Raw genomic sequence first — 71,544 nt, 5'->3', positions numbered from 1 at the left:
TCAGGATCCCAGCCACCTCTAGACCCCTTCCAAAATCAAGGCGGCTCAGAAGACCCCTGGGATGTTCTGCGCCCTGTAAAACAACAGCACCTAGCAGCATCAGTAACTCCACCAAATAACCATGGAGAGAAATCAGAGCTGGAGAGACTTCAGAGACCACTCAGGCCCAAAGACTCTCCTATTTTACTGAGGAGTCTAGGCAAAAAGAATCAAGTCAGCTCTTCAAGGTCACACTGACTAGTGACAGCAAAGTTGAGAACAAAATTCTGATCTCCGGACTCCAGGGCTCTTTCCACATACACTCTGACTGCAAAGTTCAAACCAAGAGAAGTAATTACCTGTCTCACATTTTCTGAACCCAGACCTTACAGAGGCCTACTGTGGGCTCTGGGCTAAACCGGACCTACATTTGGAGCAAAAGAAATTTACCTGCACAGAAGATCTTGCTTCTTTGAGGAAATGGACAGGCTTTAGTTGCAATGCAGTCAGAAGCCCACTGCCCGAGACCACCCTTATCTCTGGTCCTTTCTGTGCACAGGGGCCTGACTGAGAGTCTGAGTCTCCATCGGCGAAAGCCTTGGCTCCTCCCCACTTCTCTGGAAGGTAGGGGAGCACTCAGAAACTCGTGATGTTATTCTGCAAATCCAGTTATTTTCTTAGAACACCACACAAACAGAACTTCTTCCGGTAATGCCTTCACAAGAGAGAGAGTTAGTCATCTTCTCACTTCCAGATTAGGGAGGGTGTTTGGAGATATGACTTAGAACATGATTTCATTGCAGGAAATAAAGCAATTATTATTTTCTTTTGTGATCTTCAGAGTTTGAGGCAGCCCTCAGGGATGTTTCCTGCTGAGGAGGAACTTCGTGACTCCTTTGTGCTGCTGAAGATCTCTCTCTCCCTTCCCAAATCTACTTCCTGAATCCCCCATTTCTGCCAATTTTGTCTTCATTTCTTTGGCCACGCAGGACTAGAAACAATGACCCCTATTGATGGCTCCCTTACATTTTACACTGGCCATTCCTCCCCCAAAACACTTCCTGACACTCAGACGGTTGTTCTTTAGTGATGATTTCTTGGCTCTCCCAGGATCCTTCCCCGAGGGTCCCACCACCACTTGCACACTAGTCATCACAGCAGTTAAGTCAGTTCTAGCTTGCCTGAGCCCGTGCTTGCTGGGACCTCGGGTTCCCAGGATGCAGAGCAATGCCTGACACCCAGTAGGTGCTCAGTACATGTCAGTACCTCACCTCTAGGACTCCTCGCTCTTCTCCCTTCTCTCCTGCTTCTCCACAGTGGTCTTTGCCCTGACTCTGATCTCTCACACCTTGACCTTTTTGTGCAGCTGTCACCTCACTTACTTTATTAGTGCTGATGAGAAAGGTAATACTGATAATAATAGCTGTTACGGACTGAATGTTTGTGTCCTCCCAGAAAATTCACATGTTGAAGCTCTAACCCCTCTGGGTAGCCATATTTGGAGTAAGGAAATAAATGAGGTCATAGCAATGAGACCCTGATCTGACAGGATTAGTGACCTTATAAGAAGAGACACCAGAGATCTCTCTCTTTCTCTGAACCCTGAGGAAAGGCCACGTGAGGATGCAATGAGAAGGCAACTGTCTACACACCAGGAGGAGAGCCCTCACCAGAAACCAACCCTGCCAGACCCTGATCTTGGACCTCTAGCCTCCGGAACTGTGAGAAAATGAATTTCTTTGCTTCAGCCACTTAGTCTATGTTATTTTGTTATGGCATCCTGAGTGGACTAAGACGATAATCAACATTTATTGAGCACTTTTGACATGCCAGGTATGATACTAAGCACACTACATGCAGAGTCTCATTGAATCTTCCCAACTTTGTGAGGTGGTACTATAATTATCCCCAATTTACAAACAGGAGACTGAGGCACAGAGCGGTAACTTAACCAAGATAGCTATAGCTAGTAGACAGCTGAGATGGGACTAAGTCCAAGACACATCATATTTCACTAACTTTTCATCATATTGATCACGAAAGTGTCTCCTTGTCACTGTTAAGTCAAATCCAAAGCCTTCCTCCTGAGTTCAAAGCTCTTTGAGTCCCTGCCTCCCTCTCATGCGGGGGCCATGCCTCCTTGAACAGCCAACTCTCCTTACACTATTTGGTGTTGTCGATGCAAATAATCAGTAACCGATCCATAGATAAGAAAGATAGAGTGATATTTATTGAGCATAATGTGAGGACTGGCCTGGAAGTGCTCTCCTGTGTAGGGAAGAAAGCAGTCTAGAGAAGCGTGGTTCACAGCATGGTTATGTACCATTTCAGAACAAAGATCATACATCGAGCATGACAGGAATACAGTTTTTTTCCCCCAAAGTCACAAGGAGGTGTTTTGCCAAAGTTTAGCACATACACAGCGGGCCCACTTGAACTTGATTCTCTGGGAAGAAAAGCTTATCCTCAAAGAAGGGGTGGTATCAGCATCATAGAAAGCGAGACTTTACATCACTATCTTCAAAGAGTCCATTCTTTGCTTTGGGAAAATGTTTGAAGCAGGTGTACAATGCGTTTCTGGTGGGCCGTAAGTCAGGCTGCTCTGGGAATAACAAATTTTAGGCCAAATCAAATTTAAACCAGAACAGCTTCTCCGTATGCCTCAATATGTGAAAACATTATTTTCATCAGTCTGAAGGTGTTATGGGTGATAAATAAATGAAAAACAATAGGATATATTGGAGAATATGAGGAGGCCATTTGGTGTAAAACTAATTTGGCCTGACCTTGTTTTTCCACAAGGGCCTGATGTGGCCTGTTGAGCAGGCATCGTACATCTGCTTTAAACATTTACTATGTCCCAAAGACGAGAATGATGCCCTTAAAGATAGGGATGTAACATCCCCCATATTGGCATTTCCTTCAGAATAAGGATCTCTCCCTAAACTAAGGATTAATTACTGACCTGCTGTGCTCACCTTGTGACCACCGACCTGCTGTGTTCAGCAATGTGCTGTGCCAGCAAAGCAATCTCATGACTGTTGTAAAAGGGACATTCCTGTCATATGTGATGTATGCTTTTTGTCCCAGTATATAACCGCTCTGTACACCCCACTTCTTTGGTGCCCTTCCTTCCTTGGGAAAGGAAAGCCCTGGGCTAGTCCTCAGCTCTGGTTCATAATAAACTCACCCTAATTTGGATTTATAGATTGACTGTGGATTATTTGCGTCAACAGGGGCATACAGGAGCAGTGGATTTGGGAATCAAAAGACTGAGGATAGAATCCTGTTTACTTAAGAAAACTTCAGTTTTCGCTTCTGAAAAATCAGAATAATAAGTTCATCTCCAACTTGAGGAACATTTAGGACACACATCAAATCATAAATGTGAAAATGTTTTATAAAAACTGCAGGGCTCTATCTACACACACATAGAGGGACATTGTTAGTATTGATCTCCAAGCTATCTCCCAGACTTTTTCATTTTCATCTCTTCATCCTGGCACTTAATTATCTTCCCTTTAACGTTTGTCGTTGTTTCAGGAATTTCCGGCGGGGGGCTGCTTCTCATCCTTGGGTCACCACTCCATACCTAGCACAGGACAGCGGCTCACTCTACGTCAGAGTTGTTTTTATTATAGTCTTCATTGGACTTATCCCAAATCGTGCTAAGTGTTATCAGAGCCCTCTAGATGCAGAGGGTGAGGCCCAGTGGCCATTTCTTCCTTTGACAACTTTTGAGAATTATTGTTCCGGGTGAAGGAAACAGGTGGCCAGAGAGGCTCACTGGCCTCTCACACCAGACGTATGACTTTTTGTATTTCAGAGGTCATATGTCCCCTCCCAAGGCTTCTGCTTCTCACCCAGGACAGACCTATGCTCCTGAGAGAAAGGTAGTGAAGTCAGGTCCATCTGAGAATGACTCTGCCTATCTCTGCATAGCACTGGCAGCCCCTGACCCAGAAGTGGGCTATGGACCAAAAATGCGTTGGCGAATTTGTGATTTATGACCAGGAATTTACTTTTCTGAGGAAATAAGGAGAACGGAAGTTCCCAGGGGAGCTTTGGTGGCCTACATAATCTCCCAGGCAGCAGGACCTGAGCACTTACTGGAGTTCTAGGTCCTGGAGACAGGCCTGAGGGAGAAAGGAAGCATTTCCTTGCCTGTGCTGTGCAGCAGAGTATTGGAGAAGGAGCACTGGTTCAAGAGTCAAGAAACATGGATTCAGGTCCAGGATCTACCACTGACTCCGTGATGCTGGGCAAGTCACCTCCTCTCTCTGAGACTCAGTCAGTTACATAACACAGGGAAGTTGTGCTCCATCATCCCTCGGCTGTTATGACGTTCTAAGACTCTATTTGGGACTTGCCCTGAGAAAACATTCAAAAGAAGTCAAGGGTGTCTCTGGCACATTCTTACCTCACTTCTGGGATGAGATCCCCCCTTCCTAGTCCTTTCCTCTCAGAGTCCAAGAACCCAAATAAGCCAGCCCTTCTCACAAGCCCAAGTGCCCCCTGGAAAGCATCTCCCTCCCTTTCCTCCAGTCAACATTCTCACTCCTTCAGGGCACCAGGAAACAATCTGATTGTTCTGGCTCTTGTGAATGTGTGAATGGTTTACAAAACCTTAACCTCACCATAGGTATTTGCCTTTCTTAAAATAGAAAACTCCTCACCCAAATGAATCCCTGATTGTTGGAATTTCAGGCAGTGAAATAAGAAGTGAAAAAGCCCAGCTTAGGAATAAGTGAAAGTGCTCAGTATAGGAGATAATGACAGCTCAAAAGTGTTCATTGTTGCTCACGTGGGTAATTTATGCTATTTAATTAGACTCATATTAAAAAGCAAGTAAGACTGTTATGTGTCCAAAAAAGATACAAATGGGAAAAACTACTACTTGCACTGATTTCTTTTTTTTAAATTTTATTTTATTGAGGTCATATTGGTTTACAACATTGTGTAAATTTCAGGTGTACATGACTATATTTCAGTTTCTGTATAGACTACATCGTGTTCACCACCAACAGTCCAGTTTATATCCTTCACCATACGTATGTGCCTCTTTATCCCTTTTGCCTTCCCCCTACTCGCCTCTTTTCTGGTAACCTCTAATCTATTCCACTTATCTATGTATTTGTTTATCTTCCACATATGAATGAAACCATATGGTATTTGTCTTTCTCTGTCTGACTTATTTTGCTCAGCATAATACACTCAAAGTCCATCTGTGTTGTTGCAAATGGCACAATTTTGACTTTTTTATGGCTGAGTAGTATGCTACTATATAGATATATCACATCTTCTTTATCCATTCATCCACTGATGGGCACTTGGGTTGCTTCCATGTCGTGTCTATTGTGAATAACACTGTGATGAACACAGGGATGCATAAATCTCTTCGAATTGTTGATTTCAAGTTTTGTGGATAAATACCCAACAGTGAGATAGCTGGATAATATTGTATTTCTATTATTAATTTTTTGAGAAATCTTCATACGGTTTTCCATAGTGGCTGCACCAGGTAGCATTCCTATCAGCAGTGTATGAGGGTTCCCTTTTCTCTACATCCTCTCCAATATTTGTTATTTTTGTCCTGTTAATTATAGCCATTCTGACAGGTGTGAGGTGACATCTCATTGTAGTTTTGATTTGAATTTTGCTAGTAATTAGTGATGTTGAATATCTTTGCATGTGCCTGTTGGCCCTCTGTATATCTTCTTTGGAAAAATGTCTGTTCAAATCCTCTGTCCATTGTTTGATTGGGTTGTTCATTTTTTTGTTGTTGAGTTGCATGCGTTCTTTCTATATTTTAGAAATTAACCCCTTGTTGGATACATGATTTGCAAATATTTTCTCCCGGTTGACGTGTTGTCTTTCCATTTTGTTGATGGTTTCTTTTGCCTTGCAGAAACTTTTGAGTCTGATGTAGTCCCACTTGCTTATTTTTTCTTTTGTTTCTCTTGCCTGAGTAGAAATGGTATTTGAAAAGATACTGCTAGGAGTTTTATGGTTTCAGGTCTTACATTCAAGTCTTTAATCCATTTTGAGTTAATTTTTGTGTACATTGTAAGATAATGGTCTACTTTCATTCTTTTGTGCGTGGCTGTCCAGTTTTCCCAGCACTATTTATTGAAAACACTTTCCTTTCTTCATTGTATGCTCTTGGCTCTTCTGTTGAAGATTAGCTGTCCATAGACATGTAATTTTATTTCTGGGCTTTCAATTCTGTTCCATTGATCTGTGTGTCTGTTTTTATGCCAGTACCATCCTGTTTTGATTACTATGGGTTTGTAGTATATTTTGAAGTCAGGGAGTGTGATACCTCCAGCTTGTTCTTTTTTCTCAGGGTTGCTTTGGCTATTCAGGGTCTTTTGTTGTTCCACATAAATTTTAGGATTCTTTGTTTTATTTTCATGAAGAATGTCCTCGAGATTCTGATTGAGATTACATTGAGTCTGTAGATTGCTTTAGTTAGTATGGACATTTTAACTATGTTTATTCTTCCAATCCACAGAGAATCATGCCATTCACAAACAGTGAGAGTTTACTTCTTCCTTTCCTATTTGGATCCCTTTTATTTCTTTTTCTTGCCTAATATATCTGGCTAAAACTTCCAGTACTATGTTGAATAAGAGTGGCGAGAGTGGGCATCTTTGTCCTGTTCCTGTTCTTAGATGAATAGCTCTCAGTTTTTCACTGTTGAGTATGATGTTGCTGTGGGTTTTCCATCTATGGCCTTTATTATGTTGAGGTACTTTCCTTCTATACCCATTTTATTGAGAGTTTTTATCATAAGTGGTTGCTGGAAGGCTTTCTTTGCATTTGTTGAGATAATTATGTGATTTTTATTCTTTATTTTGTTAATGTGGTGTGTCACATTGCTTGATTTGTGGATGTTGAACCATCCCTGCATCCCTGGAATAAATCCCACTTGATAATGGTGTATGATCCTTTTAATGCATTGTTGTATTTGATTTGATAATATTTTGTTGAGGAGTTTTGCATCTATATTTATCAGTAATATGGGCCTGTTATTTTCCCTTTTTTGCATTGTCCTTGTCTCGTTTTGGTATCAGGGTAATATTGGGTTCATAGAATGAGTTAGGAAGCTTCCATCCTCTTCAATATTTCAGAATAGTTTGAGAAGGATACATATTAAATCTTCTTTGAATGTTTGGTAGAATTCACCAAAGAAGCCATCTGGTCCTGGGCTTCTGTTTTTTCGAAGGTTTTTGATTACTGTTTCAATCTCTTTATTTGTGTTCGGTCTACTCAGATTTTCTATTTCCTCTTGATTCAATTTTGGAAGGTTGTATGATTCTGAGAATTTATTCTTTTCTTCTAAGTTATCCAATTTGCTGACACATAGCTTTTCATAGTATTCTTTTATAATTCTTTGTATTTCTGTGGTATCTGTTGTAATTTCTCCTTTTTCATTTCTAATTTTATTTATTTGAGTCTTCTCTCTTTTTTTCTTAGTGAATCTGGCTAAAGGTTTGTCAATTTTGTTTATCTTTTCAAAAACCAGCTTTTAGTTTCATTGATCCTTTCTATTATTTTAGTCTCTATTTCATTTATTTCTGCTTAGATTTTTATTATCTCCCTCCTACCAACTTTGGGGTTAGTTTGTTCTTTTTCTAGTTCTTTTAGGTGAAGTCTAACATTACTTATTTGAGATTTTTCTTGTTTGTTAAAGTAGGCTTGTATCGTTATAAATTTCCATCTTAATACCACTTTTGCTGCATCCCGTAAGAGTTGGTATGTTGTGTTTTCATTTTCATTTGTCTCCAGGTATCTTTTGATCTCTGCTTTGGTTTCTTCATTGGTCCAATGGTTGTTCAGTGGCATGTTGGTTAGTCTCCACATATTTGTGAATTACCCAGCTTTTTTCTTGCAGTTGACTTCTAGTTTCATACCATTGTGATCAGAAAAGATGCTTGGTACGATTTCGATCTTCTTAAGTTTATTGAGACTTTCTTTGCTTCCCAAGATATGATCTATGTTTGAGAATGTTCTATGTGCACTTGAGAAGAATGTGTATTCTGCCATTTTTGGATGGAGTGTACTATATCTATCTATTAGGTCTATCTTGTCTAGTGTTTCATTTAAGTCCACTGTTTCCTTGTTGGCTTTCTGTCTGGATGATCTATCCATTGACATAAGCAGGGTGTTAAGGTCCCCTACTATTATTGTCTTGCTGTCAATTTCTCCCTTTAGGTCTGTTAATAGTTGCTTTACATATTTTGGTGCTTTTGTGTTAGGTGCATATATATATTAGTGAGTGTTATGTCTTCTTGGTAGAATGTCCCTTTTATCATATATAATGCCCATCTTTGTCTCTTGTTATATTTTTTAGCCTGAAGTATGTTTTGTCTGATATAAGTACAGCTACACTCACTTTCTTTTGATTGCTATTTGCTTAGAGTATCATTTTCCTTTCTTTCATTCTGAGCCTATGTTTGTCTTAAGAGCTAAGATATATTTCCTGAAGGGAGCATATTTTTGGGTCTTGTTTTTTAATCTATCCACACTGTATTTTTTGATTGGTGAATCCAATCCATTTACCTTTAGAGTGATTATTAATATATGAGGGCTTAATACTGCCATTTTTATCTTTTGTTTTCTGGTTGTTCTATATTTCCATTGTTTCTTTTTCCTTGTCTTTCTGTCTGCCATTCAGTTTGGTGGTTTTCTGTGATGTTTTTATATATTTTCTCTTTATTTATACTTTGTGACTCTGCTCTGATTTTTTTTGTTTTGTAGTTACCATGAGGTTTGTATAAAAGATCTCATAGACGAGATAGGTCTTTTTCTGATAGCCTCTTATCTCCATTAGCCTATGTGGGTTCTGTCCCTTTCCTCCCCCTTCTATTTTTTTTGTCACAAATTCTTCTTTTTTGTGTTGTGAGTTTTTGAGCTAATTGTATTGGTTATAGTTATTTTTGATACTTTCTTTCCTTTTATCTTTTATGTTACAATTAAGTGTTTTCTAACCTATTCTGATATACAGCTGCAATTTTCTGATTCTGTCTTTTTATCTCTTTGTTCAAGGTTTTGTAAACATTTGCTTTTTAGTTTCAGGTAGGAGGGCTCCTTTTAACATTTCTTGTAAGGCAGGTCTAGTGGCAATGGACTCAGTCAGGTTTTGTTTGTCTAGGAAAGCTTTTATTACTCCATCATAATTGAAGGATAATTTTGCTGGATAGAGTATTCTTGGCTGATCGTTTTTATCCTTCAGTATTTTGAATATATTATTCCACTCTCTCCTAGCCTGCAGGGTTTCTGCTGAGAAGTCCACTGAAAGCCTAATGGGATTCCTTTGTAGGTTATTTTCTTCTGTCTTGTTACCCTTAATATTTTTTCTTCATCATGGACTTTTGACAGTTTTAATATGATATGCCTTGGAGAAGGTCTTTTTGCATTGAGGTAATTAGGAGTTTTATTAGCTTCACATACTTGCATGTCCAGTTCCTTCCTTGGGTTTGGGAAGTTCTCAGCTATTACTTCTTTGAATAAGCTCTCTGTTCTTTTCTCCCTCTCTTCTTCTGGGATACCTATGATCCTTATGTTATTTTTCCTAATTTAGTCAGATATTTCTCAAAGAATTTCTTCATTTTTAAAAACTGTTAGTTCCCTCTCCTCTTCCACCTGACTCCTTTCTAAGTTTCTATCCTCAAGCTCACTAATTCTCTCCTCCATATGGTCTGCTCTATTTTTTATGCTTTCTACATTATTTTTCATCTCATTTATTGTGTTCTGCATCTACAGAATTTCCGTTTTTTTTTTTTTTTTTTTTTTTTTAGAGCTTCAATCTCTTTGGTGAAGTATTCCTTCTGTTCATTAATTTTATTCCTGAGTTCATTGAACTGTCTTTCTTTATTTTCTTGTAACTTGCTGAGTTTCTTTATGACAGTTATTTTGAGTTCTCAGTCAGTCAGATTGTAATATTCTACGACTTCAAGTTTGGTTTCTGAAGAGTCGTCCTTCTTCCTCTATTCTTCCATGTTACTGTAGTCCTTCATGGTGTTGATGAATTGATCCTCTGCTGGCACTTTGTGGTAGTAACCAACTTTCTTATTTGAGTACAGGTTTGGTTACTTTGGCTCTGTGATGCTTCTGGTCGTATTTGAGAGCCTACACTTTCCTCTCTCCAACGCCTCTGCCAGGAGCATTGTCAGCACCCTCCTTGTGCCACTTGTGCCTCCAGGGTTGCTGGTGCCTTCACTTTAGTCTCAAGTGTTGCCACTGGGGTCATCAGGCTGGGAGCACTTCTACTGCTTCCAGGGTTGCCTGGGTCTTGTGTTCTTCCACTGGCCCTCTATGAGCTTTCCATGGGCTCAGATGCTGCTGCCCTGTGCACCACCTGTGCTGCTTTTCCTGGGTTGTTTGCAGGTGCTGGTTGCACCACTGCTGGGGTGCTGGTCTCACAAGTGTCTCTATCACTTCCAGGGGATAGGGGACCTGGGGAACTATGTGTAGCCCCCATGGATGGTGGAGCTGGAGTTGGAGATGCCACCACTGGTGGCTGGGTCACAGGTTCTGCTGTGGTTCCTGAAGCCTCTGGTCACAGGTTCCACTTGCTACTGCTAGCAGGGAGAGGTGTCTGTTGTTGCTCACTGTGCAGCTTCTGGTCTTTAGTGCCAGCCAGTGTCTTTTTAAAAGTCAGGTCAGAACACCCCAATCCAGTCAGGAAAATCCGAGTTTTATATACTATCCCCAATATCGGAAGGCCCTGGCCACTGCTGGGGAAGAGGGGGCATGCAAGCTGGATCTGCTGGTAGATGGGCAGGGAGTAATCCGATCTGCCTTGTTTGTCCCCACCAGGACAACTCAAGGTCATGCAGGCTAATTCTTCTGGGAGACATGTAGGTAACCAACCGGCCACCTTTTCTGACCCCACCAGAGCACTTGAGCAAGTGGTGCCTGTTTTCTCACAGGTGTTTGGAGCAATATGGAAATCTGTGCCCAGGAGAGGGGAGGGGCTGCTCTGCTACTTCCACTACCTCCCCGGAGGTCCAGTCCACCCACCTTCAGCTGTATAGATGCCTGGATCTCTTCCATGTCCTTTTGTGCTGTGTAGGGAACCCTCTGTTGGTCACTAGATGTCTAACTGGTTGTACCTTAGAGGGGAGAGACAAAGAGAGCAACTCACTCCATCATGATGCTATCACCCTGATTCCCTTTTTTTCAGATATAAGAATAAAACAAGAAAATCATGAGATGTTATAGCTCTGGCAAGGATTACTTCTGGCAGCCCTATAGACAGGGATTTAAGGTCCTGCTGGTTCTGGCAGCACCAAAGCTTCATAAAATCAGTTGACAGTTTCTACTATTCTCTGATGTTTTTCCCATTTAATTTTGTTCAGTTGGTTATATGTTTTTAAAACTAAGATCCAACAAGGAAAAGAGATGGGATCTGATTTGTGAGTGGGAGAAAGGGCAATAACATGTTCAGAAGAATGAAAAGAAAAAATTGGTGGTTCCATATATAACTTTCAAGCAGTAGAAATTTATCCAAAAACCAAGATAATAAAAAGAGGCTTTGTGGGCTAGCTCACAAATTAAAAATCAATTTCCGAGGTTCCAAAGTAAATTCTGAGACCTAAGTTATTAATTCTTTCACACTAAAAATATTTTCAGAATGTCAAAGGAAGATATTCTTTAAGAAATTCACTGTGAAGTTTGGAAATAGAAACAGACAAGTTATTTTTTTCAACATGAGGGTATTTTCTTAAGTTATCAGAGAGCTCATTAGAATTTCAAGGACATTTATTTCTAACTTATAACTCAGGTGAACTCAAATTGACAAGGTAAACTGTATCTTGGAAGGGCCTGGGGATGCACTAGGAGCCACGCATAGCAGGGAGGCAGGGCATGATGGCCTGGAGTAGGTGAGGGTGAAAAGATGCAGAAATACACCGAGGTCAAGCTCCAGACGCGCAGCATCAGAGAGGGTCCGAAACAGCAATGGTGACCTGGCCACAGAGCACAGCTAAATTCCTGGAAAGGTGGGAGAGGTGAGGCTGACCTTAGTCTCATAGGAAAGGAGTCTTAGGCAGGGATCCCTTAGTGGTAGGATGCAAGACAATTTCTTGATCATAGAATATCAAACAAACCAAGTTATTGAAATAGGCTTCAAGGCCCCACAGAATATCTAAATTGGGCCCTAGATATTTCCCCAGTCTTGGGGCAGAATTGGTCACTATATCTTGGGTGGATGGATGTTAAATGGAAGCAGAACCAGGACAATAAAAATCTTCCATTCTGGTTGCTGTCTTCTCTACTCCCCTTCTCTGATCTAATACTGATCCAGGGGAACAGGTTTGTACAGCACTTGGATTCATACTGGGGCACACTTATCTATGACAAGGGTAGACATTTCAGTTAGAGAAGTAGTGCATTTTGGCATTTTTCTGGCAAGTTCATAAAGTGTCCACTAATCCAGCACTCTAGCCTCTTTTTTTTTTAATGTGGTTTTTCCCTATGACTGTTGGAAAATATCTGATAATCATCTAATTCATGAAAAGATGCTCATGACTGATAACAGTTTAACTGGCAAGTGACAAAGATTCAACTGCAAAATATAGACCTTGAAGCACAGAGCTTTATCTCCTAACAATAAGCCACTGTAGGGGGATCCTTTTGGCCTGATGGGCATTCTGGTGTACCCAGAAGTCACACAATTATGAAGTTATGGACTATTCCTCCAAACAAATCCTGTCCAAAGAGAGAAAACAAAAAAAAGTTCTACTATGTGATTTGTTTGTTCATTTCTTTTTTAGCTCCTAGTCTGGTCCCCTGACACAAAAAATGTTGTCTAGACTTTTTTTTTAAAGTCTCATAGTGCACATCACTCATTTTCTGCCTCTATTCTTAATTGTGTTCTTGGCATCATTAAACTTGTCTCAATCGATACACAACTACGGAACTTGACACCATCTTCCCCTGAGTGTCTTACAGTTTTACCTCTACTTATTTGTCTGTTTTGGTTTATTTATTTGTTTGTTTGTACTTCTTTTGCCATGTGTTTTGGCCTGTCTTTCTTGGCACCAAGTTTGTTTGCCATTATGATGCTAAAGATGGGGAAAGTGACGGCTGGGGAAAGCAGTGTGGTTTCCCTATTTCCTTCCAAGAGGTAGTGGCAAGATGTCTGTTAGGAAAGAAGTCCTGATGGTAAATAAACCATGACTAATTCCAGGGGTGAAAAATGAGGAAGACATGGTGCCTAACGCCCAGAAGATGCAAGAAAGGAGGTGGAGAGTGTCCCAAAGTCAGCAGCATTCCAGCCAGGGTGACGACTCGAGTAGAGCTGACAACATAGTAGCTCCAATTCCTGAGAGTTTCACCATGCGTAAACATCTAACGTGATGCCTCTAGTATGGAGGATTCAGGGTCTGCAATCAAAGGAATTCCTCACTTTAAAAATTATGTCTGCTAGCCATCCTCAACCTTGATTCTCCTAAAATAAGGGGTTTCTTCTTTTCCAGAAGACAACGCATTTTTTTGGAATGTGTGGGCTACCGTTTTTAGCAGGAACATGGCAGGAATCCATGTTGAAATAAGTTTTCCTCCTACAGTTCTGTGGAAGGGTTTGCGTGTGCCTTTCAAAACATAAAAGATGGAACATCCCTTTAACTGACAAGCAAATCTCTGACAAGCTTTTGATTCTGGGCTTTCAGGAATGAGGCAGCATCTCTGGCAACATTAATCACCTCATCACCCTCATCTCTAGGCCCCTCCCCCAGTGCGTGGTGTGTTTTGCCTTCTTCCGCCCTCTCTGGAACTGTGGAGTTTGTGTCCTAGAAAGAGCTTATGTTTTGAGCCAGATAAAGCTGGAGTTTGAACCCAGCTCCACCACTTAAATAGCTGGATAGCCTTGAAGCACTAACTTATGTCTGAGGGCCTCAGTTTTGGCATCTACAAAATGGGGACACCTAGGCTGGAGATACGAATGTTTAAGATTGCATGCGGATGGTCATTGAAATCTTGCAAGTGGGTAATATCATAGTAGTAGATTGATTGTTTTTGGCTCACCCTATATTCATAGTTTTTGCCCTCTCATGTGACAGCTTTCAAATACAACTTTTAAAATTTTAGTTCCTTAAATTATTCATAACACAATGTGGTGACTGGCTCTCTCACTGTTAACCATGCCACATCAGACCACATCTGGGGTATATTAATTAGTTCAAGACCCTACACTTGATAAAAACTGAGGCACGTCCTCTGCTCTGCCTTGTTCTAGGCGCAAGTCTTCAGTTTCCCTATCTGGGAGAATAATAACACTTTGAACTGTTGCTGTGAAAAGAAAATGACTAATCTACGTGAGAACGCTTAGCATAATGCCTGCCGTGTAATAGGCTCTCAGTCAACGTTGACAGTTCTCATCTCCTGTGTTTGTCTTCATGTAGCTAGAACCTTATCATTATTTTTGGCAAGTACATCTCAGTGTTGACTCACGTTGAGTTTGCTGTCAATTAGATCTCTCATCTCTTTAACACGTGAATTCTATCCCCTCCTATAAAGGAAAAACTCTTTGAGAAGTTGCTGGGACCGAGTTTGAGTATTCCTGTGGCTCTCAGTAGATAACTCCCCAAACCTGCTCCTCCTGTGGTCTCAGTTTCTATTAATGGCATAACCCAGCCTTCCAAGAACGAACACTCAAAGTACACAACATACATATGTAACTATGTATGTAGGATTCTATATACACACAAAATTGTCTGTTGAATTTGAGAGGATGCTACATACTAGATGCTTTATTTTGGTAAAATATATTTTTATCTGATCAAAAGGAAAAAAAAAATTGTGTTAAAAGAGATCACAGCTCCCAAGTGAAGGGAACAAAAGAAAGACAAATAGAGACAGTATCAGAATAGCATCAAAATCAGGAACAAACCAAGAATGCTCCTTTTTTATTTTCAACATTGTTCTGAAAATTCCGACCAAAATATGAAATATAATTATAAACCAAAATAGTGTTAATAAAGAGGAAAAACTCTAGTTGATGATCTTCATATAACTAGAAAACCTAGGAATCAACTAAAAATTATATTAATGAGTATTAAGTAAAATAAGTATATATAAGATAAACATTTTTAAAGTAATGTCATTCCTATATATAATAACATGTTAATGTTACAATTTACTATAATAGAAATATCCATTCTTAATAACAATAAAAACATAAAATAACTGAGAATAACATTCAAGGAAATGTTTTTGGCCTATTTGAGGAGAATTACAAAAAGTTCATAGAGATGTAAAAGATATTTGGGTAAATGGAAATTCATACCATATTCTTGGATGGAAAGATTAAATATTAAGAAGACGTTATTTTTCCTAAAATTAATTTCTGGTTTTAATGAGATTCTGATTTTAAAAAATCCTGATGATCCTGTTTTGTGGAGGAGGGAAGAGACAAGGAGAAGGTCATTGACAAAACGTCTTTAAAATTAATCTGGGTGAATAAACACACAGACAAAAGATTAACGTCCTTATTGTAAAAATAAAGAGCTCTTTTCAAAACAATGAGAAAACACTAAGTATTTTTAGAAAAATGAAGGATAAACAGACAATTATAGAAGAAATATAAATGGTTAATAAACAAATGAAAAATTTCAAACTTTTTTGAAATGATATTTATACTAATCCTTAAAAATGAGATAACATTTTCTACTTCTCAAATTACTGAATATTTTTAAATAATACCATACAGTGCTAGAGGAAAAAAAAACTCTAGAAACTCTGATATCATTGTGATAGGTATATAAATTGATGTACCTCTTTCAGAAGGCAATTTGGTGGTAAGTATCAAAAGCATTAATAATGTTCCCAATAATTCCATTTATAAAATATATATTGAGTAAACAAAACCATGGATGAAGATTTAGGTACAAGACATTCACCTTTTAATGATAATCACCGACACAGAATAGACTACTCTGAAATAGAGCTTTTATTATTGTTAACAATAATTCTGCAAATGAATTAAATGGCCATCATTGAGGATGGCTAATTAATTATGGAATTTCCATAGAGCTGAATATTAGCATTCGTTCCAATTGAATTGTTTGAATGGTTTTTCCGGACATATGAAAGACTCATGGTAAGATGTTGCGATGTTGACTGGGGAAAAAAAGCAGATGGTAAGTGAACATACATGCACAGAAACAAGCCTGAAGCAAAATCACCCCAAATTTTCGTAATTACTTTTAGAAGAGACAAGACTGAGAGAGAGAGAGGGAGAGCGAGAGGAGGAGGAAGATAGTGAGGACAAGAACAAAGTAAGAAGATTTAAGAAATTTAAAAATCATATTAGTAAGGGAGGGTGAATATTCATACCAAATATTAACATGTGTCATAAGGTTACAGTAATTTAAATGCACGTTACTAAAAATAAAACAAATAGCTCACTGAAACAGAATAGATAATTCAGAAATATGGCTTATATTATCTAATAATTTATAATAATTCATTTTTAAGAAGATGACAAATCATAAGAGAAGGGAGGATTATTCAACAGAGAACTGGTAAAGAACCTGGAAATAATTTTTAATACATCATCGCCCCGCAACTTTATACGAAAAAAAAGATGATGCTGAACTTAAAAGTCACATATAAAAATTTTAAACTATAGAAAAATTTCAAGAAAATAAATTCTCAAATTCCCAAGCAGGGGAAGTCAGTTTCTAAGTTTAGTGTAATAACAAAAGAAGTCACAAAGAATAAAATCAATAGCTTTTGCTATAAAACAATTTTAAACTTCAGTAAGCAAAAAAAGAAAAATCCCATAATCAAAATTAAAAAGCAAAATACAAACTAAGCAAAATAAAAATAAATACAATTTTAAAATAGAGAAGAAGCGAGATATAGCTGCAGAGTAGCTGACTTTTAATTTCCACCATTGTCTGCTTCTGTATTTTTAAATAATTCCGGCTCATATCTTCTCCCTTTATCAGGTTCCCTCTGCTCAGAGACATTTTATGATGGCCGTAGGCTTATTATTTTGTAATTATTGGCCAGCTGCAGGCAATTCACATTTCCCCTCTCTGCTCATCCAGAGCCAATTTAGAGATGAGTCAAGTTTGGAGGTCAGCACCAGCCCTGTGCTAGGCTTAAAAAGAGATGAAAACCCAGCTTTCCTCCCCAAGGAGCTTCCCCTAGCTCCCCTAGTGGGCAGACCCAGAAGATTTACAACCCTGGAAAGATGCTCAGGGCTGGTTCCAGGCTCTCTCAGCTATGGATTCTTGTGGGTTTGGCATTTGGCTGCTTTGTCACTTTTCTTACCCAAGGGAGGTTGTTTAGTGGGATGGGGCAATCAAGACACTGCTCTCAGGGACAGATTGATATATTTGGGCTCAGAACCAAGAACTTGTTTCTGTTTGATCAAGAAGCTCAGAGCCACACGTGGTGCTCACCTCTGAGGAGCACTGGGTGAGCTCATCTCCCCCTGACTTTATCACTTCACTACCCACCTGCCCATTCCTCTCCTATCTACTGCCTCAAGATTAAATTAATTTTTGGAATTCAAGGGATTTGGGTAAGCTGCCCGGCATCTTTTGTGCATTGAGGGGAAAGGAGATAGAATGATAGATAGTTCCATAGAGGATACCTGTGTGGGCAGAGCTTTCAACCTGTCTGTGCTTGACAGTCCCTCTCTGGGAAACGTCCTTATCCTCACCTTCAGGATTGCTGTGGGGACTAGATGCTGCAATGGCAAGGTCCACCCTCTAGAAACACATGGGCTATGAAAGCAGAGACTGAGGATGAAGGTGATGACAGAGAGGTTTTCTGACTACAGCTCACACCTTGTAATTAACAAATGTCTTGCCTTTGAGAGATGAGGTTCTTAGAGGGAAAACTGAGCTGTGGGGGCTCATCAAGCAGGCATTTTAATAAAGCCAGACATACACCACTGCCTTTCATGGTGTGGGCTCTCCTCTTTGTGACGGTGGACTTTTCAGGTTGGCTTTGCTCACGGTACACCTAAGGATGAAACTATCTTTCTGCCCATGAGAGCTGCTATGTGGGAGAGACACACGTCCCAACAATTAAGTAGATGTGGCAGCAATGGTGTGGACAGGAAAAGCTGTTCCAGGGCAACTGGACTGCTGGACTCAGCCTGACCCTGTTTCTTCATCTCCTGTTCTGTGTATAAGTTTCCTGAGCACAATTTCCTAATCTTTTTATTTTTATTTCAGACTTCCCTTTCCTTGTGTGCCTTCAATTTTCATTCATTCAAAGGGGAAGTGAACTACTGTTTACTGAGTGTTATATATCTATATCTATAATTATATCCAGCGATCGATATTTATATATAGGTTTATAAAACTATATTAGGTCCTTCACCTACCCTGCTTTGTTTTATCCCCACAACAGCATTGTTAAGTGTCATTGCTAGGCCTGGGTTCACAGACGTGGATGTCGTCATAAAAAGAGGGTAAATAGCTTACTCTAATTCTCAACAATAGAAGTTGGCTGAGTTGATGTACTTTCCCCTTCAACGGAAGTCAACAGAATGAGTAAACTATGGTTTATTCGTATGGTCGGGGCCAGGCCGAGAGGAGCCTGGGTTCTAGGGTTGTGGAGGCTGGGCCTCCACTTGAACTCTCCTCTGACTCCTCTAACCTCCCCTAGCCAGGGACCAAGCTCTTTTTCCAGGTTGCCACTGCAGTTTCTATTTTCTTCGTCTACTTCTGTCCGGACCTTGATGGTCTTGATGAAAAAGGGAAGAGAACAGGGAAGAGGAGGAAAAAGCCCCACTTTCGTAGCATCACCCCCGAGGGCCTACAGCAAATGCCACAAATGCCACTATTAGCAATTGTATTCCTGAGTCAACGAGCCATCCTCAGTTAAGATACAAATGAACCAAAAGGAGTTACTCACTGACTTATTACGTGCTGGCTTATTAAATAGGTCGAGAACACAGGGCAGTGCCCATGCAGTGAATAAAAATAATAGTGATTATAATATTAAGAGCCAACGATGCATATTGAGCACTCTCAATGGAGCAGACACTCATTAAGCACTCTACATGCATTATCTCCTTTAATCCTGAAAAAATATCCTTACTCTCTCCATTCCAGCAACCAGGGAGCTGAGGCTTGGAGACTGAAGCTGTTCCCCAACATCACACAGCTAGGATGCTGGGGGACCAGGACTCTATCTATTGTCTTACTGGGAACCCCCATGAGCTGTCAGGGTGACAGAACCCAGAAGCCACATGCTGGGTTTGGAAGAAGCCCCTGGCAGGAGAGAGGCATCGAAGAGCCAGAGGGAGCTGAAGACAAATGCTGCTGACAACATGTCGAGTAAGAAAAAATTAAGTCCAGGGGACTACATGCAGTGGGATATGCTTTTTAAAAAGCTTCAAAGCACTAAACCTCAACAGTAGGTTGTTTAGGCTTACATATATATGTGATAACAATAATTTAAAAAGCAGGGGAAGAAAACCACTAAATTCCAGGTAGTGGTTCCCTCTGGGGTGGGAAGGAGGCAGGAGACAGGATAGGGAAAGAACACAGGGTAGATGTAAATTATTGTGAATTTTCTAGTCCTTGGATTGATTGATGCGTTTACCACGGGTTCATTATATTATTTAAAAGTGTGTTAAATAAAAGGAAGAAAAAATAGAATGATAAAGCCAGGTATAAAGAGTTTGTTTTGAACCACAATTATGAAAAAGTCTAATTTTGTGCATCCAAGGACCAGATATTTTTTTATAAAGGATAGGGGGAATAATAAATGAACAGCCAAGTACTTATTTTCAAATTTAAGAAATAAAACTGCAAATACAGTTGAAACCCGCCGTAGACCCATCCCCAGTTCTGTCTCCCTTCTTAGTCCCCAGAAGATACCACCTTCCTGATTGTTTTACATTCCCCACTTCTCTCTTTAAAACCTTCTGCACATATATGCACCCACGAGCAAGAGAGAGTGGTTTTTGCCTGATTTAAAACTTTAGAAAAGTGGTGTTACACTAAGCATAATAGCTGACCTCTGGCTTTATTTACTCAGCACTCTGTTAGGGGACCAGGAGCTCCAGTTCCCCCATTTTCTCATCTGTATAGTATTTATTTCACTATATGAAATTTATTTTATTATATGAACATGGCACAATTGTTTACCCATTTTCTTGGTGAAGGAAATTTAGTTGTTTATAATATCTTGCTGCTGCAAACAATGCTGCCATCAACATTCTTATATGAATCTCCCCATGCATGGGTGCAAGAGTTTCTCTAGATAATGCTCGGAGTGGAAACATGGGGGGGGGGGGGGACACATGCACATCTTCAGCTTCACTGGGTAATGCCAAATTGTTTCTCAAAGTGTTTGTGCTGATCAACACCCCCTCCAGCAGTATGTGAAAGTTCCCATTGCTCCACATTCTCGCTGCCACTTGGTAGCATCCACTCTTTTTATTCCTGGCCATTTTGGTGGGTGTGAAGTGTTACCTTGTGGTTTGGTGTTTCTCTCATTATGAAAGAGGTTCAACCTCTTTTCTTCTGTTTATAGCTTCTTCTTGTTTACATGAATGTAGCGTCTTTTGTAAAAGGAGTTTTTGTGTCTTTTGCCATTTTTTTCCTATCGGAAAGTTTGTCTTTTTCTTATAGATGTTCAGGCATTAATTATCTATTTTGCATGCTCTTTTGTTGGTTTTATGTGTAAATATCTTTTCACTGTCTTTTGTATCTTTAGTTGGACAAAAGTTCTTGCCAAATTTATTTATCTTTTCATTTGCAGTTTGGTGTCTCATTGGAGGAATTTTTCCTGACCTTGTGCTAATACATATGTGATCTCTATTGCAACCACTGTGTACATCAGGTTTCCGTATTTGCTGGCTGTTTGCTGTCTCATTGTTCTACTGGTCTATCTCTGTGACCAAACCGCACCATCTTAACCTCTGCAACTTGATAATGGCGTCCACCTAGTTGTTGCCATTGTTGTTGTTATTGTCTTCTTTTCTCCTCCTGCCCCCTCCTCCTCTTCCTTCTCCTCCTGTTCCTCCCTCTCCTCTTCTTTCTTCTTCTGGAATATCTTTGCTATTTTCGGACCATTGTCTATACCCATTTTAGAATCACCTCGTGAATTCTGTGGAAAACCCTGTTCAGATTTTGAGTTCTATCAATTATTGCATGTAGCAATTATGTTGTGAGGAATTCACTTCTTTATGACATGGAATCTTTCCACGACTGAAGACGATATGTCTCTCCCATTTATTTAGAACTGCTTTAATGTCTTTCCATTAAGTTTTATATTTTCTAGATAAAGGTCTTGCACATCTTTTGTTAGATCTATCCGTAGGTTTTTTGGTTTTTGCAAATGGTACCTTTCTAAAAATTCTCCTTTATAACTCTTTATTGCTAGGGTATAGAAATGCTGCATTTTACTCAGCTCCTTTTTAAAGAAGGTAGATTTCCAACCCTTCAGGATCAAGACCTACAGTGGAGGTGTCAACAGGTGCCGAGTAAATGAAATGTTCAGGGCTGACATTCAGAGGTACACAATACCATGGCTGTGCTGGTTACTAAAATATTGAAATATGTCCACAACAGAGCCCCCTGATTTCCCCCGGCACCTGGCCACCCTGGCCTCTCCCCTGGGCAAACCCAAACCTCCCCAAGCTCTAGACACTACTAGTGAGGTTCAACCTCTTTTCTCAGGTTTACAGGGCATTCACGTAGCCTCTTGTACAAAAGGAATTTGTGGCTTTTGCCAATTTTTGTTCTGTTGGAATATTTGTTTTTTTCTTATTAATTTACAGGCATTAATTATATATTTTGGATGCTCCTTTGTCACTTTTACGTATTGTGATATCTTTTCACTCTTTTGTATCTCTGCACGTGGCACAGCACAGGGCCTCAGGCCCTGCCCTACTGAGAAGGCAGGTGTCTGTTCTGATTGCTCCATTCCCATGCCATGGGAATCGTTAAATATTTTGAGTGTTGCTTCTTAGGCTCATGTGCTGGTGCTAACATAAACACCGAGGGTGAAATATTAATCTGAACGGTTTCTCAACTGGGGTACAGAGAGCTCAGGAAAAGATGTCAGCTCTGGAGTTCAAGGAGCGAGTCAGGGCATCTGAGCTGTAATTAAGGAGATTCTAGCCAGCACCCACTTTGATAATCCCCACCCAAATTCCTCAGCTTCATCATACTCCTCCACTCGGAGCGCCCACTCCAAGTTGGGAGGCACTTCAAACGCTGCATGTTTTGGACTGAACACATCATCTTTAAATGCTAACTTTGCTCTCTTCCTGACTCCCCTAATTGGGGGAACAGAGTTTCCAACTGTGTTGTCCCCGATAACAGAAAATTCAGAATCATCTTAGACTCCACCTTACCTTCATCTTCTGTCTTTTATTGCCTATCAAGATCAATCAATTCTATGCCATAAAAAATCTCTTGAAGATGACCTCTTTTCCATCCCTATTACCTCTGTCTCCTAGATTTTTGAATAGCTTCCTAACAGGTCTCTTGGACTCCAGCCTGTTCCGCTCCTCCAGTCCCTCCCCACACTGCTACCCACATTCAAAGTCCCGCCTGGCCCATTGGCCTACTCTGTGTCCTCCCCTGTGGAAAGGAGTGTATGAGCCATCTGCCTGGGCAGGCAGCAGAAGTTTGTCACGGACACTGTGTAAAACGGTGCTAATATAAAGCAGATTGACTTTGAGTTGGTTTTATTATCATGTTTAAACTCCCTACAGACAATGCACCCTTTTTGTCTGCATGTGGCCAACTGTTGCCACCCCCTTTCTCCTTGGCATGACGCTGGAGAGAATATGATCTGCCTCATAGAGCTGCTGTGAAGGTTAAACGATACAATGTTCACTGAGAGCGCAGCCCCCGCCCCTGCACATGGTGAGCACTTGGTGAGCACTTAGTTAATGTCAACTATTATTAATAAGAACAATATTATTGGTTCCTTATCCTCTATATGATTCCTATTTTGGCAAGCAAAACCTTTCACACCTGGCCTCAGTCTCTCCCTTCCCACCTCCTAAACCTGTACTCGACCTAGAGGAAACTGTTGACGCTGGCTTTCCCACACTAAGGTCTTCCATGTTCCCATTGCTTTGCAAATGCCCTTTACTCTGCCTGGAATGTCTTCCCTTCTCTGTGCATTCATCATTTAAGATCCAGCTCACAGCTTGCTTTCTGTGAAGCCTTCCCCAAACTATCCAGACAAAAGCCATGCCTCCTCCCCCTGTGCGCCCATGGCCCTCTACCCAATCTCCTCTTTAAAGACTGCCTGGACTGGAGCTTCTGGAAGGAAGAGTCTGTGTGTGGTCCTCTTTGTGATCAACTCTGTATCCACAGTCGCCAAAACTGGGTCTGCCCCATAATACCGGCTCAATGCTTGTGGGGGTTTTGCTTGTTTTGTTTTATTGGAAGGCATGAACAAATGAATGAATGAATGGGAATGGTTTTGATTCCACCCTAGTCCTAGCGAAAAGTCTGCGTAGTGACAGTTTTGGTCATTTTGTGTAACCTGATATTGGACTCTTCTTTCCATGCGCCAAGAAAAACATTCCCAAATCCTAGAGTACCTGTCTTCTTAAGGAATTGAATTTAGCAACTAAAGGAAAGGCTATTTGAAGGCAGGGAGGGTGATGGCAGGTCAACTCTGTCTTCGCGCTGTCCCTGAGAGGGCGCTGTTCCCAAGTCAAACCTCCAGGGGCCGGGACTGAAATACCAGAGCATTCCCACAGGACTCACCATCCCTCCCTTCCAGGCAGCGGCCCCGGGTCCCCAGCGGGGCGCCTGCCCACAAACATGGCTGCTCCCTGCTCAGCTTCTCCTCGCCGGGGCCGTGGCGCCAGGCCGGCTCTGCCAGTACTCGGGGACTTCCTCCGCGAACCGGCTTCCTGCACGGCTGGCATTTAAACCCGCGCCTAGGGCTGCGGGCTGCGGGCTGCGGCTGCGGATGCTGAGCTGTCCACGGGCTGGGCAGCGCCGCCACCTCCTCTGAGGCGCCAGGCGAGGCAGGAGAGGAGCCGAAGCATCTGTTAACTGCGCCCAGGGCCAAGCAGGACAGGGCTCGGGGAGCTTGGGGACGCCGGCATCGGACCCCGGCATCTGGCAGTTTAATTGCAGGTTTGACTTTAATTTCCAAGATCGCGATCCTTCTGCCCAGCCCAGACATTTTTCCTCCCTCCGGCCTTGGTTGCTGCATGAAGCCCGGGCTGGGCTTGGTCCCAGACGCAGAAGAGCGCATTCCTGGCCCCGCGCCGTCGCCCCAGGGACCCCGGAGCCGCGTGCCCGGGCCATGGTGCGGCTGAGCCCCGCGCTCGGGTGAGGCGGCGGCGCGGCTCGGAGCCCGGCGGGTCGGCCCTGCGGGGCACCTTCCCCCGAGGAGCCTAGGGCGCCCGGACGCGGGGCTCCGCTCCCTGCTGCTGGGGCTGCGCGCCGGGGGCGAGCGGCGGCCGCGATGTTCAGCTGGCTGGGTTCCGACGACCGCCGGAGGAAGGACCCCGAGGTCTTCCAGACAGTGAGCGAGGGGCTCAAGAAACTCTATAAGAGCAAGCTGCTACCCCTGGAAGAGCATTACCGCTTCCACGAGTTTCACTCGCCTGCCCTGGAGGATGCCGATTTCGACAACAAGCCCATGGTCCTGCTGGTGGGCCAATACTCCACTGGGAAGACCACCTTCATCAGGTGAGCCTACCCAGGGCCTGGCAGCCCACCCCTCTGCCCAGCGCTCAGGCTCTCCCCTCACTCCCCTGTTCCATCCTGCCTGGGGACAAACGGGAAGTAGTCAGGGTAGGACTCTGAAGAAATCCTTGTATGCATGTGTCCAAGCTTACCCCATAATTTCATTGCTGGTCCCCTGCCCCATCCTAGCTAGTGCCTCTCCACTGTACTTACCCTTGACTCAGGTGGTCAGTTTGAAGTGTTGAAGTTCATCCCTATTCTCCCCATTTAATGGATGATGAAACTGAGGCCCAGGAGGCACAAGTAAGAAAGCTCCTGGTGGCAAGAGTACCTTATGCTGGTGGGAATGTCTTAAGCTCTCACGTTTTAGGGATATGCCCTTCATGGCCAGGGCCACTTCCCTGGCCTTTTAAAGGGCTCAGTCACCCACTTGGGGGCTTTACAGTTGCAGCTGAGGAGGTGGGCTGGGGCCCCTCTACCCCCCTGCCTGTTAGTGCGGCTTGTCCTTCTTTTATCAGTTTCCTGCTCTGAGCAGAGTTCCTGCATATATCTCTGGGAGACTGGACAGAAGCAGAATGCCTTTTTCCTTTCCCTTGTTTGATCTTAATGGCTTAGTAATAACATTAAAGTCTTTTAGAGATGGAAGGGACATTGGAGGTTGTCTCATACAGTGCCTTGACTTGGCAGGTGAGCTATCTGAGGCACAGAGAGGTTAATGAATTGCCCAGAGGCGTATAACTGGGTAGGAGGCCAGCCTGGGATGCAGGTGCTAGATGCATGGGAGGAGATGCTTGGTTAAATGCCTGAACTTTGAGAGTGAGTCATCCATTGCCTTGGATTACAGAATCTTTGGGCTGGAGGGGTCTGAAGAAGTAAGCTTGTCCACGCTGCCTTCGGAGAGGTTTGAATATTGTCCACCAGAGTGACGAGAAGCCTTCTGATCTCTTGGGGACAGGCTTCTTTCAGTCTATACAACCTTCAAGGCCAGGCTGTGTTCCTTGGCCTCATTTACAGCCATTGCCACGCTGTTGAGGGTGCCTGTGGCCCTCTGTGTGGAGAGTCAGGCTCCTACGGTGTGGCGCTGGGTTCAGTGGCCCCCAGGGTCAATGGTGCTCATCTCCTGCAGACGGTTTCAAAACAGGGGCACTCTTGTTTCCATTCGTTGACTGAGCACCTGCAACATGCAAAGCACCGCGCTTTGTTTGCCAAGGAGAACAGAAAAGTTAAGTTTGGTTACTGATTTTCGAGATACTCATTTTCTCTAAGGCTGAGCTTATAACACAAGCCTATGGCAGCGGAGCATGCACCACACTAATGTGTCATGTCTGAACAGAACACCGGATCGATTTGCCCTCCTAGGGTGGGCAGCCTTGGGCTCAGCAGCTTTGAGAGTCTGGGGGGCTGGGCCATTTGCTTTTGGACATCTTGTATTGTTAGAACCACAAGGGCCCTTAGCCATGAATCTAATCCTTTGCTGCTTAACTTTTCCAAAGGTCAGTATCTCCTTTGAAAATCTGATGAAAGCTGTGGACCTGTCTTTAGAAAAATGTACGTGGATTCCAAATTTATGTGTAATCTCGGGGGTCTGAGGGCCACCTTGGCCCTTAGGGTGAGAATCCCTGATCTAATCCATCTCTCTTGTTTCATTAAACACAATTTACTGCCAAAGGCACTTCAGAGCTGCCTGAGTTCTGTAATAGATTTCCTTTGTAATCCGTGTCCTCCACCTGGCCTGGTTTATGCCCCACGGGAGGCGCAGGCCGTCCGCAGATGGCTTCTGCCCTGGCGCGGCCTTCCCTGGCCTCTGGACACACCTTGGTTATAGCTCTTAGTGCGTTATTTAGAGCCCCTCCTTCCTGTGGTGCCAGCACTTACGAGTGTGCCTTAGCTCCCTTGGGCTTCGCCTGGGGTCTCAGCTACAGGAGGCTCCTAGTAGACGTTTGGGGAATAAGAGGGAAGATGGAGGAAGTCGAGTGTCCCTGGGGGCAGGATCCTCGAGCAGCAGACAGGTTTAAGCGCCTCTTGTCTGAGACAATCTCCTGGCTTTGCCTGAGTCATGCTGGCTGTTTACTGGGTCTAAGAAAGTGGCACAGTCGAGCTGCCATAGATTATTCCTTATCAGAGAGAAACAAGAAGGCCAGGAGAGGCAGATCCCTCCTCTTTCTTATCCTCCAAGTACAAGAGTTCTCCCTCCTCACTCGTGTCAGGAACTGAATTTAGCACAGGCATCAAACGCTGTATCCTCTGAGGGAGGGCCCACCAGCGGGGTGGGAGGGGATGTTGCACAGGGAAGCCCTCCGAAACCAAATTACATAGTTTCCCTCCTTCTCATCAAATCCACTGAATGGTTATTTTTTTTTAAATTGGAAAATGCAGACAAGAATAAATTTGAGGAAGAAGAAAAAGATCACCCATAATCTCACAACTCAGGGGAAGCCATTTTAAATATCATATGTATATTTGTCTTTCCAGTGTTTTTAGCTATTTTATAACACATTTGAGATCATGCCATAGGGTAATTTGGTATGCCGATTTATTTCACTTGTAGCACGAGCATTTCCCATGTGAATTAAAAAATCTTTGTAAGCGTGATTTTTAAGAGCCGCATGATATTTCGCTGTATATATATATGCAATTATTCATTTAACCAGGCTGCTTCTCTTGAATGTTTTAGGTTGCTTCTCATCTTTTTGCTATGGTAGAATCACTCTGAACATCTCTGCACTTATTTCTCCACATCTTGGACTGTTTTCTCAGAGAGTCTCAGAAGTGAAAACACTAGGCCAAAGGTTGTGCAGAGGTTTTTTTATTTCTTTTTACTTTTGGCAAGAAGAGGCATATTTCTGTGTTGCTTTCCAAGAGGGTAAGTGGGTACAATGCCCCGCCCCAAAGCAGAGAGGGCTCCTCTGGGGTACTGAGTGCCCGGGGCCTAGCTCTCGGCCTGTCTTAGCCTCTCCACCCCCTCCCATCCCTGCTCCTTGCCTTGAATGCAGTAGTTCTTGTTTCCATCCCTGGCCCCAACCAGGGAGGGACCTCTCCCTCGAGGACAAAGACTTGTCTCTTCATCCCCGGCCCCTTGGCCTTTTGCCTCCTGAGTGCCCATCCACTTTCACTCCTATGCACTTGCCACAGTGTCTATTTCTTGTCTCAGGAAGAACACACAGAAAAGGACATTATTCTAATGACTAATTAATGTGCTCTGATCTCTGCCTGAAATAACTTCCCTGGCCTAAGGCCCGGCACCCAGAATAATAACATAAATAATCAATTGGCCTGGTGGCTGCTCCCTCCAACACAGGCTGCCTCTTTGGAGTACAGTAGCTCTGTGTCCCTCTGGCCCTGGCAGCTTTTCCTCCTGCCTCTGCTGTTTGTCTCCCCTCGCCCTTCCTTGGCTGGCGTGCAGCCTCGGATCTCTCCTCCCTTGCAGCATTTGGCTCCCTGGTCACAGAGGTGAATAGCTGGCTGCTGAGGGGCAGAAGAAGGCCCAGTGCTCTCACGGCCTGTAAGGGAGGCCTCACTGATAGAGCTGGAGCAGGAGACCAGGGGGATTGAGTTTGGGGCCTGGGGCTGCCACAGCTAAGCTGCCTGGCTCTCCACAGGGAGGTCTGGTCTGGTCTGGAGGGTCATGCGGCCCTTCTATAGCATAACTCGTACCCTAAAATGTGAGCACATGACGGGGCTGCTGCAGTGGGAGGGGGCTACTCAGCTGGCCCTTTCAACCTGACCTCCCTCGCTTCTTCGGGGGGCTGTTTGCATCTTCCCCAAAACGTGACTCAGCATTGCCTGTGGTTGCACCATCTCTCATCACCACCCTGCCACCCCCACTGCCCTGGCCTCACCCCAGGCATTACAGCATCCCTGACCCGGGAGGGATGATCTCTGGAAAGCTGAAGGGCTAGAGAAAGGGGCCGCCATTCCAGGTAGACCCACTGGCCTCTGCAGAGTCTATCCTGCTAGCCACAATCCCTGCAACACTCGTTCCTGTCTCCCCTCTGAGCTCAGCACTCACCCTTTTCCTGTCAGGGCTCTGATCTGCTGGTCCCTAAGTGGGGCTGGGTGAGAATCTGCCTTTCTCTTACCAGGCCTGAGTGTTACTCAAGGGAGCAGATGGCCCTAGGCCAGAGGAACAGGGTCCGCCTGCCTCAGGGCCTGCTTAAGATCTGCCTTGAAAGTCAGGTGTCTAGAGGTCATGAGGAGAAGCATTTGCTGCGAGAGGAAGGACCTCTGGAGAAAGGGCTCCATCCTGTTTCCATTGACAGTGGGACAAGGCCGTGGATAAAACATGGCCAGCTCAGCAGAATCCAGGCTCCACCAGGTACCAGCCAAGAGACCTTGTTAGGAAGGTCTGACCTCTCTGAACCTCAGTTTCCTCATCTCTAAGATGTGAATAGCAACAACTTCCTCAGAGGGTTACTCTCAGGATTAGGAGGGGAAAGAACCAGTGCAGCTCCAGGTATGTTCCAGCCTCCGCACCTGGGGCTTTAGCAGTCCCTCTCCTGTTTCTAGTGGGTTCCCTAACATGAAGCTTAGAGGCTGGCCTCAGAAGGGTGGGGGAAGCCCTTGCCCAGCACTGCCCACAGTTGGGGGAGGGGTGTCAGGATGCAGGCGGAGGGGAGTTGTGTGCAGAGAGGGAGATCTTGCCTCTGAACCTCTGAGGGCTGGAGGAGGAGCATGAAGCGGAACTCTGTGGGCACTGCTGGGCAATGGACTGGGCAGGCCAGCCTGGCACAAGGTGGGGTCAGGCAAGGGGAGGCTAGCTTGGGGTCTGACATTCTGGCCACTGGTCTCCTTTGTGCTGGGGTCACTTCACCCTGTGATGGAGGCTACCGTGCAGCAGGGACAGTGGTGGCTGCTCCAGGGAGCACGAAGCTGACTCAGACCATCTACTGCCTCACCTGTGTCTGTGGGACACTTCATGGGCTCCCTAAAACCCCATGGGGCTGACAGGGCAAGTATTATTGTTTGGATCTGTTTTAAAACTGAAGTGCCCAAGGCTTAGAGAGACCAAAGATTCAGAAAAATAACGTGAAGACCTATGATACAAGGCAGAATGGGCTGTGTGCTTTAGAGTCTGCCTAAGGATGTGCAGACTAAGAACTCTGCAATTTCAGGGAAGACAGTAAGCGTGTCAGGTTTGGGGTGAGTTGGGAATGAATCAGTTACGGCTTCACGGAGGAGGCATTGGGACTGGATTCGGAGATGACGGAGAAGTGTGCTGAGTACTTACAGGCAACAATGAGGTGTTCATTCTCTCTAATTATTGTTTCTGCCAATATGAGCACATGTCTGGTGTAGCCTTTGCTCTTCCCAAACTCATATATATCATTTCAAAACCTTCATTCTATCCCTCTGCACTAGTTAAAAACTAAGCATTATCCCCATTTTATAAACCAGGGAAATGGAGGAAGTGGACTGTTGGGTGACATATCCAACATCCCAGCTGTGATGGAGCAGCTACTCAGGAAGATGCGTTCCCCGACTGAGCCAAGGCAGAGGGCCCCACCCGAAGCCTCTGGCAGCACTGTTTTGGAGCTCGGCTCCTCTCTTCCCTGCCGTGGATGCTCTTCCAGCAGCAGCCTGAGGTCTGGGCCCGCTGTTGCAGAAAAGAGTATGTTGGAGGCAGACTGAGTTAAGATTCTTGGCTCCATGCCTTACCCTGAGTGCTTAGGTCACCAGTAAAGCTGGCCACATGCTTAGATTGCCAGGCAAGCAGGACACAAAAAAATGAGGAAAATGTTATGAAACAATTTACTTAAGAAAAATATACAAAAAGTAGTTCTCGTGGGAAAAATCAGAATTGCGTTGGCCTTCTTTATACCTATTTTATGGTTTAGCATTTGTTGATTTTGCATTGGATGGCAAGGGAGGGGGTGGGCACCAACATCTTTTCAGCTCTTACGGCCTCTAGATATTTTCCTTTGGCCCTGAACTTGGGCAACCTATATCTCAATTTACTCCACTGCAAAGTAGAAATAATGCTGCCATCCCACAGTGCTTGTAGGGCCGATTCAGTGGAATATTTTGGGTAAAGTTCCCAGAATAGCACCTGCCACCCAACGGGCGCTCAGCCCTTCTTATTCTCACATGTCCCCATCTCAGCCAGTCTCACCCAGGCTTGAATGAACTTTTCTGTTTGTGCTGCTGTGGAAACGTTTTTGCCAGGCAACAGAGGCAATCTGTATCACTTCCCACAGAGACGCCGCGATGAGATCCCTCAAAAAGGTTGTCCTTTCTGGACACAGTGGTGGCTTTGTGAAGGGGCACTCAGTGCTGCAAGCCATACCCAACTGTCTCTGAGAATTTACCCAGCCTCATTCTCTACTTGGTCTGACTGTGTCTCCAGACTTGCTAGTGGCTTCGCTAGACTCTGTGTTTCTGTAGACCCGTGTGTGGTCAGCAAGTTTTGGGTCACGTGGCTTTAGCCAAGAGGGCAGGACAGCAGCCCAGCCTCCAGGCCCTTGCTTGGCCGCTTCAGACTGTGGCTCCAGAACATCCCAGGAAGTGGCCCCTGTTATGCTGGGAAGTGGCACCCTTTGTTCATCTGCTGGTACACCGCATCTCGGGGCTGGAATCTGAGATGCCTGTGTCAGGAAGATACTTCATCACTGCCATTTGGCCTATTCAGGCTGAGCATTCTTGAGGCTGCCTCAGAATTGTTTCTTTCCACTCCTCTCTATGTCAGCTGTCCCTCAAGCCTTTGATGATATCTATCACCCTCCTCCTGCCTCAGAATTCACACTTGCTACACCCCCTGTGGGGCCCTCTTAGGGCCTCTCAAGCAAATGGGCATTGGGGCAGGTGCTCCCGCACACAAGCAAGAAAGGATGTGGTTTCCCTGGCACAGTGTTGATTCTCATAAAATGTTGCTTCCCAGAGGAATCTGACCCTTCTATTTTTAAGTCTCGAGAATGTCCATTTAGAGCCAGTAGGCCTGGGGCCTGCCCTGGTCACCTGATAGCAACAGCTCTTGCATGCCACATGCCACTCATTGAGGTCGAGCTGCGAACCCCAAGAGAGGAAGTTTATGGAGATGAGTACATTCCTGGGTTTGTGGGCCCCAGAGCCCAACCTTTTCCCAAGACCTGGCCCCTGACCAGCCTCCTGCCAAACCATATTCGTTTGTGGCCTTCTTGTCTCACTTCTTGTTCTAGTCCCATGTGGGGCTCAGCCTTTGTGCATTTCCTGGCCAAGGGGAGATCTAAGGCAGGAAAGGAGGCAGTGACTACAGTGGTTTGGAGCCTGAATTCTCAAATCCAAGTGCCGGGTTCAAATCCAAGCTCTGCCGTTTACTGATTGTGTAACCCAGGACACATTGTTTACCTTTGTCTCCTCCTCTTTAAAATGGGATGGTAATCCAGGCGCCAGGTACAGGTGTAAGTGCTTACAGCCTGTAACTAATTTAACTCTCAGCATACCCTGGGAGGTGTGATAGTAGGCTGATTTGGTGGTAAGGATGATAGGACTCACATCAGAGTAGGTGTGATGATGAAATGAGATAATCCACGGAGAGTCTAGAACAGTGCCTGGCACATGGCAGGTGCTTAATAAATCGGAGCGCTTATCTCCCACATTGTAGAGAGAGATACTGAGGTCTGCTGAGGTCAGGTACCTTCTGTCGGGCACATCCCTCATGATTAGAGAAACGGGTCTGCTAGCCCCAGGCCCTGAGACCCCTGCCTCTCCCGGAAGTGCTGAGAAAGCAGGAAGTGCTCTCCAGTGTGCAGCCCTCATGATTTATTCTCATCACGGCCCAAGGGCTAGCTTTCAAAATGGTCCTTTGATGGGAGGAAACCCTGCCTTCACATCCGGATTGTTAGGCTGAGATCCTGGAGGGAGACGAGGGGCTTCCCAGGGCACCCTCAAACCCTCCGGTGTGTGGCAGGGGCCTCCTGCGCAGTACTGCTCCCAGTGGTGGCTCCTCTGCCGGCTCTTTGGGGAGGGAGTCCGTAGCAATGTGACTTACACCCTCCTGGACCCACAGAGTAAAATAACACTCAGTGCTTCCTGAAGGCAAAAGCGGGATGTCAGTGAGCCGGAAGAAACCCCAGTGAGTCTCCCTGGCCACCACCATGTTGGGCAGAGCAGGACCGCTGCTCCAGGCCCGCTTGGGGTGGGGCGCAGGGTGGGCAGAAAGCTCAAGCCCTGGGGATGTGGCCTTTGGTCCAAGCTCTGCCCTGACCTTCCTCAGGGTCTTGATCAGCTCTCTCTGGCCCCAGGGTAGATGACAGTTGAGGAGAGAAGGATTTGGTGTTTGACATGGGTTTGGGTTCTGTACTAGCTGTTTAACTTGGGACAAGCCATGTAATCCTCTAAGCCTTGGTTTCCTCAGCACCTATCATAGGGCTGCTGGGAGGCCCCAAGGAAACAATGTTCTCAAGGTGATTAGTACAATGTCTGGTGTGTGGAAAAGCCATTGAATGTCAGTGGTATTATCAGTAAAATGAGAGCGTTGGTCTGCAGCAGGTTGTCAACCCTGGCTGTATGTTAAAATCATCTGGGGAGCTCCTCAGAAGGACCAGTGGCCAGGGCCCTACCCCTGAGCACACGGGTCAGAACCTCTGCGGGTGGGGCCCAGGCACCATTAGCTAGAGCCCCACAGTGGCTTGAATTGCAGCCAGGGCTGAGGACCACTGGTCTAGGAGGTCTCTAGGTTCCCTTCCCAACTTAACCGTCTCTGACTTGACATCTCTTCTCCTGAAGACTCTGCGTCTTCCCTCTGAGCATGAATATGGGCCCTCAAGGTTTGGGAGGCGCTTGTTAGCACTTGGTGAGGGCTCACCCTCTGGGTTGTGTTTGTTGGGCAACACATCCCTTATCTCCTTGTCCGTCATGGTCTTGGAAGGTGCCCTTGGGACTCTCCCCTGGTCAGTCCCAACCCAAGGCAGTTCTGGGCTCTTCCCTTCAGTCTGGCCTCATGCTCTTTGGCCTCAAACCTGTTCTGAGCTCCTTCTAAACGACTTGGTTGTCCTCAGAGATGGTTCTCTTCATTCTCTGGCTCACCATGTGCCTTTGCTCTTAGCTTCTAAAGGAAGCTGTGGAGAGGGGCAGTGACCTTGGGCTCTCACTGGCCTGCTGGGAGAAGAGCAAAGAGGCCCTGCCACCTCAGACCACAGCCTAGTACAGATGCTAGAGAGTGGGACCAAAATTCTAGGATGAGATGGAGATCCCCTTTTCATAGTGTTCCCTTCACACTGTTTGTATCATGTACTGGCTATTTTTATGTTAAATGACTGACTAACCAAGTAAATAAATAACGGCCTATGGAAAGCCAGCAGAGTCCGTGGATGGTCTGATTCTAACCATGCTTTTGTGCGGGTACTTTAGCAGGCCACTTTCAGTCGTGAAGTCTGCAATACTCTGTGTGGAAATCAGTTTCAACCCATGTTTATTTCTGAACCCAAATCTTGCCTTTTTTCCCAACTGATTCAAGAAGGGAAAAAGATAAAGACCAAGAAGAACAGACTTGAATTTTAAGTTTATCTGCAGTCCTACCTCACCCACAAAGGTCTGTGGATAGCCCACCCGGCGGTCAACTCTCCCTGCCAAGAAATCTCATTGCTCTGGACCTGCCCCTCTGCCATGACTCACATCATTGTCTGCCTTGTGGTAGATATGCAGTGTGGATCTGCGAGCAGAATCCCTGCATTATGACTGTGCTCCCTTCTGGCAGGTACCTGCTGGAACAGGATTTCCCAGGTATGAGGATTGGGCCCGAGCCAACCACTGACTCCTTCATTGCGGTGATGCACGGAGAGGTGGAGGGGATCATCCCCGGGAACGCCCTGGTGGTAGATCCTAAGAAGCCCTTCAGGAAACTGAATGCCTTTGGCAATGCCTTCTTGAACAGGTGAGTGCGGAGGGAACACACACCTTGGGTGTTCTCTTCTCTTCTTCCTGGAGTGTGAGAAGTGAAAGGACAGGGCAGGGTCTTGGGAGGCTCAGCCCCTTTCACATCCCTAGAGTGTCTCTTGCTTGTCCCTTTCCTGTGGGACTGGAACTGAGTCAGTCACCATTGATTAGGGACGCAGGAGCCACAAGCACTGGGCTGATTCCTGCTGATCAGGATCAGGGAAGGGGGCAACAAGTGAAACCACATCCCCCTAATTTGCACCTCCCCCCGATGAAAGTGGAGAGGGCTGCTCTGCACAGTTGCCAGCTTTTGCCTCTGAACTTTGGGTTTGGGCTGGGATTTTCATCCAACTGGAAGGAGGCGGAGGAAGGTTCTGCTCTCTTCCTGGACATTGTTTTACTTGGTGGAAAGAAGCTAGGACTTAAGGCAGAAGCCATGAGTTTGAGCACCGACGCTCCTACTAAACTCACTGTGTGACCTTGGACAGGCCACCTCCCTTCTCTTGGGACAAGTCTGAGCCTGCAGACACCAGGGTCCTTGTGAGGATTTGAGTGGAGAAAGCTGTAGAGAATGCTGGGGAAGCTGATCTGGGCCTTCCTGTTATTATTCTGCTTCACTGAAACGCAGGCTCATCCCCTGATTGTGCTCATTGGGTAGAGCCACACCACGGTTTTGCATGTGTATTGCACTTAAAAATTTTAAAACTACTTTGTCTAATTGGAGGTATTTAGAGTAGAGGTACAGATTATGGGCTTTGGCCTCAGACAGAGCTGATCAAATCCTGCCAAATAGCACCATGGATCTTGGACCAATTACCGAACTTCTCCATGTCCCCTTCTCCCATCTGTAAAATACGGTAATAGTTTATCCTCCTCCAGGGCAAGAGGACTGATACGGCCTTTGTGGAAAAGTTGGCATCTGACATGGGTGTTCAGTGATGAGTGAAATGACACTGAAAGGGTAAAAAAAGGACATTCCAGAGAAAAAAAGAGAAGAAAAATACAAGCAGAGAGGAATGAAAGAATGTGGCTTAATGCAGGAACCCGAAGACCAGAACATAGATGGCATTGTGAGGCTCCAGGAGCCCTCGACAGCTGAGATGACAGATGTTTAGATTGACTCTCGGCTGGGGATCTGCCAGGCACGTCCGCTGCAAGGACAACAGGGAACAGGGGGGAAGCCCACATATAGGAGGCTGCACCCCGGACGTCGGGTCCCATCTCCATGCTGCCAGGGTCCTGTTTCCCTCCCTCGTCAGCTGCCCTCCCCCTCTCTTCTGTGGGTGCTCCAAGCCCTCTCCAGTCACCTCAGCTCTGCTTTCAGCTGATGGCCTGGCTTCCTGGTCTGGAGAAAATGGAAGTCATGTCCATGGCTTCCATCTGGGTGGTTTTTTTTTTTTCTTTTAATCTGTCCGTAAACTGAGTTCATTTGCATTTATCCTCTCTTCCTTCCACCCCGCCTGCAGAGAGCTGTGGCTTCTCTTTTCCACCTGAGGTCTGACTCCCCCCTTCCCCTGGACTGTGCTACGGGGCGTCTTCTCAGAGACCCGCTCCATCAATTATTCCTTCCCTTTCTGACCACTCCACCCTCGCTTCGCTCCTCCTCTCCACATGGAAATCTCTCTTCTTGCAAACCCTACAGGGGGTCCTACTAATAACTCTTACCCTCTCTCGCTTTCCTCTCACAGCCAGCTTTCTTAGCTTTACCTCTGCACTTCTTCCTGTCGCCCAGCCTGTGGAACATGGCTTCACCCATAACAGCTGCCTGTGTGAAGGTCATTGTGACTTCCGGGTGATCATAAGTAGTGGGCACTTTCCATCCTTACCCACCTCTCTTTGGTATTTGTCCCTTGATCACCATCCCCTCTCAGCTCCTTGGCCCTCCTCCTGCCTCTCTAGCCGGGCCCTCTCCAGTCTCCTCTGGCCCCTTTTTCTCTGGCTTCTATGACCTGGTCACCCTCAGTCAGGCCCATCCTCAGCCCCCTCCCAGCCCTTGTTACTCCACATGCTCGGCCTGGGTAATGCCCCAACCACCACAGCCCCAGCCCCAAACACCAGCCCCCATGCACATGACCTCCTGGTCCCCGAGTGACAGAAACCCCGCTCAAGCATGCTTCAACAAAATGTGGAATTTATTTTAGAATACTGGGTTGTGGCATAGAACCTAAGGACCAGAATGTGGCTGGGCCTCAGGCACAATAGAAACCATGGGCTTCCATAGGACAGGGGCTGTGTCATTGACTTTTCTACCCCCATTATCTAGCACGGTGCCAGGCACGTGGCAGGTGCCCCACAAAAATTTGTTGAACTGAACTGGTCATGCTGACAACAATTATATCCCATTGTGTCACTCTTTTCCTTAAAGTGTTCCAATGGCTTTCTACAACCCTCAGCATAAAATCCAAATTTCTTAATGTGGCTTTCAAGGCCCTCATTGGCCCCACCTCCCTGTCCAGCCACATCTCTGGCCACTCAGCCCTCCTGTTTTCACTTCAAAGATGTGCACCCCTCCCTGGAATGGTGGGTTTTTGTTCTCTCTTTCTCTCTCTCTCTCTCTCATTTCTGTGTTGCATTTGCACCTGCTTGTATTAGTTGTACAAGTGCTTCTACTAGCACTGCCATAACAGATTACCACTGGGTGGCTTAAAATGACAGAAATTCATTGTCTCTTAGTTCTGGAGGCCAGAAGTCCAAAATCAAGGTGTTGGCAGGGCCATCCTCCCTCCAACTCCTCTAGAGGAGGATCCATCGTTGTTTCTTCCAGCTTCTGGTGGTCCCAGGGGTTCCTTGGCTTGTGGTAGCATGATTCCAATCTCTGCTTCTGTCCTCAAGTGGCCATCTTTCCTCTGTGCGTGTCTGTGTCTTCACATGGTGTTCTCCCATTTTATCAAGACCTACACCAGTCTTACTGGAGTAGAGCCCACCCTACTCTCTTGTGACCTCATCTTAACTAATTACATCTACAACGACCCTATTTCCAAATAAGGTCACATTCTGAGCTACTGGGAGTTAGGACTTCAACATTTCTCTTTGGGGGAAGCAATTCAACCCGTAACACTGCTCTTCCACCATTACCCCATATCTCTGTCTAGAATCCTGTCTTCTCTCAACCACACACACACACACACACACACACACACGTATCCTGGCTTCCTGCCCACACCCCTATCTGCCTGGCAAATGCTGGTCATCTTTCAAAGTCTTAATCTGAGTTCTGCCTCCTCTGTGAAGCCCTCCCTGACCCCCTCTCCTTGCATCCCTGGCCTCCTCACCTAACCTGCCTCTCTGCAGCCATCTCACTGGGTAGCAGAGGCTCCTTTCCCTGTCTATTCTCTGAGACTGTGGGATCACGTAATGTACCTCGGATAGTAAGACACTTGTTGGCTTCCACCAGAAATGGCATGTAAGACAGAAGGCTTGAAGTCAGAAGGATCTGACTTAGTTTGCTAATTTGTATTCTGAGACTTTGGGATGTAGCACTAGAAATATTTCCTTGAATAAGGCTTGACTGCTATTCTAACAGCAATGTTTGGTATTTGGATAGCCTTTTAGAAGCCTGGGTAGTGTGACCCATTCTGCAAGGCCAGCTCCAGTGCCTCCTCCTCCAGGCAGCCGTCCCTGGAAGCCTTCTCTCCACTTTAGATCTCCAACCCTTTCGCCTGCCCTTCCTCAGGGTACTGATCCCATTGCACCTCCTGTCCTGGATGCACACGTGTGTGCCTCTGCTTCTGCACCAGACTGTGCTTCTTAGGGCAGGGATGGAGGTCTCGACATCCTGGCATCCCCAACAGAAGTTCACAAACTTGGGACCACGGCTGCCTCAGGATCACCCAGGGAGCTTCTTCAAAGATCCCAGGCCCACTGCTGGGGCTGAGTCTGGTCTGAGGCCTGGGAGTCTGCAGTGGAAGGCAGCCAGGCTGCTGAACCTCTTCCTCGGGGCAGGGAATGTTGGCATGTGGCTGAAACAAGTGTGCGTGAGAGGACAATGGCTCACTGCGGGTTTCCTCTTGCCACGTGCAGGTTCATGTGTGCCCAGCTGCCCAACCCCGTGCTGGAGAGCATCAGTGTCATCGACACTCCAGGGATCCTCTCTGGGGAGAAGCAAAGGATCAGCCGAGGTAAGAGAGACGCCTGTTAGGACTGGCTCTGGCTCCGTGCTATGTTCTTTCTGGTATGTTCTCTCACTTCCATACAGACAGAGGCTCCCAGGGCTTTGCTGTCCCTTGATGAACCAGCACTGCCTCGTGTGCTGTGTGAGGTCATCCTAGGCAGGGGCCAGCGGACGTGTATGGGTCCACTGTAGCTCTGGAGACTGCTGCCCTCAGTCTTCTCATCTGTAAAATGGGGACATCAATATCTGCCTTACTTCCCTCATTGGCTTTATTCATTCTCCGAGAGGCTCCTACCCAAGGGCCAGACCCCAGTTGCTTCTGAAGTTTCTGCTGTGCCTGCCCCGGGAGCTTGTAGTTCTGCGGAGGAGGCAAATGCACGCAGAGAACTTCACATCCACAACGTGAGGATGACCACATGCTCTGGGGCCTAGGAGTGGAGCTGGCTCAGTGAAAGCACTTTGAAAACTGTTCACTTGCACAGATATGGGGTAATTGTTTGTTAAGGGAGGTGACCAGCATAGTGGTGAGGAGATAGGACTCTGGACCAGCTCCCAGGTTTCCAAGCCTGCCTCTGCCGCTTCCCAGCAGAGTGACCTTGGGCAGTGTCCTTACTTCAGTTGGTTCATCTGTAAAGTGGGGGGAAATAATTCCGTCTTTATAGGGTTGTTTGAGGATGAAAAGAACTAATCCAGGTAAGAAGAGTTCTGCCTGGCACCTAGCACGTGCCTGGTAAGCATGAGGTGTTAGAATCGTCACCACCATCCTCAGCAGTGGGGTTTTTGACTCTAAAATGCACGACCGATGCTGTAAAAAGCTAAACAGCAGCTGCTCCTGACTCCCGCCCCCAGCCTCTCCTGCCACATCATGCTGTGCGCCCTGGTGGTCCCCCCACCCGTCCTGTGCCGTGTGTTGTATCTCTGGCAAGGAAGCAGATGAAGCCGCAGCTACCCCAATACTGGAGCCAGGAGCTGGGCTGGAGCCAAATCAGCACTCGGAAGTCAGCCTGCGGGAAGGGAAGGCTCTGGACTGGCAAGAGCTGTCTGGGCAGCGGCTGGAACCTGGCCTGAACCGACCTTGGGTGACTGTCTGCTTTCCTCCCGCGTGTGCCTTGGCCCCCTGTACAAAGTCTGTCCTGCAGGATGTCTGCACCGCTGCAGCCAGGGGTCCAGAAACCCCCTCCAGTGGGAGCATGGTCTGTGCTGGCACCTGCTCACTGCCAGGCCCCCCATGAGAAGACCCAAGCCCTCACAGGCTGCAGGCCATGTCTGGACAGTGGCTGTACTGATGAGGCCGGGGTGCTGCAGGCGCTGACCCAGCGCAGGCTTCTAGTGCCAGGACTGGGCTTCTGTCCAGAGCTCCTGGGAGCCGCCTCAGCTTCCCCTTGGAAGACAGCAGCTCTCTTGTCGGGCCGCTCCCTGATGAGGGCAGGCATTGAGTGGCAGGACCGGACTGGGCTCTTTGGGGGTCCAGCATGGCTGTGTGAGTGGATCCAGCAGCCCTGACTGGAGATAGAGGGGAAAGACAGCAGGAGAGGCCCCTGGGTCAGCAGCCTGCTCAAGGACCGTATGACCGCTCGTCTGTCCTGAAGGGAAGACAGACCCTCCTCTTCCTGGGGCCTCATTCTGGAGCAGGTGGGAGGGAAGGGTGGGCCACAGGCTCCAGCAGGAAAGCTCTGCTCCTCCTTCCTTCGCTCCCAGTTCCCTGAGGAGGTGAGGCCTGGATAGAAGAGGGGTCAGGAGAGGGCCTCAGAAACTGTGTTAACACTTCATGTCATTGGCGGCCGGTCCACGAAAGTGGGATGTCTATAGACGGTCCCAGTGAAGGGGGTCTGGGGAGCCTGGGCCCTGAGCTCCCTGGCTCTGGCTGTATGGTGTGCAGGGGGTGAGGGGGAGCTGGTCTGAAGCCATAAAACGCTTGGCCGTGGGCAGAGAGGGGCAGCTCACCCCCTGCTCCTTCTGGCCTACATGCGCTTTGTCAGCGCCTGGCTCCCTGTGGGGCAGCAGCTTGGATGGCTCTCTGTCTGGCTTCCCTAAACACTCCCAACAAGGCCTCCCCCTGAGCCCCCACCCCAGGCTTCATCTGAGTTCATCCTGAGTTTAGGCCCAAAGCGGATTTACTGTTTCACACGGGCAGCGTGTGTCTCCTCAAGGGAGGCTCAGCAGAGCCAAAAGCTCTCCGTTAGAACCACCTCGGGGGTAGGTGACTCCTGCACCTGCAAGGCCTGTGCAGCCTAACACGTGCGTCCGAGGAGGACTCCAGCCTCTGGGGCCTCCAGGAGCCCTGGACAGGGAAATGAGAGCCCTGGGTTTTAGAACCTATGTAGGTCTCAGCAGGTCACAATTTCTCCTGAGCCTTAGGGTCCTCATGTGTGACAAGGAGTAATGATACTCATCTTATGACCTTGTGAGGTCCACAGATGATAATGGAAACACAGACATCAGCTCTGGCTCTGGATCACAGCGAGCTCCCTTCTTTCCCCTTTATCTGCCAGCCAGGGCTGCCTATTATACAACCCAGGGTTATCTATGCTTATGGCCTCCCTTGCAGTTGTGCAGTGCACAGCCTGTGTAGCTATATCTGACAGCCCTGCTTCAGGGACTCAGGCTCTTCTCAGCTTCTGTCCTATTCCATTCTTTTCATGTTCCTCTGCCTTCTCTCCTGCCTTCATCTTTGGACTTCAGTGGCTGCCCTATGCATATTGAGTGCTTGGTTTTATTGCCTGCCCTTTGTATTCCCTCCCATCCCACACTGACTAAGCACCATCTCTGGGAGAAGTGATGGCCCCATGAGCGGCTACCCAGGCCAGTTTGTTCTCTGCCCTCCTGAGTCCAGACTGTAAATGCAGACGCTAGCAAAAGCAGCCTGTGACAAAAACAAGAGCTGGGAGCTGGGCCACCAGCACTGCGTCACCAGCCTCGGGCAGTGCTGACCTCAGCACCCCAAGGAGACCAGAAAATGGGGGGGGGTGCCTTAGACATCCTCAAATATCAAGGGGACCCCAAATGAGGAGAGTTTCCAATATGCAGAGTTGCTCCTCACCCTCCTCACAATCAGCCATAGAACCTGGAGTTCCCGTTTATACCTACACACATATACACCCCCACATCCACACTTGCCTCCACACACACACACACACACACACACACAAGTGTGTGCACAGAAATAAACGCTTTATATGGCTCCTTGCCTGGGGCGCTCAGCACAGATTTGGTGCTTCTTCCTTCCCTTCCTCTGGCCCAGGGCAGGACCGAGCTCCATGGATAGTCCTGCAGACTGCCGCCTGCACAAGCACACCCAGCCGGGGGCATGTGGAGTCTGAAATCTAGCCCACGTTCTGCTCGCCAAGCCTCACACCAAGCGCAGGGCTGTGTCTCACCAGAAAAGAGGGGCACTTTATCAAATGTGCACAGAGCCACCCCTGCGCCAGTGGCCCCAGTGTGCGCATTCTGAAAAGTGAGCTGCTGCCAAGGGCTGCCCAGGCCTCAGGCTCCATGGGAAGGAGCACTCAGGCCCAAGCCAGAGCTGGGCAAAGTATGATCCTTGCTCAGCTGTGACCCCTCCGCCCGGGCCTGAGGGTGGTGTCTTGCGGGAAGAGAGGAAGCAAGGGACATCTGGGAACCTGAACCCCGGGTGGTCCCAGGCTGGCACTTGACTCTGGGTGAAGCTGCACTGGGGGGAAGTGACAGGATGTGCCCAGCCCAGGGCTCATTACTGGGAAGGAGGGAGGCTGCCACGGAAGTGGGAGGCTCCGGAAGCCTGAGTGTCCTCATACTCGGGAACCGTTTCCGGCTGCTTCTCAGCTAGAAGTCCCCACAGCCCCCTCCCTTGGAAAGCAGCCCCTGGGCATGGTGCTCACACCATCCCCTGCAGACCTCTTTCTGCACAGGTGAGCTCAGCAGGGCCAGAACAGATAAAAACCTTGCCCAGGTCACAAAACTGGCTGAGGACTCGATCTCCTGATCATGATCCTGCTCAAGATTTCAGCACATGCTCATCTCCTGCCTAGGAAGAAAGCAGAGATGACAAACTCATCTACAAGTCTCCCAGGGGACCTTGAGGGGTCTGGGCTGACCTCGCAGCCTCGCATCCCTGGCTTGGCCCTGGCGCCCTCATTGGAGCAGGGCCTGCACTTAGGGGCCCCTGGGCTACATGATTTACACACACGCCCATGTGGGCCTCACGTGCCGGGGCAGAGCAGCAGAGTCCTGACTCTCTTCGGAAGGGCTTGTTGACAGCCTGGTGCTCATCTGGAGGCCTGTGATGAGTCTGCTGGGCCATTTTTCAGGGTTTCTTCTGGGGGCCATGTAGTGTGGCATTTGTTCCCTATTGTTATCAGAGCTCTTCCTACATTTTGGAAATTGATGCCTTTTTACTCTTCTAAAATGTCTTTAAATCTTCAAAAAGATTTTTTGAGGTGGAATGGGACTACCCCCTACAAGTGTGCCTGGTTTGAGAGCTCGGTCCTCTGAGCAAGAAGGGATCATGGACAGGAGTCAATGATCCTGGTCCTAGTCCTGTGTTTGCCACCCCTGATTTTGTGAGCTTGGGCAAGCTCCTTAACCTCTCTGTGCCCTCTCCCCTCCCCGTAAGATGTGTGTGTCATGTTTGTCTCTTGGCATATGGAAAGTTATGAGGCTCAAATGAGATCTTGTGGTTGAAAATACAGAGAAACTTGCTGCCTGTCAGCACCCTTCTATTGCACAGCAGAGAAGGAAGCTGGTGGGTGATTAAGTTTTCTTGCTTATTGTGTTTGTCTCGTTGATTTCCTCCTGCCTGGCATTACTAAGAAAAGCTTTCTTCCCAGTCCTCTGGAGGCCAGGGGGCAGTGGGGAGCCCCAGATTCCTGCAGGCTGCCCCGACTCTGGGCCTGATGCCTGCAGATCGGATCCCCCAGAGCCAGCAGACTTGCTGTACCTATACATAACTCCAGCAATACCAGCTTCGCCGTTCAGACCCTTGGGGCTTGAATCCCCCTGCCCGCTAGCCCACATCTCACGAGCACTCGGGCCGCTGCAGGTGCTCAGAGCTCCTGTGGAGGTCTCAGAGCCGTTCCCGGGACCAGTGAGGGAAAGGGGCCTGTTATCTCCACACTGAGTCCAGGCCCTCCCTCTGCTATTGGACCCTGTTGCCATGGCTCTATCACTGACCCCTCATCAATCCCTTGGTATTGGTATCCCCATTTTACAGCTGAGAAAATTGAGGTTCAGACTTGTCCAAGGCTGCCCAGAAAATAAATGGGAGAACTAGTCCTGTGCCTTTTCCTTAATGGGTCCAGTTCACGCCTTTCGGATGCTCCCCTTCCTGGGTAGGCATAAGCCCAGTCAGGAAACAATAAAATACTCATCCTGGAGGCTGCTAGGCTCTGAATAGCCAGGGACAGGGGGCCAAGCTTCAGAGGAAGCCCATGGTGGCGTTGCTGGATTCTCGGGGCCCGCACAGTCGTCCTGGGGAGAAAGTGCCTGGCGTTACTGACGTGGCAATTTGATAGCAGCTTGGCAGAGCGTGCAGAATTTGCAAAAGCAGCAGGATGAATAGGAGGCCTCTGTGCTTATAAAATCCTAGAAAGGCTTCCTGGAAGCCCGTCTGCGTGTCCTCAGGCAGGATCAGACTTCACATAGGCAGCCCGAAGCATTTAAGATGGGAGGCCTCAGCCTTCTTTCTCGCTGCCTGCAACGGCTTCCTTGTGTCTGATCTCCATCCATCCTGGTGTACTCCCCACCCTCACCCCTCACACCTCGAGTCTTAGAAGTAGGGAATTGTGAACTGAGAAAGGAAGCACGGAGATCTTCCAATCCAACCCCCTGGCTTGACAGGCAGACAGACCAAGGACCAGAGAGGGGAGGCTGCTTGCCCAAGGACACACAGCAAGTTAATGGCTGAGCGGAAACTAGAGGTGAGCTTTCCCAGGCCAGTGCCCCTCAGGTGACCCCTTCAGAGCACAACATCTCATGGAAACTGGTGCTTACAAGGAGCTCTTTATAAAAGGGCAGAGCAATAGGAACAGCCAGGTCACACGCAAACAATTTCACCTGCATCCTCTTCTTCGATTGGATCCTCACAATGACCCCGTGGTGGGGTCTGGCGGGTTCCCATTCAGAGAGCAGAAAAAAACTGAGGCCTGGAGATAACGTTCACTGTCCCCTGATATAAAAGGCAGAACAGGGCTCACGTGTCAGTTCTGTTCACAAATCCTGATAGAGCACCTACTGTGTGCCGGGCGCTATGCTGGGTGCAGGGCAAGTGGAGAAGGATGAGTGCCGCCCGCCCTGCCGGCTCCCAGTGCAGTGGAGGCACTCAGCCTGGTGACTTCCGTGAGTGAGCAGAGGGACAGATGTCTCCCCGAGCACTGTGAGAGAACTGAGGGGCACCTGACCCAGCGTGGGGACAGGAACGGGCAGGGGGCCGTCCTGTTCTGCCGCACTGACCTGGTGCTGTAACTCTCCCACCCCACCCCGAGCAGGGGGCTGGTCAGATTGCGGGGACTTGTCCTTACCCCCTCCATGCTGTGGCAGCGAAGCCGCCTCCTGCCAGGCTGGTGCCCTCAGGGTTGGAGAGTTTGGAGCTTGGGAGCCTCTTCTCTCCCCTGCAGCTTCACAGGCCCCTTAGCTTCCCCAGCCCCGGAGGGGTGGCTGGAGTGCCAGACTTGGGGTTGAAGACCTGAGTTCTGGTCCTGGCTCTGACCCCATCGCTGCCGTGCCCTCTCTGAGCCTGCATTTTCTTGTCAGTAAAGAGCCCAGTGCTGGCGGCTCTGGCTGCCCAGCAGGCTTTGAGCGGCTGATGTGAGCCAGGGTGCCTCTGTGAACACCAAAGTGTGCTGCACAGGTGGGAGGGAGCAGCCACGCTTTTCCCAGCAGCCCTCCCCAGGCCTGCACACTGCAGCTAAAATCCTTGTCAGGCCAGATCTGGGACTAGGTCTTGGCAGAGTGCCAGGGGCCTCTGAGCCCTGCTGTCCTTCCAGTTACTGGGAGGGCAAGCCTGCTGGTTCCAGGTGCCAGAGCAGCAGAGCTGTGACCTGTTTTCCAGGGTGGAGTTGGGACGGGGGGTCAGGTGGCCTGATTTTCTGAGCCGTCTGGTATCCTTGCTGTCCACAGCTCTGAGGGACTGCTTTTGGTAGGTGAGAGCCACCCTCCACCTGGCTGTGCTGAAGGGAAGGTTGAAAATAGGCGGGAGCCCTCCCTGGGCACGGAGGAGGGGAGGGGCACAGGCTGCAGGCTCACCTGGGGCAGGAATGCGCGGGGCCTCCGGGCTCTGTGGGGCTGCTGGCTGGGCCAGTGAGCTGGGGAGGGGAGGGCAGGGAGGCAGGGAGGCGGCCAGGCACAGGCGGCGGCCCTCTTGTACCGTGCAGGGAGCCCAGGGCCTGGGTGATGGGGTCCAGTCCAGTCCTGGCTCCACCCTTTGCCGGCTGTTTGACTCTCACCTCATCTCTGAACCTCAGTTTCCTCCTCTGGAAAGTGGGACTGATACTCCTCACTTTGCCTACCGCAGAGGGTGTCATGAGGGTGAAATGAGACCATGATGTGAACGTCTTGCCAGCCGGAGCAACCATTGAACTTGGGCTTGGAGAGCTGGGTACCTGTCCCACCGGCTGCCTCCTACAGGCAGGGTGGTCTCGGCTGAGTCACTGGGCGACCATCTCTAGGTGGCACTAACAACGCCCTCACCTTGTTACTAGGCAGAGCTTGGCCCCCGAAACACTTTCCTGGGCCTGTCCCTTAATGGAGAGGGCCCCTTTCCTTGAATGTGAAGACCAAATGGGAATAATGTTACTAATAACTAGCATTTACTGAGCAGCTTTGTGCTAGGCTCTGAGTATTTAGTCCCTGTAATTGTATTAACTAAGTACTGTTAGTAGGCCCATTTATAGATGGAAAAACACTGACTCGGAAGCACTGAGTAACTTGCTGAAAGCCAAATAGTGAAAATGCAGAAGAGCTGGAATTTGAACCCAGATCTGACCCCCAAGACCATGTTATTTCTACTGACCCTGGCTACCTCCCCAAACCCCGACCCTGTACCCAAAGGCCCCTCCCCCTGACTGTCCCTCTGCCGACAGGGTATGACTTTGCAGCTGTCCTCGAGTGGTTCGCTGAGCGGGTCGACCGCATCATCCTGCTGTTTGATGCCCACAAGCTGGACATCTCTGATGAATTCTCGGAAGTCATCAAGGCCCTCAAGAACCACGAGGACAAGATGCGGGTGGTGCTGAACAAGGCCGACCAGATTGAGACGCAGCAGCTGATGCGGGTGTACGGGGCCCTCATGTGGTCCCTGGGGAAGATTGTGAACACCCCAGAGGTGATTCGGGTCTACATTGGCTCCTTCTGGTCCCACCCCCTTCTCATCCCCGACAATCGGAAACTCTTTGAGGCCGAGGAGCAGGACCTTTTCAGAGACATCCAGAGTCTGCCCCGAAACGCTGCCCTGCGCAAACTCAACGACCTCATCAAGAGAGCCAGGCTGGCCAAGGTGAGGCTGCCCCCTGGGGAGATGGGCAACAGAGGTGGGGCTCAGGGTTTGGAGTGGGACAGTCAGCTGCAAGAACTGAGGGCTGCTGCCTGCAACCCTGAGCTATTGCCTGCCCATACAAGAGTGTCCTATAACTACTGCATCGTGAGCATCAGGCTTGCCAGCTCTGGCAGCTGGGGGGCAGGATGGTGTGGTGGTGATGGGATCATGGGCCCTGACGTCAGATGGCCAGATTGGAGCCCAACTCCACTGTTTACTAGCTATGTGATGCCAACCCCAGCAAGGCCTCAGTCTGTGCACAGCTATAAAGTGAGAGGCTTGTTGGAGGATGATGTAGAGTAAAGAATGTGAAAGCCCTCATGACAGCACCTGGCATCGTCAGAAGTGTTCAGAATGTTAGCTGTCGTTACTGTCTTCTTCGTCATCAACATCGTCACCAGCATTACCAGCCCTGTTACTGCCTTGACCTTAACCTGCCCCTAATCCCGCCTTTCCCACGCGATCTAGGAAAACAGCTCAGTGCTGCAACCATCGTGGGAGCGAGAGGGTGGAGACAGAAATTATTTCAGAAGTAGGAGCAGGAGAAGAGGAGGGATTTATGGGAGGAGATGGGGTGAGAGTCACTCTAGAGGGCAGGAACGAATCAAAGTTCTTGATCCGAAGGTCTCTCTCTGCCTGTCTCTCAGGTCCATGCCTACATCATCAGCTCTCTGAAGAAGGAGATGCCCTCCGTGTTTGGAAAGGAAAACAAGAAGAAGGAGCTGGTGAACAACCTGGCTGAGATTTATGGCCGGATCGAGCGGGAACACCAGATCTCACCTGGGGACTTTCCCAGTGTGAAGAAGATGCAGGTAACCAGGGTCTGGGGCTCCAGGACAAGGGACAATGTCACATGAGCTGGCTGAGCAAGCTGAGTGTGGAGTAGGCCACCCTTGGATGCCCCAGATGGAAACTCAACCAGAATCGGAAGGTGGGAGATGGCCCTAGGTCTGTCTTCCCTGCTGGGCTGTCGCCCAGCAGGTGTCATGTGTGGACCTGGGGAGAAACACCGAGCCCCAGCGCCCCCAGTGGGCCGGGGTGTTACATGGTGGTTGGGGTCTGATACCTCCAGTTTATGACTTTCTCCGGTCGCAGCCACCACAGGCTTGGAATCCTTGCCATGTGATGTGAAATTGGACAAGTCACCTGACAAAGGTGCTCCAGGCCCTCAAGTGTGTAACTTAACCTCCAGGTTCCCGCTTGGGAGCAATTTGGGACACAAGCCACAGAAGAGAGGTGTCCGCAGAGGAGCTTGCCATTTTGGGGGCATACTGTAGGCCCCTTTCTTGGACCAGGGCCCATCACACATGGTTTCTCATGTTATTCCCCACATCAGTCCTCTGAGGGAGGCATTGTCACCCTCCGGTTACAGATGAGCAAACTGAGGTTTACAAAGGTAACTAACCTTTGTAATTAATTGCCTGCAGTTTTCTGAGTGTAGTGTTCACATCGGCTGCTAGTTAAAGCCAGGAACTGTCCTCATGGTCCAAGCAGGAAACCACGACAACATACTAACTGGATCCGCTCTGAGCCTCTGTCTCTTCACCTGTAAACTGAGGCTCCGGAAGCACCCGCCTCATATGGATGTTGTGAGCATCAGTGAGATAATATTTGCAAGGCACTTGGCACAGAGCCTGCCACGGACTGTGCCCTGACAATGCAGTGGCAAGTTAGGTAAGATGTCGCCACTGGGGGAACCTGGGTGGTGAGGTACAGGACCTACCTGTGTACAATTTTTGCAAATCTTGTGATTCTGTAATTATTTTAAAATAAAAAGTGTTTAAGAATTAGGGAATTACAGAAAAAAATAGCAGCTGATGCAGTAGTAATATTGTTCTTGCTCTTGTTGCTGCTTTTGGTCTTTAGCTTGGGAACCAGTTTCTCAGTTTAAGACTAGGGTTTCATGGGGCTGACCCAATGGCCAAGTGGTTAAGTTTGTGTGCTCCACTTCGGTGGCCCAGGGTTTCACTGGTTCAGATCCTGGGTGCAGACCCAGCACTGCTCATCAAGCCACGCTGAGGTGGCGTCCCACACAGCACAGCCAGAAGGACCTACAACTAGAATATACAACTATGTACTGGGGGGCTTTGGGGAGAAGAAGAAGAAAAAAACAAAGACTAGGATTTCAGAACATCACCATAGTCCCAATTGGGCATTTTCAGTTTCCTGTCTGATAATATAAATAGAAAAAAATAAACATTCAAAGTATACATTTGTTCATATACCTAACGAACAAAGTATGCATTCGTTCATATATCTAATTAGAGCCAATCACTAATTTCAGAATTACTTTAACATAATTTGGGTCTCTCAATCAGCTGTGGCTTAGAAAACTTTAACTTTTAGTTTCTCTTTCTGTTAAGAATGTAATGATCTGTAAGCAAACATTTGGGAAGATGACATTTGAAAGGGACCATTTTTTGATGTGAGGAATCCTTTCACAACATAAATGATTTCCCCTTCTCATTTATTTGTCAGTCTGATGGTAGGTTCTGTAGGTAGGTAGCTGAATCGATAATGTAAATGGCTGTCCTATGGGCAAATGGGTGGGGTGATGGGAGTACCCACTGTGTCCCCTGGAAAATATTGGGACCCTTACTTGGGAGCCCACCAAACACACCTAGATATGGACAGACTAGGAGAGATGCAAGGGACCTTGAGAGGTTATGCCTGAGGTTCTGCCCTCCACCCCCCCTCCCAGCCCCCACCTGCCTCCCTGGTTCAGCCCTGCCCTGGAAGGGAGGTGAGAAATGCCCAAGCTAACACTTGCTCTTGAAATGTAGCTGTGAGTGTCGTCTGAATTTTTCTGCAGTTTACTCCATGTGCTTGTCCTTGACACTGTCCCCTGCGCACTGGCCTCTGCCCAGCATCCTGAGATTGCTGTGGCCAGAGCCAAGGCAGGAGCGGAAAGCTCTCACCTTGTTACTATGGAGGCCAAGGAGAAGCTGGGTATTCCAGAAGCAGGACCTTTCAAAATTGCAAAAATGTGCAAAATGGAGCCTATTTCTTTTGCTGTGTGGTGTGAGTGTTGTGGGAAGGCAAGGAGGGGAGATTTCACAAAATCTGCATGTCTGCCGTGTCTACTATGTCAGAACCCTGGGGCAAGAAGCTGATATTTGCAAACTCTCTCCAGGTAACTCCAGTGATCATCCTGATTAAGAACTGCTAATTTGGGAATGACCCTTGGCTTCTATTATGACTTATTTTTAGTTGCCTATACCTCAGTTTTTCATTCCCTAAATGGGGATAAAATGTGGTTTCCCTCCCTCAGAAGGGTGCTGGGGGTGCTAGTGAGATAATGTCATGAAGGCATTCTCAGGGTTTTCAAGTGTAACCTCCTTAATAAAGGAGAGAGACACACGTGCCTAGTCTCAGAGGGGCAGAGATTCAAGAAGCATGCAATAGCCAAACGTAACTTAAAGAGAAATTTAATTATTTGCCTTCTAGAACAACATTAAAGAGAATTCAAATAATGAATCAAACCAATATTTGTCAGATTTCCAATTCTTCCCCCATCCCTGCAACTGTTCCACTCTCTCCTGACAAATTCTGCCTGGAGCCAATGTGCCTTTTTCTTCCTCCTCTCTCATGTGTTTTTTTATTTTGTGATGTGGATCAGCTTAGCCTCCGGGCCAAAGGGCTATGGACATTCCAGCATTAGTAGAAGGCAACGTCCCCACTAAGGGGAAGGATCTTCTTCCATTGTCTTTATCCTCACCTTCTGTTCTCTCCCTCTTCCCAGGACCAGCTGCAGGCCCAGGACTTTAGCAAATTCCAGCCACTGAAGAGCAAGCTGCTGGAGGCAGTAGACGACATGTTGGCCCACGACATTGCCCAGCTCATGGTGCTGGTGCGCCAGGAGGAGACACAGCGGCCCGTCCAGATGGTGAAGGGTGGAGCGTTCGAGGGCACTCTTCATGGTCCCTTTGGGCACGGCTATGGGGAGGGGGCCGGGGAGGGCATCGATGATGCTGAGTGGGTGGTGGCCAGAGACAAGCCCATGTATGACGAGATCTTCTACACCTTGTCACCGGTGGACGGCAAGATCACAGGTGCTAATGCCAAGAAGGAGATGGTCCGCTCCAAGCTGCCCAACAGCGTGCTGGGCAAGATCTGGAAGCTGGCTGACATCGACAAGGATGGCATGTTGGATGATGAGGAGTTCGCACTGGCCAACCACCTCATTAAGGTCAAGCTGGAGGGGCATGAGCTGCCCAATGAGCTGCCTGCGCACCTCCTGCCCCCATCCAAGAGGAAAGTCACTGAGTGATGAGGGACAAGGGGTGGTTCAGAGCAGGCAGGTGTTAGAGGAAATGAGGGAGGTGATGAGACACACACACACGCGTGCACTCGCGTGCAGATCTTGAGAACTGCAGTGCAGATGAGAGAGGGCACTGATCCCCAGGTTTCCAGGCTGATCTTTGTTTGGAGGCATCTACAGGTTCTCAGCATTGGTAGAAGCACAAGAGCACTCCCAGGGTCGCAGGTTTCAAGCCTAGGTCTCCATCCCTCTCTCCCTCCCGTCTTCCCCTACACAGAGACCTGCTTTCTCCCGGAGAGGCAGTTCACTTGCCCACAGATGGCCCACCCACCTCCAGATTTCCTGGACTCTGAGCAGATGGAAAGGCTTTTCACTTCATAGGCAATTCACGTTGTTTTCTGTGCTCGCTCCCCCTCTTTGGCTTCCCAATGTGAAATCTGCTCCGGGGCTGGGAAATGAGGGAGGCAAGGAGGGAAGCATCCTCGGGGAACCAGGTCCCAGTCTTGGAGTTCATGGCCCTGAGCTGTTTTTTCCTAGACTTAGGCTCTGTCTGCCTCAACAAACCTGGATTTGAACCCTGTTGGCACTTCATTTGAAAGAATCCCAGTGAGGGAGGGAGAAGAGAAAAAATTGACAGGAAAGAATGCAAAGAAACTGTCCTCTAATCCTCTACTCAGAGCCGATCAAGGTGGTTTTATTCCAGATTTTGTGAGATTCATATTCTTTCCACCCGGCCTCTGATGTTTGGAGGCTCATACTCAACTACATGTATCCAGACCCTCCCGTGCGCCAGGAACCGTGTTAGGCACTTTATGTACATTATCTACGTGGCCCTCGCTACCCGCAGGGAAGTATGCCTTAGTCCCCCTATTTTGCAGATGAGGAGCCCGAGTCTCAGACTCTAAGTGACCTTCCCAACATCACAGCTCACACGTGATGGAGAGAGGATTCAAAGCCAGGGGTTCAGAGTCTTCCCTCTGCTGTGACAATGTGTGCAGGATTCCAGCTCTGCTAGCCCATGACGAATCATGGAGAACAAGCCAAGCATGCAGGTCCCCTCAGCCTCCCACAACAGGCTGGTGAAGGAGAAGGGCTAGGCAGCATTTGGTGGGCCATCAGTCTGGCCATCTGTCACATCACAGAAGCAAACCGTGCCTTCTGGCTGTGTGCCTCACATCCCTAAAATTGCAGAAGTCCAACAGCGCCAGCAGGAGAGTGGGCCGGCCTGCTGGATGATGTTCGAGCCTGTCTCTGCTCCACCTCCCACCAGTAGCCTGAATCATCCCAGCTCCAGTGCAGCCACCAACTCTTAGCAAGTGGGACCTCGTGCTGAATCTCAGAAGGCCAACTTGAGAGGTCTGAGGTCTTGTTCCTTGCAGGACACCCAGTGACCCTGCAGTGTCCTTGGCAAATCCCCACCATTCTCAGTGCCCCACTCCCTCCTTCATAGTCTCTCCCTTGCTTCGTGGCCACTGAACTGGTCACTTTGTATGGTATGCTTCTAACTGTGATGGAAAACAAAAACAAGTATAACTTATTTTATATCTATGTTGAGACTATAGAGAATATTCTATGTATCTATGTGCTCACTACTGCAGTGCGTTTGTCATTAGTATTCTTGTTAATATATCACATTTATCCTTTGGTACCCACTTGGCCACAAAGCATCATTCCAGGGGAGGCTGAGGGAGAGGGGTTGGGTTCTTACTTAGGGATTCTCCTGGCATCTTTGGCAGAGGATTGGTCTGCCCATAGCCAGCATCCGCCAGTAGCATCCCCTTGGCCTGGTGCCTGTCCAGGCCCAGTGACTATCCAGGCTGACTTCATGGAACCATTGCTTCCTGGAAATCTCGAGTGGAGATGGTCCCCAAACCTTGGGGCTTCCTTCTGCATCCACACATTGCTTTTTCACATGTAATAAAGCCTTCTTCAAATAGAGCGTCAAGCCCAGCAAAGGGACCATTTCTTAGCTCTACGCCTTTCTTTGAGCTAAAGGAGAAATTGGAAGGAGACAGCAGAGGGAGGTGAAGTTTCTGTCTTTTTGTTTTAGAAGAAAGAGGGGTGTCTGTTAGTCCCCTCACTGCACCCCCCCCCCCCCGCCACTTCATGCACCACCTTCCTGCCTTACGTCTCCCTGCCTGTTTTCCCTCCCTTCTTCAAGACTCCACCCCAGAGAGATCTATGTGGCATGAGAATTCCGTGATGACACTTCTCCCATCTCCCAAGAAAGAGGAAATAATGCTTGAGGCTCCTCTCAATGGGTGAGGGGACAGTTGAGGACTACTTTCTCTGGGACTGGCCCTCTGACTCTTGCTGCCTTGACCTACTAACCTTGTATAGAGGCCTAGGGAGACCTCATGCCTCAGCCTGGAAAGCATTTAATATGGAAAGCAGGGACTCGTCGTGGCAGTCTCACAGGCAAGAATCCCTCGAGACCCCACTGTCCTGTCTCTCCCTTCCCCACACCACTCAGCCTGGGCCACAGAAATCGTCAGACAGGAAGAGCGACACCCCACACCCCTGCCCCAGCAAAGCTTGCCCCCAGCGCCTAAAAGCTAAACCGTGACCAAAGTCGTTGTGTCCAGGTGCAGGGGACCCTGCTGGCGATGCAGGACCTGGCCTCAATTTGCAGAGTGCTGAGAGGTTGCCCTGAGTCACCCCCACTCCTATTTATGCTCTCTGTTCCAAGAGCCTACATGTTAGTTGGTCAGAATCAGCAGAGCTATCTGGAGAGAACAGGCTTCTTTATTTCCCCTATGAGATACTAACTGGCCTCCATACGTATTCAATCCTTTATTCTTTAGTTTGTCCATCCATCCACCCATCCATTCTTTCTTTCACTCAGAAGATACTGAGACCCTCTGGCAGGAAAGGCCCTAAGGTGAAGATAGCAATTCATCCATTGAGATATTCAAAAATACTTAATGGATGCCATCTGTGCAGGAGGGACAATTCTAGATGGATCAAATCAAGTTCCTGCTGTCAAAGAGCTCACAACTTCATAGGGAAGTGAGGCATTTATACAAATATTGACAATACAATGAGGGACCATGACAGGTTCTGGGGCAGCAAAGTGCAGGCAGAGCAAGGGCTCGTGAGAGGCAGAAATAGCTTCCACCTGGGGAGAAGGTGGTTGGAGAAAGCCTGGGATAAAGATGTGGCACTTGAGCTGAGCCTGAGAAACCTTTTGGGGTCCGCTCTTGTGCCTATCATCTCACCCTCTCATCCAAGGAAGATAGGCAGCGTTTTTATACAAAAGTAAACACACAGCATTCCCAGCCTGCAGAATCATGACTGACTGAAAAGCTCTGATGTATTTGAGGAAAAGCGTGATTAGAATTTTGCCTCTGGGGACTGTGCTGGTTTTTCACAGGCCACTTTTAAGTAAAAGTTTTATCAGTATCTTGAAAGTTGAAACTTTCAGTGCCCAGAAGAAAAGAAAATGGTAATGGGGTATGTAGGTTATCCCGGTTGCAGCGATGAGGGGAATGGAAGGATGTGGGGGCACGTGCTCCCCTCGACCTCCCACTGAAGGGAATTAGTGCTGTTCACCACATTTTGGTTCTCTGGTCCTTCTGGCACAGGGAGGATTGGATTTGCCACCTCCTAGAAGTTAAGCGAGCCCTGTGCCTTGCTTTGGTTGGTGAAATACGAGTGTAAACAACATGTCCCTTCTTTGCAAGTGTACCACGTTCTGCTTTTCCCGCCTCGCCAGGAATGCATGTGGGAGCAGGTGTGAAGATGGAGCCCTGATCAGCCCACGTCTCTGGGACACTCTGCAATCCCTTCCCCCTTCCCAGTCTGCACTGGACAGGTGACATGAACAAGATACAAACCCCAGTCGTTTTAATTTTAAGCCGCTGATAGTCATGGGTTTTAACCCACGTGGGCATAACCTAGATTATCATAATCAAAGTACCTAGTCAGTTCTTCCAGTAGTTTAAGACTACCATTGGAGCAAGTGTAAAGGAGAGAAAGTCTCCCAGGAGTCTGAGTTCCTGCCTCCTGAAGAACCAAGTCCACCTGAGGAGGAAGGCATGGGAGATGTAACAAAATCGCTTCGTGTCTGAGCCATATTCTGCAATAGCACTTTTTTCTTTTTTTCAATTGTGTTAAAATACACATAACCTAAAATTCACCATCTTAGCTATTTTTAAGCGTACAGTTCAGTAGTATTAAATGCATTCACATTGTCACGAACATCACTTTTTAAGCTGGAGAACTTTGCACTGATGGAGTCAAACACTAATAGGGTCTGTCTCCTTTCTGCAATAATACAGACACTGGGGATTGACTGGGCATTTGTCTGCCTAAACCCTAAACAGAGCGTGTACAGGTCAGAAAGAGGAAGACTACAATTCCCAGACTCCCTTGCAGCCAGGTTCAGGATGTGATTTCAGGTCCTGCCAACCAGATATACTCACGGGAGAGTTTCCTGAAGCCCATCAAGCCAGGGGCAGACCCAGCAGCTATAACAACAGCTTCCTGGCTTTGCAGCCTCCTCTATACTCAAGGAGCCAGAGGTCTTGTTTGTGAGGTCAGTTGAAGCAGTGGCCTGCACTAGTGACAACACTGTAAGTGACCTTGTGCCACCTGGCGTTTGCCCACCTAACATTGGTGCCCGATGTGCAGAGGGGACCCAGGCTGTAGCAGGGGAGTCTTTGTTGAGCGAGGGGTGTGTGTGTGTGTGTGTGTATGTGTGTGTGTGTGTGTGTGTGTGTTGGGAGGCTACATTGAAATGGTTCTTACTGGGTAAGTCAGGAGGAAAGGGTATGGCAGTGCTTTCCAGAAAGAATGATGGCTGGGGAATTTTCAAAGGAATAATCCTTTTCTAAAGATCCAGAGGGTATGCTTGTGTGCACTTAGAACATTTGAGACTATAAAATAAGGAAATGTTAAAAGTAGCAGTTCTATCTCCTCCCTTAGAATTTCAGGAAGGGCAGTTCCCCCACCCCCACCCCAGGGAACATCACTGAAGCATAATGGAGGCAACCGTGGCCTGAGGGCAGGTCAGCATGTCACACCATTCCCACACAGCATTACTTGGAGAAGAGACCGGAAGTTCAGGGACAGGGGAATCAGTCAGGCCACCTGAAAACCAGCACCAGGATACGCCACATGCCTCTCTGTGGCTCCATTTATTTTCCCCTAAGTCAGGATCATTTCAATCTTTCGGAGATACCGTGAGGACACAAGGAGACTGTAGATGGGAAACTCGCTGTTAACGTAAACACCCTGCACACAGAGTTTTGTTGGCATATGCTAGAAGAGGCGCGGTTCAGGAAAGAGGCGGGAATCCTGCTGATGGGAAGGAAGGAAAGCAACCAAGCCCCAAAAGGCACAGAGGGAAAGAGAATGGAAGAGATGCGGCGGCTCTGGGAGGAGCAATGCTGACAGAGAGTGAACACCTGAAAGGTGCTGGGGGCCCGGAGAATACCTGTGGGTACCTGCAGGCCCTGGCCTACTGTGGCCTCCTCACCTGGCTAAACACACAGCCTTGCGTCCTTGCCTGGTCTCCCAGCCACCGTGATCTGGTGCTGACGGAGGCTATGAACACTCAAGGTGCACTCACTGGGGAGAGCTTGGAGGGTGCATGACAGCCTGGCTCCAATGCAGGCCACCTAGGAATGTCATAGGTAATAGCAGATCCTCCAGTGCATTGAATGCATGGCCCAGATGCCAAATATTTATCTTCACTCACAAAGTTTCAGAATCACGCTCCTGTGTGAGGTGAAGTCTCCTTTTCTGCCAGCTAGTGTCTTTTCATAGCATTTCTTCATCCTTTCTAAGACAAGGAGCTAAGGCAGTAGCAAATGCCAGATCAGTGTAATGAAGAAAGGACCCTCACTGCATCCCAACCCCATCAGGAGATGGGACTGGGATTTGATTCAGCTTTGGGAGAATCTCAGTTTCACTCGCAGAATGATGACACTGGTGAAACCTGACTTCAGTTCAAGTTTCCTCGCTTACAGACCACTTCATCTCCTGTCCCTCTTTCTCTTGCTCTCCTTCCCACCCCCTTCCAGGATGTCAGAGGATCACCTCTCCCCAACGGGGTGTTCTGTCCTCTCCAGGCTGGTGATGCACACACACCCATGAACATACATGTGTACACACACCCCATTCCCATGATCCATGTCTGTCCCATCCCACGGAGCTGGGTCTTGCTATGGGATCATTGACTGATCTGAGGAACCAAGAGTCTGCATATGTGACCATGGGATCAGTTGCTGCTGCCATGACTTCAGTCACAGGTATGAGCTTAGCAGGAGCCCAGTGGGAGAGAGGTTCCTGGCAATCCGGCCGAGAAGAAGGTGAGAGATTCAGGATCAGGCAGGTGTTGGGAGACGCCACCATGCAGGCACCTGCTCATATGCAGGCTTCCCCTCTGGATTTTATCTACTTCCTAAATGCCTCCACAGCTTTCTTGGCAGTACAAGGCAATTCCCCTCATTCCAGAAAACCCTACTTCTCAGGAACATGCCATGGAATGAAAAGATATAAGTCACTGCAGGGAAGTCAGCTGGTGCTTCTTGCCCCGAGCAGAGCAACTGTCCAGGCCCCAGAGCAGATGCAGCTTGTCCTTTTGATACCCTGGCAAGTCCAGCAGCCACAGGAAGTGAGGCTTGAGATAATGGAAGCCCTGAACTCTGCAGTGACATTTCCTGGAACTCCTTGAGATGAAGAGAAAACAAGCAAACTGACTCCCAGCTGCAGCACTTGGCCAGATGTCACTCCTCAGCCCCAGGGATTGACTGAATGTCTAGTTTGGAATCAGGTCTAGTGGTCTGTGTAAAAGAAGCCCCCCTTTAGGCACCAAGGATTTCAATCACGCTACCTTGACAGGATAATGAGAAAAATCCTCAAGCCAGGATTTTCTAAGGCCCAATTCAAATTCTTTCCCCAAGCAAGTGTGACACCTCCACCTCCGCCATCATCACCTCCATCTGTACATCCCTGGGGCTTTGGGATCTCCATCTGCCTGCTGCCACCATATAGCACTGTCATTCACATGCTTGTTTAATTCGGCCATCCAGATAATAAGCTCCTTAAGGCATGGAACGTGCTGTGGATGCCTTGCTGTGTCACCTAGATTGTCCTTGAGAGCTTATTTCCCCAGCTGCGGGTAGTGCTGCCAGCTGCCAGCCCTCACCTTCAAGCTGTCACCAGAAATTGCCTTCAACTGCAGAGATCTGCCACTCCTGCCCCCATGCCACAACCTCTTCCCAGGGGCAGCTGCATCTAATGAATGGTCAATGAGGGAATATGAAAGCCTGGCCCCCTGCCCCAACCTGGAACAGTTCTGAAGGGCCATCCCAGCTTTAGAACTCCTCACGGGATCAGCTGAGCCCTCGTGGCTACTTTGCAGCCCAACTATTCCCTCTGCCTACTCCTGCATCCTTCCCTTCCCTTTTCCAAGTGTTAAACCCAACAGCACTCTCTAATAAACTTCTGCTTGCTAAACTCCATCTCGGAGTCTGCTCCGCAGGGAACCCAACCTGCAGAGTGGGTCTGGCAAATAGGAGCTGCCCAATAAATACTGGTTGGTATAACTAGTCAATTGCTCAGTGATAAATACAGTCAGATAATGGCCTCATGGAGACTAGTTAGTTGACCATGCAAATAGAATCAGTGGCCTTGCCAGAAAGTAAATGCCACGTGGCACCAAACCTACTTGACAGGTCACTTTGAATTACTGGGAGAAGCTGGAGGCATGGAACACACTATAAAAGGCAAAAATGTTTCAGAGTTACACCTCAGGCAGCTCCAGCCAGAGGGTTGCTTATTAGTGAATGATGAGAAGGACCATAGGACTCTCATTCTGGGCAGAATGAGACCATTTTTCAAATCACTCTCAATCTATAATTCCTTCTATTCTTACCAAAAGCAAATCCCTCCATTCTGAAACATGTCACAGCTCAGAGAGAAGCAGAGATCAATAGATAGGGAGAGAGCATCCTTTTCTGGTTGCAGGTCCAGCCACAGCTTTTCAAAAAGTAAGCTTTAGAGGGAAGCACTCTTCCTTAGGATGACATTGGTGAAGATGCTGTCCTTATCCGCAGCCCAGAGCAACTGCATATAGAGACCGAGACTTCTCTACATTTGGTATACAAGCCCTTGTGATAAGGATGAGATTTTTTTTTTTTTTTTTTTTTGTAAATTGAAGACTTGTAGGACATAAAGAAGATCAGTGGATGACAAAGAACTGGGATAACAAAAGCAGACCTGGTGGGGATCGGGATCCCCACCCTACTTTCCACATCCAAGTGGCCATGGGTTGGTAGCACCTGCCTAGAACACTGAGGGGAGAAGGAGTGTGAAACCCAGTGTGGCTTACATGACCGGCCAGCAATGTCTTTGCTGGCACAGAAATGGGGAACTGTGGCATATTCATCCTAAAGTGTCACCAGTTCCTTAGTGATGAGGGATCTAATTTAATACCAGAGCCATATTGTATATTATATGTGGTTTATTATACACAGAATTATATGCTATACATAGTTAATTTTTTGATAATCCATGCAGATCTTATTCCATATTCTCAATTGTTTTATTATCTTTGAAAAGACAGGAGAAAAACAATCCCCTTTAGATACTATTAAACAAATAGAAGCCTGGACACAGTGATGGTAAGGACCCTGTTGGCCAGCATGGGCAGAATGGGTAAGAAGCACCCCTTATGGAATATGGCTTCGTAATGCCTATTCCTGATCACGTGTGTCCCAGGTAATAGAATCATAGGTCCTAGAGCCAAATGGGACCTTGGAAGTCATCCAGCATCCACCCAGCATCAGACACTCACCAATGAAATTCTGTCTCCTTGTGACTGTCCCTGGCTATCCACATGTCCCGAGCAATTTTTTCTGGATGCAATATCTTCTGGGAGTCACTATCTAGTTATTACAATACTTTGCCTTATAAATATGCACACAGAACTGCTTTTGAAAATATGCATTTGTCCAGCCTTGCCCTGTGGCCAAGTGGTTAAGTTCATGTGCTTGGCTTCAGTGGCCAGGGCTTCGCTGGTTTGGATCCTAGGTGTGAACCTACACACTGCTCATCAAGCCATGTTGTGGCAGCATCCCACATAGAAGAACTAGAATGACCTACAACTAGGATATACAACTATGTACTGGGGCTTTGGGGAGGAAAAAAACAAAGAGGAAGATTGGCAACAGATGTTAGCTCAGGGCCAATCTTCCTCACCAAAAAAAAGCATACTTAAAAAAAAAAAGAAAATATATATTTGCCAAAACTCATACACCGTACCACACTAACAGTGAACCCTAATGAAAATTGTGGGCTTTGGTGATAATGATGTGTCAATGTAACAGGTTCATCCATTGTAAGAATATAGCACTGCGGTGTAGGATGTTGATAGCGGGAGAGTCTGTGCATGTGTGGGGACAGGGGATACATGGGAACTCTCTGCACTTTCGGCTCAGTTTTGCTGTGAGCCTAAAACTGCTTTAAAAATAAAGTTTATTAATTAAAAGAAAGAAAGGAAGGACTCAGGGCCCTCTGTACATGTGGAGCCCAAGATCTGTATGCAGCAGTAAAGGAAGTGCTGGCCTGCATGGGCTCTGGGGTCAACGGGGTTGGGTCTTCTTACTCCTTCTTTGCCTTCTCACTTGGCCAAAATAAAATCAATGACTGCTGGGTATGGTGATGGGTTGTTTGAGTTTTGAGTTGGGGGGATTTCGGCCTAGAAAAGGAAGGAGAGTTAAATAGTTGATCATTTAATTAGTTATCTGCAATGTCCTCATCTTTACAACTTCTCTCAGGAGCGCTTGGTTTCCTGTGTCCCCATATCCCCTTCTCGGCACCCCATTTCAGATCTCTGATTGAGGGCCTGCCTTCCACCATGGCCGAGCTTCTTTGAGATCGTCTTGTCCCATCATTTCCCTTTGGCATTGGTGTCATTTGATCCAGGCATGGAAAAAAATAACCCAAGATGACTTCTTGTTGAAAGAAAAGAGATAAGTCATGAGAAGGGAAAGAATTTCTTCTTTGCAGCTCAGGAAATGCAACTCTCTAGATAAGTTAAAAAAAAAAAAATGAGCTCTTTAATTTTCTTCCAATGCAAAAATAAAATTTCCCTTGAAAACCAAATGTATCATTCATGTGTCCCAAATTACAGTCTTTTTTTTTTTTAATAGAAAAGGCAGAGGGGGAAAATGGTCAATTTCAGTCCTCTCCCTTTCTCTGTGAGCACTAATTAAACAAACACGAAAAGTAAGACAATCCTTCCAATGTTCTCTCCCTCACTCTTCCCATTGCCCGCAAAGGTTCATGCAAAGTTATTTCAGTTATTGTAGTTTCTGGCCCTAATCCAACATTTTTGCCAAAGTATGTATTGGGAGTGCTGTCATGTCTACAAGTCTTCAGCATCCATGTGTATATGGGTATGCGTGTGAGAGAGAGAGAAAGAGTCTGTGTGCATTTGTGTGTGTGCCTTATGTGTGTGAATATTTGTGTGTGTGCTTGTGGGTGTGTGTTGATAACTGTCTCCCTGGTGGTACAAGAGTTTTGGAGAGTACCTGGGAACAGCTTTGCAAAACACCTTATCAGAACTTTGCTATACTGTTTCTATTAAGCAGTTCCAGCTTTGGAAAGGCAACATTGAAAAGTGCCTCCAACTGAGCAATTTGAAGATTCGGGACAATGTTTACACCTTATTAAACAGTCAGCTCTTAAAGCCACCACGCCCATTACCAGCATCTCTGCAGCATATCAGCTGGGCAGATAATTGAACTATTCTTTGAACCACATCTGTAAAATGCAGATAGTTAAACCCACTCTTACAGGTTCTCATGAGAATAAAATGAGACCGTGTCTGTCTGTAATGGACCTAGCACAGAGGAGGTGCTCAATAAGTACCAATTGCTTTCTTCTCCCTCACCCCTTTGTGGCATGGCTCTGTACTTTTTCCTCCTGGTGTTGCCTGCCACCCTCCCACAGAAGGAAGCCAGGGAATGAGCCCACCATGTTTGTCACCACTGTCCCCTCTTTTCAGCCCTGGTCACAGTCCACAGTGACCTCTCCCTTTCCTAAACTTGATAGCACCCACAAATTTAGCTTCTAATAACATAAGACTGAGCTACTTATAAGGTTCTCAACTTCTATAACCATTGCTTACTTTCAGAACACTTGTGAAATTCACCTCCCTTAGTATTGAAGACTTCTATTTTGCTTTCCAGAAGCTCTTGGCGTTATTGGGACAATATTCCTCTGTGTGGGGGAGGTGGAGTTATGCAGCAGGACATGCTTATTCTAGGAAGTCAGCAGGCCCAAGTGGGAAGCCCAAATCTACCATATATTAGCCTTGGGTAACTAAATATCTCTGTTCTTCACCCATAAAATAAAGGTAACAATGCTTCTATTACCAGAACATTTGTAAGAATTAACGTTACTAATGATTGCTAACATTTGTTAAGTACTCACTGTAAACTAGGCTAGGTTCCTTACGTACATCTCATTTGGACCCACAACAACGCTGTAAGGTAAACACTATTATTATGACCCCTATTTTGCAGATGAGAAACTTAAAGTGTAAATCTTAGAAGAGACTTGACAGTTACTTGCCCTTGGTTGAGATCGTTAACTGGCAGGGCTAGGATTAGCAATAGGAAGTCTTTTCAAGGTTGTTCTTACATATATCTTTTCAACGATAAAGATACACCTTCTACTTGTTTTATATCCAACCACATAGCCTTTAAAAACACACAAAAAAAATGCTTAATAAAGGAATGTTTTAAAAAGGAACAAAGGGCATAGATTCTTTAGGGAAATAATAAGAATCAGAATGTAGAAAATCTGAGATTATTTACATACAGCCCCACTAGAGACCAGAAGACAAGACAAATTTTTCAAAGTCCTTTCTAGACTTGTGACACTGGATACTAAAAATAGCTTAAACATTTGAGCTATTGACCTTGTTCAAGTCTGAAATTTCTCATGATCTAACTGTTCATTTGTTGCTGACCATCATGTTGTCACTATCTTGCCACATTCTGCCCCTTAATTTCAATGGAAAGATGAATGAGCCCACGATGCGTGAAAAGACTTATCAGCTAGGAGGATTATTTTTCACGCTAACAATGCTCCCAGGACTTAATCACTGGTTCTCATCGTCCAGGTCAAGGTCCTGACTGCACCCTGAGGGCCTTGTGATTAGGGACTGTTGATTCCCTGCTCGGAAGGGGACAGGGTACAAAGTCAGGTGAGGAGAGGGACTTCTCCCAATGTAAAGACAAAAACTCTTCTTTCAATTCAAAGATGGGATATTTCCAAAAACCCTGAGAAGTGAATTGTTACCTAAGGTATATCCAGATTTACCTCTATGCTTTTGGGTAGAAATATGGCATTCCCAGATTGAATCATAAGGTTCCTCCTCCTTGCTTCATACAACAGCTGAACTTCAAGAATTGCGCACCAGGAGCAGCCAACTCTTTTGAAAATCTGCTAAAGTGAAAACCTCTCTAGATGGAGCACATACACTGGTTCTCCCCATCCTTGCTAAGTCTGCTAGTGGATTGCATTACCTGGATGACTCTTGTAGGCATTTGTGCAAATCAGTGAGAACACAGGACAAGACCTGAGCCTTAAGGGGTCAAATAGGCAGAGAGAACAGAGGGGGCACTCACTCTCTGGACCTCAGACAGAGAAGCAGGAGTTTCAGAACTAGAAGGAGAAAACGTGGTCCCAGAACCCAGTCGTTATCAAGAATGAAGGCAGGGAAGGTTCAGGCGTCATCTGGAAGGTGAGGGAACATAGTGAGCGCATGGGCAACATGTAGAAGAAGCTTAGAAATGCATAGAGGAAAAAGAATGTCATAGGAGCTCAAGGGGAAGCAGACTTGTTTAACAAAGAGGAGTTATGGGTATGTTCACAGGTTAGGAAGGAGCCAATGGGGGGAAAAATCTTTAGAGAGACCTACCATCCTGGTTTGCCCATAACTGAGGGGTTTCCTGAGATGTAGGACTTTCAGTGCTGATACTGGTAAAGTCCAGGCAAACTGGAATGAGTTGGTCATCCTACAGAATGCAAAGGGAACAGTATGGGGATGGAGCCAGATAATTACAGGATCCTGGAAGAGTAGAAAGACTAAACTGGAAAAGGAGGATGGATGCTTTCTATACACCAATTTTTATTTCTCTGAGAAGTATCTTGGTGCACAAAGAACATATGGGTTTACGAATTATAGAAACACATTCTCACTTGTTCAGTTAGCTTGGCGCAAGACTAAAGTCTTGGTGTCTCCCTGCTGCTCCTCATTTCATTCTCTTAGTCAGCTCACTCCAGCTATCTAGAGCCTTCTTGGCACTGACCTTCCAGCTCTCTGTCCTCTAACTCAAGGTCAAGCATTCATTCTGTTAGTCCTTAGCCCCTGACAAATAAAACTCCTTAAAGTGGAGGCCCCAGGCCCCTCTGATTTGGATCAAAATGTGTTCCCAAATGCTGCATGGGGAGCAAGTGCTTAGGCCTGCATCATGTGCATGGGCTTGCTAGAATGTCCTCCAGCCTTGTCCCACTCCTATCTAGCCACATCCCTGCAGAACCCACATCCTCAGACCCCTCTTTGAACTTCATCTTATCCAGCCTCCCATCCCAGGTCCACTTCTTTTAACAGTTGTTTCATGGGAGCAGAGTTTAGGCACACAATTCCTCTTTAGTGCATCTTTTCTTAGAGTTTAGGAAATTCTCCAAAACTGACAAACCCCTCCCCTATATATCTGTCAGGAGCTAGAAGCAAGCAGCGTGTCTTGAAAAGATGGAATCAGAAGTGAGGGAATAGCTGCTGGCTTTGCTGCTATAAGCCACATATCTCTGGGTAAGTAATTTAGGTTCTCTGAGCTTCCATTGTCTCATCTGTAATATGGGTATATAATGCCTACCTCCCAGTGTCAGCCTAATTACATTAGAAAGGATAAACAAAAACAGTTGGTAAATTCTTACACACATCATAAATAAGCTAGCAGCACCAGAGATAACAACGAGTTTAAAAGACACACTGGAAAGCCAGCAATAAATATTTGTTGGATGAATGAATAAATGAATGGGTGAATATGGAATTGCCAAGGTCAGTCATATCTCGTAGAGAGCCTAAAAACCAGTCAGTGCTAACCTAGATATAAAAACAAGGGTGAGCGGTCCCAAGTTTGTGGAGGTGGAAGTTTGAAGTAAGTGGGAGGCATGAAGACAGACAAGCTGGCAGGACACCAGGTGCCTAGCAGCAGCCACAGAGGAGGCCTCGCTGCCGAGGGAACCGCCCTTGCCGTGAGAAGCCTCCTAAGTCTGAGGCCAAGCAGAGGGTAAGCCGCAGGCTAAACTGTTCTAGAATCACATACACGGAGGCTTTTGGAAGAGGTTAAACTTGAACGTAAACAAGTAAAGCAGACAGATGTAAGACAATAGGCATGCTGGCTGGTGGAAGTGGAGAATGCGCGTCCTTTTAAACGGAGGAGTTTAAAAACAAAACCTTTGCCAGCCAAACAAATACAGATGAAGAAATCTGCACAGACAGTAGAAGAACCTACCAGTCTGTGACAGCCCTATTACTGGAATCTAGATCTTCCGACTGCAAGCAATCTGTCGTCAGGGCGATGGGAGTAGAGGCGGGTCTGTGGACAGGGCAAGTTCAAACACAGATCTTCTGCTCCTGATCCTCAGCTTGAGATGAGCTCCAGCCCCCTTTCAGCACCAGCCTTGTTCTGATGCAGATTCCGAGGTGAAAATGCAATAAGGCATGTGCAAGGAGCCAACATGAGGACGTAAGTCCCCATAGGTAACAAGACACGGAGACAGACGAACTGTGTTACTCTCCCAGGGCCGCCACAACGAAGCACCAGAGCCCGGGGGACCTAAACAACAGAAATTTATTTCCTCACAGTCCTGGAGACTAGAAGTCCAAGATCAAGGTGTCGCCAGGGTTAGTTTCTTCTGAGGCCTTTCTTCTCCATGTATCTTCACACGGTCTTTCCTCTGCGTGTGCGGTGTCCTGATTGCCTCTTTCCATAAGGACACCAGTCATCTTGAATTAGGGCTCACTCTAATGACCTCATTTAACTTTAATTACCTCCTTAAAACCATATCTCCAAATACAGTCACATTCTGAGGTACTTGGGGTCAGGACTTCAACATATGAACTTTGGGGTGGCACAATTCAACTCATAACACTAGCTCTTGGTAAAAATCAACAATCCTTCAACATTTTAATAGGGTTTGTTCTCTTTGGCATCATGTATACTAGAAATAATCAAAACACCTTATGAGAACAGAATAAAGAGACCTAGTCATATAACATTGCAGCAAACCTCAGATAATCAGCCTCCCCACGCCCGCACACCTTAATTCTTTCATTCAAGAACTACTGTATTGGATTCCAGGCACTCTGCCAGGTGCTAGGAACACAGTGGTGAGCAGAGCCAACCTGGCCTGGGCCCTTAGGTGACTCGGAGTCTATTGAAAACAGCATTTCTTCTGGTTCCACCCTTTACTAGTGATGTGACTTAGACCAGTTTGCTTAACCTCAGCAAGCCTCAGTTTTCACATCTGTGAGATAGAGAAAATAATACCCATAATTAGAGAAGATAACATGACTATCACATGTTGTGGGTCTATTACAATATGTAGAATATACGAATCCTCAATAAATGGCAACCTTCTCACCTAGGTCCTGTTACCTAGGATTCCAGAGAAAATAACAAGTACTAAAGAATTAAACTTTCCAAACTTGAAGTGGAGCATCTTTATTTTGCCTGAATTCAGTACTTCCCATTCCAGGGCAAGACGAAAACAGGACTATAACTTATTAATGAAGACAGTCGAGACAATGAATACGTTATCAACAGAATTGCACATTCCAAGATAATGCAGGTCGCACTTCCTGGGGTCCAGCTTATCCCTCCCTCTTCTAACGCTGTGGGTTGAGGAAGGACTGGTGCCATCTTGGACCATAAATCATTTCCAAACAGTTCCTGGAGGGCACAAACCCCCAGAGCAGCACCTTCCATGCAGCTAAAGAATTTCCTGCCAAAATGGATAAGAATTTCCTGTTTTGCTTTTCATTATTACTTTAAATAATCATATTCAGGGTCTTGGAGGATCGTAAGCAGCAGGGGCTGAGAGAGCGTGTCAGCATCTTTTCTGGATTAACTCAGGATGATTGCAGTAGCTTTAGAAATGGCGAGTTGAGATTTGGACAAAATGCACAAACAACCAGTTGGCAGTTGAGTCTTAGCCAGAAGGAAGTTTTAGATGCCAGGGTGGCCACTTTATAAGCTCTGAGCTCCTGGGGTTGGGGGCTTCCATCTTTCCCCGGTGGAGATTAGATAGGCCTTCCTCCTCCATGGTGGGACTCACAGTCAGAGTTGATGGGTTTGTCATCTCCATTAGCCTCTTCTCCCTGTCTCTAAGAAGCAATCAGTACTGGCATGGAGAGCCAGAGACCCATAAATAACCCTTGAGAGAGAAGGACAGCTGATGCCTAGGGTCCCCCTTTGTTTGGTCCTGTACTTTGCCCATGCCTTTGACCATGACTCCAGACCAAGCAGGAGTGTCACCTTAGAGTTGGAGAGGGAGCCCCCGAAGGTACTCAGGGCTACCCCCTCTCCCTCCCAAGAAGACCCCAGGTGCCCTTAGAAACATGAACCTCTCGGGGCAGCTCTAGGCAACTCCCAAACAAATCACCCCTTCCCTTTGGGGCACCTGCATGTGCTCAGAGAACGAGGAACTGGGTGCTCAAGGACCTGGGGACACTGGCTTGAAATTTCACACCCAGGAGGACTGCTTAAGCCCATCTGACACTCCACAACCATTCTCCTGCCCTCCATCCACATGCTCCCTTGCCTGGAGGAAGGAACAGAGACTCCCTCATTATCTCCAGAACTGTGCGTGCCTCCCCAGCTCCCTCACTCCAGACGAGCTCCCCATCCTGACTTCCTTCTCTCTGTAGACGGCAACCCTTTTTTCCAGTCATCCGAAATCAAAACTTCCTGCTTATCTTTATTCCTTCCTCTTCCTTCTTATACACCATCAACCATCAACAAATTTAAGCCATTTGTCTAGAGTGCAAGATCTGTGCTAGGTTCTTGCACAGTAACCTGGCTTGCATTTGTCTTATTTCTCCTGCTGATCCCAACCATATGTAAAGCCTCAGGGCTTTACAGCCTCACCACCTCCAGCTCCAAGGACAGCAGTGGCCTCCTACCTGTTCTCCCCCACCCCCACTTATTCTTAACACCCCTTCTCTAGAGCTGCTAGTACCATCCACACACTGCTTAGTTAGTTCACAAACCTGCTCAGAAATTTCAGGGCCTATCAAATAGGTCACAGGCCCCTTCTCTTGGCACTCAAAACCATGCTTGAGCTAGTCGAGATTTCTCCCTTCTTATTCCTCCTCTTGTGCACCTATACTTCAGCCAAACTAGGCAGTTCCTCTGCCTAGTTCCTTCTGCCAGCCCTACGAGATCCAGTGTTCTCCAATCTCTGCCTCTCAGAGTGGAGCTGCCTCCGTGAAGTCTTCCCGTCAAGTCCACTTGGGGCAAGTGCTCCCGCCCCTACTGCCCCACACAGTTTTCTGTATTGTTTTGTCACACTGTAAGCACCATATGGGTGGTAAGACTGTTGTCAAATATTTCCAGTCTCCTCTCCTTCTGGGCACATGGTGGATGATCTTGTGACTTGCACCGGCCAACAAAATGTAAGTGAAAGTGACATGTGTCATTTCTGGCCTGGAGTTTTAAAAGTCAGTGTATACTTTGGCCACATCTTCTTCCCCATGGGACATGTATCAGGATGGATCCCCCATTAGCCTGAGTCCCTGCTCACCTGCTATGATCATACAGTGTGAATGAGAAATAAGTCTTTGCTTCTTAAGTCACTGAGATTTGGAGGTTGGTTGTTATCACAGCAAAATCTAGCTTATCCTGACTGTGATACATGAGACCTAAGAGACCATCTAGTCCCATCCCCTGCTTTACAGATGAGGAAACTAAGGCTCAGAGGAGGTGAAATGACTTGTCCATGGTCACATCATTAGTAGTGACTCAAGTCTGGAACCAAGTTCCCCTAACACCCAGTCCAGTACTTCCTCCATGACACCATGCTGTGGGATCTTTGAGACAAAGACCTAACCATAGGAGTCTGGGATCTCAGCCCCTGCCCTTCATTATTTAGCTGTATGATCCTGAGTAAGTCACTCCTCCTCACCAGCCTCAGTTTCTCCACTTCTAGGATGAGAATATTGGGACAAAAGTCCCTTCTAGGCTGTCTGCTGTGTACCCTCTGTGTACATTGTCTTCCCCACGGTGTTCATTATGGGGCCTTGCACAAAGTAGGCACTCAGGTGTTGATGATCAACTAGCAGTCTCACAGGTATATCTCATCTTTCCTGTGGGAATAATCAACATCACCTTCTCCAGGTGGGGCAAAGGCCTGACTAAGTGCACTGACCCACTGGAAGTGCCCTTTACATCTCCTAGTTCTTCATAGGTTGCCAACAGGTATGAGTTCATGCTTGACCCACATCTCCCAGGCCCTGCCTTTCACTGTTACGCTGACGTAACATTCAGTCCTTAACTGACTCCACGAAAGCACCTGGCCTGTGGCGCCTGTGTGTGCTGTTTGTTTCTTTTGTTTGCTCTTGTCACATCCCAGTTCTTGAGTATGCTAAGAGCCATCGACCTTTTAACCAGTGTCACTGCGTTTCTGTCCAGGACATACTCTTAATTCTTTTTTCTTTGTCTTTTAGTCTCCTTTCCTTAGGCTACCTGAAAGAACCAATTCTTTGGAAGTTAAGACACTTATCAAGGTTTTAAAATGCAGTAGACCATCTCTTACTCCTGGACATAGTATCAAAAGATGAGGCTGCCCCTCAGCCATTAGCCACATGCCCGGCATTCTTAAGGGGTTGGTCAACCCCGGAGCAGGAAGGATCTCAGAGTATGGGTGACCTCTTCCTCAAATGGTGGCAGAGAGGACAGGCCATGACCTGGTGCAGCTCCTTTCAGAGCAAACATTTTGCCACAGACACTAGTTCACAAGGACGTTGGTGTTGTGGGCTTCCCCCTTCCACTTTGGGCCAGCTCTGAAGGACATTACAGCAACAGATTGAGGAGCAGCCAGAGGCAGGGGGCCCTGTGGCCACCCAGAGACTTCCATTAAGCACCCCTTGACCTAACCCTGGAAAAGTTAACTGATCAGACCGAAAATGGAAACGAACCCAGAAGGTCTAGACCAACCTGTCCATGAGAAACATAATACAAACCATATGTGTATTTTTCAAATGTTCTATTAGCCACATTAGCAAAAAGAAACAAGCAGATGAAATTAATTTTAATAATATATTTTATTTAACCCAATATACCCAAAATATTATCATTTCAACATATGATTAATAAAATTATTATTAATGAGAAAGTTTACTCTTTTTTTAGAGCTGTCTTTGAAATCCAGTGTGTATTTTACATTCATAGCACATCCCAATTTGGACACTTGGGGCTAGTGGCCTCTGTCCTGAGAGCACGGGTCTAGTTAAGCCTCCTGTTACTGCAGATGAGGAAAATGGGGCCCCGAAACGAGAAAGGAATTACATCAAGATGCCAGCTCCAGAGGCAGGGTTAAAGCCCAGGCATTTTACAACACTCTTTTAGTTGTACCACCAAAAAAACCAAACCAGAACCAAACAAAAACACCACTCAGCAAACAAATAAGGTATTGGTTTACACAAATTCCAGATAAAGGCTAAAGGTATATTAGCAGGGTTACAAGAAGGAATCATGTGACTTTCAAGTTCAAGCAAGCTAGGCACTGAAGGAATTTCTTACCACTCTCCCAGTAAGGTAGTCATTTGTGCTACAGTTAAAGCCAAGCAAAGGCAGCTACTGTGTTAAACAGACAGATGCTCCTTCCAGGAGAAAGGAGTCCTGGAGGGCCGCTACCCATCCAGCTGTCAGGGCCCCCACTAGTGGCCACTGGATGTATTAGTTTGCTTCTGACCTGTAGCAAGATGTTGAACAAAATATTGGTGGTAAAGAGAAAAGAACATGAGTTCTGGAATGAACTTGGCCCGGATTCCAATCCCCAACAAGATCGCTGAGCCTCTGTTCTCTGCTCTGGAAAATGAGGAAGATGCTGATGATGCCGATACTTTCTATTGATGGCTGCTGGAAAGATCAAA

The 71,544-nt window shown here is 47.1% G+C and overlaps 1 protein-coding gene across 1 annotated transcript; it reads left to right on the top strand.

The window, feature by feature from the left end:
• The first annotated feature begins 23,724 nt into the window (after positions 1–23,724).
• Positions 23,725–53,010, top strand: EHD3 (EH domain containing 3). Its single transcript, XM_046663511.1, has 6 exons — positions 23,725–24,638; positions 34,306–34,482; positions 38,505–38,602; positions 46,650–47,062; positions 47,749–47,913; positions 50,844–53,010. Exons 1-6 carry the CDS (start codon positions 24,412–24,414, stop codon positions 51,369–51,371), a joined length of 1,608 nt encoding a protein of 535 aa, XP_046519467.1. The 5' UTR covers positions 23,725–24,411; the 3' UTR covers positions 51,372–53,010.
• The last annotated feature ends 18,534 nt before the right edge of the window (positions 53,011–71,544 follow it).

This window comes from Equus quagga, chromosome 5 (genome assembly GCF_021613505.1).
Source record: "Equus quagga isolate Etosha38 chromosome 5, UCLA_HA_Equagga_1.0, whole genome shotgun sequence".
NCBI lineage: Eukaryota > Metazoa > Chordata > Mammalia > Perissodactyla > Equidae > Equus > Equus quagga.
This window is presented reverse-complemented; position numbering and strand designations above follow the sequence as displayed.

Excerpts from the sequence above, each read along its gene's own strand:
- EHD3 (XM_046663511.1), top strand. The coding sequence starts at position 24,412 with ATGTTCAGCTGGCTGGGTTCCGACGACCGCCGGAGGAAGGACCCCGAG. Across the intron at positions 34,483-38,504 it reads GGCAATGCCTTCTTGAACAG|GTTCATGTGTGCCCAGCTGC; the intron begins GTGAGTGCGGAG and ends TGCCACGTGCAG. Across the intron at positions 47,914-50,843 it reads CCAGTGTGAAGAAGATGCAG|GACCAGCTGCAGGCCCAGGA; the intron begins GTAACCAGGGTC and ends CCCTCTTCCCAG.